The sequence below is a fragment of the Colias philodice genome, chromosome 12, assembly GCF_061535455.1.
Source record: "Colias philodice isolate Cphi_HAF_F1 chromosome 12, ilColPhil1 Martin Lab GWU primary, whole genome shotgun sequence".
Lineage (NCBI taxonomy): Eukaryota > Metazoa > Arthropoda > Insecta > Lepidoptera > Pieridae > Colias > Colias philodice.
This window is the reverse complement of record NC_143097.1, coordinates 8,537-80,625: the sequence shown is the minus strand read 5'-3', so window position 1 is coordinate 80,625 and position 72,089 is coordinate 8,537. Positions and strand designations below refer to the sequence as shown.

At 37.1% G+C, this 72,089-nt stretch overlaps 2 protein-coding genes across 2 annotated transcripts; one reads left to right on the top strand and one right to left on the bottom strand.

The window, feature by feature from the left end:
- Positions 1-26,841: 26,841 nt before the first annotated feature.
- On the bottom strand, positions 26,842-65,440 carry LOC149483703 (uncharacterized). Its single transcript, XM_089701932.1, has 9 exons — positions 64,872-65,440; positions 64,654-64,785; positions 64,443-64,565; positions 53,814-54,101; positions 43,141-43,337; positions 38,603-39,384; positions 31,337-31,563; positions 28,192-28,353; positions 26,842-28,013 (listed from the first exon to the last, which is right to left on the bottom strand). The coding sequence occupies exons 1-9, from the start codon at positions 65,438-65,440 to the stop codon at positions 27,500-27,502; spliced, it is 2,994 nt and encodes a 997-aa protein (XP_089558058.1). The 3' UTR covers positions 26,842-27,499.
- LOC149483704 (uncharacterized) lies at positions 44,070-46,437 on the top strand. The gene is made up of 2 exons (XM_089701968.1): positions 44,070-44,315; positions 44,402-46,437. The coding sequence occupies exon 2, from the start codon at positions 44,475-44,477 to the stop codon at positions 45,600-45,602; it is 1,128 nt and encodes a 375-aa protein (XP_089558094.1). The 5' UTR covers positions 44,070-44,315; positions 44,402-44,474; the 3' UTR covers positions 45,603-46,437.
- Positions 65,441-72,089: the final 6,649 nt, after the last annotated feature.

Genomic DNA, 72,089 nt, shown 5'->3' with positions numbered 1-72,089 from the left:
ATCCGTCACGCGCCCGCCCGCGGCGCGGCTCGGGACTCACTGCTCACACAACTGGATAACTAGCATGTTATCTAGCACTCAACACTAACACTCAACAATTTAAATAAAAAAGAAAACTACGCTCAAATTCTATTGGAGCAATATTCGAGGTCACCCACATATTCGGGTTAGGATAGGTTTATATCAAAAACTAAGTTTTATTAAACAAGCGATATAACTTTTGACTTTGAGTGATGTACTCGTAAGTAACACAATTTTGAAGATATTGTTTCATAAACATTGTGTTATTTAATGTGCACGAGTGAACCTACAACAAAATATAATAAATGTTTATGTTTAGGTAACACTTTAAAATTTAGTTTTCAAAGAGATAACAGCTTTGCTAAGTGCTGGGGCTAGATAACGTTTCAAGAATTGTTGTTTACTGAAAAGCCAAGTATTTATAGTGACATGATGCTTAATTACCATTCATTATTTTAATTATAATTAATAGATCTAGTAGATATAGTATCTGCTCCGTTATATGAGATTGAGTGGCATTGAGCATAATATGATGACTACATTTAACGGCATAACTTTTAACATCTTAAAAAATTTTGATCAGCAATCCTGATAAAATAAGAAAAATGTCTCTCGCGCTAACATCCCCGTGGCGGGTGGTAGCGGGCTGGTCGGCGCGGGACGATCAATCTTCTCTTTTGTCGGCTCCCGTCAAACCCTCGCTATCTTAAGGGTTACAATTTTCCCTCTCATTTCTTCAGTCGTGGAATAAAGTGATTGTGAAACTGTCGGCGCATTGAGATATCTATTAATGTTGCACGGCATTAATCCTTTCCAAATTGCTTCGCCTGCTACGTTTAGGAGGCTAATTAATTCTACAGCCATGAAAATGTGATTATTTATTTTGCTAAAGATACAACTATTTTCTTGTGACAGTTATCATTTAACCTTTTACAATAAAATAAAACAAAAATATGTATGTATACAATGGCAGTCTTATCGCGTTGGATGGCGACAGTAAAGGTGATTAAATCTCGGTCCAGTTAAAAGCTAACATTGCCTTTCCGGTGCAACACACACTCTCACTCCGCGGGAGAGGATCATGCGCTGGCAAACGGTCGCCGAGCCGCGACTTTAAGTTAAAAGCCGCCTAATTGGAGCCAACTCCAAGTGCGGTTGTTCGATGCCCACGTGATACAACCCCTCCCTCCCGCGCCGCGCCGCGCCTCACCCCCGCCGCCCCCTCTCGATTGTTTACGTCGACGAGCTGAAAACATGTTATGCAAGGCACGGTTATTACGTTTTTCATTGGGAACAATGGCGAGGATCTATTATGTCTTGTTTGTGGGCTCGGTCGTAAGCCACTCTTTGAAATTATTGCACAATTTTTAAGGGTTGTGAAAAATGTCTACATTTTTCATTTTGTATTTAACAAAAAAATTATACATGTACTTACTTTCTTCCTTGTCGAAGTTGAATCATATTTTGTTGTACGATTGTATTATTTGAATTTTGAATGCAAGGGTGTCTATTAGGTTTAAATCCACCGAGATGTTTCGAAGATTTATTTATCATACTCAAAAACCTCCGTTTTCTGATTCTACAATAGTTGAAAACATATTATGAAACATAAAAGAGTAACAACAGCATCTCACAGAAAATAAATATACAATAATAGAATAAGAAGCACTGTAATAATTCCCTCCAAAAGAATCTTCTTTACAAAATATAAAATAATAAAAAGAAGCATCTGTACACGACCTGACCTTGTAAAGCTGATAAAAAGTAAAAATAAATGCTCATTATCTCTCCATTAAATGCATGCACCGAGTGACACAGTTGATGAGCGCCGCTGCAGGCGCCGGCGCGAGTGCGGCTCGCACGCCTCTCGACAATTATATTATACAGCGTGTGTAAAACTTATGGAAACTATTTACTAACTTACTAATTGATTTGCATAATAATTGTAATGTGTGGTAATGTAATTGAAATAAAAACATATTATATGATTTTTTATGAGTTCTAATACTTATTCAGTAATATATCACAACTATACAAAATACATAATTATAATTAATGTACGTTTTGTATGAAATATTTACGTTGATCTAGTAGTAACCGGTCAAGATGCAGCTACGGTCGTAGCAGTAGCTACGTGCGTAGCTTCGTCCCTGTTAAAATATATTGAGCAGTCTTGCGAGCTCCATGTATCGGAGGCCTGAACAAAGTTTCAGAATTGAAAGCAAAAATTTAGCGCGCCGCGTTGGACGAGTCGCGCGGTCGCGTCGCTCGTAGCTATTAGAGCACGTAGCGTCGCCACTTTTAATTTTATCGGGAACGGGGTTAAGAGCCGTCACTGGGTTAAATAAATTCTAGCTTTTCGACGATACTATTCTTTTGATCCGAGCGAATTTTGTGTCTGTTTATTTATTTATCGGTTTCAGTTCTCTTCAATATCAAGAGGCCTATTCGGGGAACTTTTATGGAATTTAGTTTTATTAGTTATAGGATGCAAAAAGTATTCATAAGGATTGCCATGTTTTCGATAATTTCTTTTCAAAACCTTTATACGTTAGAAATATTTATGAATGCAATAAATTTAAAAGCAGTTTAACGAAAAGCGATATAATTCGGTAATTAGCTTTACCGATCTTTATACATTGTGAAGTTTAGACAGGAGAGGAAAAACGGATTAAATAAACGTTTAAACCGAAGTTAAATGTCATCAATCTGCGAAACAGTCGTTTAAGATCACACTTCACTTAATCACGGAGTTCTAAATGTGAAAAGTTCAGTGAATTAGTTCAAGTGGTGCGCGCGGGGCGGGCGCGGGGGCGCGGGGGCGCGGGGGGGTAAGGCGCGCGTGTAGGGGCCGGCGCGGGGCGCGGGCGGCGCGGGAGGGGGAGCAGGTCAATTGAACACGTCCGTCAAGTTGATTTAGATGATCTCCGGCGAGCTGTCGCCCTCCAGCTCCGCCTGACATTAATTACACGCCGTGCACGACAAGAGATCGATACACATCGTCTTGTCCTTTTTATGACGAATTAATCTCTTTTACGGCCCTCTAAGATTTGTGTGATGAGTAAATAACGCGACAGATTTATGATGAACAAGCTCTTATATTTCTAGGTTGAATTGAATATCACATATTTATGTTATTAATTTTCTTCCTGTAAGAATGTTACGCAAACGTAGTGCGTAGATTACCATTACCTAGCTGTCTAGAAATCATACTCACCAAAATTCTATTTTAAATGAAAAAAAAAAATGCATTACTTAACTAATTTTATTTTATTCATGCACTCTAATTTAATGTAATTGGAGTTCTGTTAATTTTAGTTCTACAAAGTACAGAATCAACGAACAAACAACATCACAATAATATGATATCGATTCATAAAAAATAAAAATTTCGCGCATTTTTATTGCATACATTATGGAATATAAGATGTTCGTCGCAATATTTGTGTTGTGTGTACATGTAGGGTCCAATCACGCTGCTGGCGCATCACGCTGGCCGCGCGCCAACCCCGTGCTCCCCCCCCCACCACACACTGCAAACATACTCGTAGTTCGTACACGCATTTTGGCATTCTTACGTTACAAAGTACACGTCATGATGAAGACGCCACTAACAGAGTGCCAGGCAGACTTTAGATAAATATGCAGCTTACAATATACCTACATATTATTTTGATATTATGATAAATATGAAATAGGTAGGACATAATATTATGTCTACTATAACCAGGAAAATCCATACTAATATTATAAATGCGAAAGTAACTCTGTCTGTCTGTCTGTTACTCAATCACGCCTAAACTACTGAACCAATTTGCATGAAATTTGGTATGGAGATATTTTGATACCCGAGAAAGGACATAGGCTACCTTTTATTGCGAAATAATAATATGTACCACGGGCGAAGCCGGGGCGGACCTCTAGTAATATTATACATGCAAAAGTGTGCTTATTCGTTTTAATGTGACATGGCCATGGGTAACTTTTGACAGCGGTGAAACGACTCATACTAATGCACTCATACTTTAACATCAGGGAAATCCGCGGGCATTGAAAAATATATGAATATTGTTTTCAATAAAAATAATGATGATGATATTGTTCATGAAATTAATAATAATTCCATAATTCCAGGGCCCTGGTGAAAGCGCCCAACGACCAGGCGAGTTTATACGTTCGCTAGCTATGCAGATACTGAGCCATCGCAGCCTGTGGATAGAGAGCATAGCGTACGGGATGTGGGTGGGAATAGGTGGTTTACTTTAATCAGTCGTAAAAATTTCCAATTTTAGGAAGATTAGAAATATTATGATTTTAACAATAGTTAGGGAAATTTCGATGGACAGAAAAATTACGATAAGTCAGGAAAAATTTCTAAAAGTCAGGAAAATTTCCATAAGAAAGGAAAATTTCCATAAGTCCGGAAAATTTCTACACGTCGGGAAAATTTCTATACGCCAGGAAAATTTCTATAAGTCAGGAAAATTTTTATACGTCTGGAAAATTTCTATAAGCCAGGAAAATTTCTATACGTTAGGAAAATTTCTATACGTCAGGAAAATTTCTATAAGCCAGGAAAATTTCTATACGTAAGGAAAATTTTGTGTAGGTCGGGAAAATTTCTATAAACAAGGAAAATTTGTATAATTCAGGAAAATGTTTATAAGCCTGGAAAATTTCTATACGCCAGCAAAATTTTTAAAAGCCAGGAAAATTTGGATGTCAGGAAAAATTATATATGCCAGGAAAAATTCTATCCTATCATATTGAGGCTCTACAGCCGCGAGTGGGCCCTGGCCTGGTCCAGTACTTTCTTCCAGACCCCTCGATCCCTTGCCCGGGCTCTCCAATTCTTCACATCTATCGCTTCCAAGTCCTTTTCCACACCATCCAACCAACGGAGCTTTGGTCTTCCTCGATTTCTACGTCCATCTGGTTTTCCATCGAGCAGACGCAGAGGAGCCCTGTTGTCGTCCATACGTGCAACGTGTCCGGCCCAGCATAAACGACCGAGTTTTATGGTCTTTATGACATTCGGCTCCTCGTACATTCCATAAAGCTCATGATTATACCTTGTTCTCCAACGTCCATTTTCCAGCACAGCACCGAATATTCGTCTGAGGATTTTTCGTTCGAAGACCAGCAGGCAATCCTCATCTTTTTTTGGAAAATTTGTATAATTCAGGAAAATGTTATAAACATTTTCCTGAATTCAGACAGGAAAATTTCCATGAAAAAGGAAAATTTAAGACAGGAAAATTTCCATAAGCCAGGAAAATTTCTATACGTCAGGAAAATTTCTATGCGTCGGGAAAAATTCTATGCGTCGGGAAAAATTCTATAAGCCAGCAAAATTTCTATAAGCCAGGAAAAATTATATATGCCAGGAAAAATTCTATACGTCAGGAAAATTTCTCTTTGCCGCAAAATTGTATAGATAAGGAAAATTTGCATAAGTCAGGAAAATGTTTATAAGACAGGAAAATTTCCATGAGAAAGGAAAATTTAAGACAGGAAAATTTCCATAAGTCAGGAAAAATTATATACACCAGGAAAATTTGTATACGTGAGGAAAATTTCTCTTTGCCGCAAAATTTTTTATAAGTCAGGAAAATCCATAAGTCGGGAAAATTTCGATAAGACAGGAAAATTTCTCTGTGTGGGGAAAATTTCTATAAGTCAGGAAAATTTCGATAAGTCAAAAAAATAAATTTAATACATAAATTATGATAAATACGTATTTAAGGCGATAGAAACGATTCAACTATAAATTTATATTTAAACATGGTATGCATAATAAATTACCTTATAATATTACCGTTGTTAGGCGATTGTGAAGGTAATATTATTATTTATTTAATTAAGTATTTAATTTGATAGATAAATTAAAAAAAATAATCAGAGAGATAATGTAAAAAGCAGAGAAAGTTTGTGAGGATGTGTGTGTGTGTGTTTGTTACTCTTTCACGCAAATACTACTGAACCGATTACAATGAAATTTAGCACACACATAGAAGGTAACTTGGATTAACACATAGGGTAGGTTTTATCCCGGAAATCCCACGGGAACGGGAACTATATGGGTTTTCCTTTGAAAACGCGGGCGAAGCCGCGGGTGGAAATCTAGTCTACTATATAAAAATAAGTCGGGTTTTCCTTCCTGACGCTATAACTCCAAAACGCACGAACCGATTTCCACGGTTTTGCATTCGTTGGAAAGGCCTCGGGCTCCGTGAGGTTTATAGCAAAGAAAAGGTGTCTCTGGAGGCGAAACGGAGTTCGCCCGGTTTGCTAGTATATTATATTTGCAATCTAAACATAAACTTAACGACGGTTAATATACGATGTACGCACTAAAATTCTGCTTATCTGTAGGATTTATAATGTTGTTAGCTTATTATGACGAAATTAATAATCTATATTATTTTTAAAATAATTAAAGAGTTGCAATTACTGGGAGGACCGAAAAATGAGGAGGTTAAACTGAATGGGAAACTAGTTTGACTTCCACGAATATAATGTCATTGTATCTGAGTACTTATAACAAACGTTGTTCTCGCTACGCGGTACTCGTACACGGTAGGCGCAGAGTTTATTAATATAACAAGTCCCGTTGCGACTCGTGAGTCATGCAGATATTGAGGATTCCTTTGCCGAGTGATCCGGAGATATTTGCCAGTGTTTCTTATGTCAAACAGAATTCGCAGACTTCGCAAATATTAGTGTGATCGCATTCTTGTTTCCGTTTCTACGTATAGTACGGTACTGTCCTGATTTTGTTTTGATTTTTTTTTATTATTATTGTTATCTAATAATTCAACTCATTCGCTTTCCTCATTAGATTTTTCCTAGTCTAGCCTAGCCTATCGCTTGACTGGTTTGCCACAACGATCGTTTGAACTAATTTAAAGCGTGTAAAATAACGTTATTTCCACTTTCTTTACGATGTAGAGCGGCGGCGGCGGCGGCGGCGGCGGCGCGGGCGGCAGGTGCGGCGCTGCCAAACACTCAGTCGCAGTTTTATTACTTCTGCAAACATCTAAACTTCATAATATCTGGAAACGGTTTTAACTCCGCGCCGTCACGTTCTTACTTCAGCAATCACGTTGTGCTGATGAGATTTTAACAGCGTTTGGTATTCAAATTTAGTTTTATAAAATATGAAGAACTTGAATTCAGCAGAACAATCATTTTTAAAGGTAGTTTATGGTAAGAATTTATTGACGTTTAAAGTCGTAATGTGATTTTAAGTGTACCAAAAGGTATGCATTAAGACAATGTTTTCACTTTTCACGTTCCAGCACACAACGGGTCTCCTCCCGCCTCCTCTCCGTCTCTCGGGAGCCGAGCGCCGTAATCTCAGGCTCAGAACAAATCGAAAATATATGAGATCAAACCTCCCAAGCCTAACCAAATAACGTCCCCATCAAACGAATTTTAATTCTCCAATTGATTTCTTAACGAGGACTTCTTTTAAGCACATTCTCTTCAATAACGAAATTGTTTTTTTTCTCGTTTGTTCATTCGATGGAAGACGGTAACATATTTAACAACGCAACCCTCGAACCTGAAAATTACATTTGTACAGTTTAAAGTCTCTCCAACTTTAAATTACTTCAAGTATATACCACAAACTTCATTAAGATATTGGTGAAATGTCTTCCGAATACCTAGGAGTCTCATTAGGGATCTTCAGTTGTGGTAATGAGGCTAGGTGATTGTTATTCAAAGAGCTCCTGCGGGTCCGCGCCGACCGCCTCGGCCCACGCGCGTGGTGAATGGGCCCAATCAGCGCGCCCGCACCGCGCCATTACAACTGTATTAATTGCTTTTCGATAAACTTTGACCTCATACTGGCTGTGCTTCTAGCTTCGCCGTTTCATTAATTATAAATGCACCAAGTTACAGTTGATTAACGTTATACCGAATCGCATTTTTAATCATAATTCCGCTGCAATATTGTGCAATTACAGTTTACATCACCGACGGTTTAGCTCATCGACGACGACAGAGGAAAATATGTCTAGTTTCGCTTAAACAATTTTATTCATGACGGCGAAACAAACTCATGAATAAATAATTTTAAAGCAAATAAAATTTGAAATTCAAAATCGTCGAAATGCACAAAGTACGTACGCTGTGAATAAATAAAGTAAAAATTATAAACGAAAACGTCGCCTTTGAGCTCGGCTCGAGAGTGCGAACAATACATAATACGGTCGGCGGGTATGTGTGTATCGACTCGGAGCTTGGAGGTGCGGCGCGAGCTCCCGCGGCGTCACCTGCGCTGGACAAACACGACACGGTCACAGCAATTTACCATCTCCAGTCCTGCATTACAACCCACACCGCCCTCTATTGTTCCGCGATAACGCAACAGGCCCTGCAGCTTTTGTGGTCTTCGCAAAGTCAATACGCTCGGTCCGACGCTTCCGCGACAAAGGCTCATCCGCTTGTGGAAATTATAATGAACTCGTTATTTGTTCTTATGTCGTTTTCATTGTCAACCGTAGATTACAGCTGTTGTTGTAAATACCTATGTTAAGTTAATACGAAATAGTCTCCCAGCTGTAGCCGGGATTTGTAATGTATTACATGCCAAAAAGTCATAATATAATGTCTGAATGTCGTAACGTTTTTAATTATTGTTTAATTGTTGTGTTAGTAACTTACATATTGTTTTTTTTTTAACTTTAGCGTGAAATGTTTTATATTTTTAAAGTGGATATAAAATTAATATTAGCAAATTGTAATATTATGTAATTTAAACAACAATTAACAAAGTAAAATCAAATCACAATCTAAACCCAATTGCAAACAAACATAGTACTAAATCGTTTTATGATCGTCGGACGTGAATTCGGCGCGTCAATATTAGCCACTTCCGCGCGGCGTAGCTGGTGCCCTCGACGCTAGCTCTGCTTGCCGACATGGAAACCAACATGTTTCACTAATATTTGAAAGCTATTGCAACGTATTTATCGATTCTCGAACCAAAATGTATTTGTTAATTTTTGTTATATTGTCGCCACTCTCGTAGACCGCAGATCTATACTCTGTACTACTTTATTTCAAAACTTATCGACTTACTATTTAATACTAACTCTTGAATTAATATTATTATTATTAATATTTATATAACTTATTTCAACAATACCAAACACAATTAACAGTGAACAGTACAAAAAGAGATCTTTAGCGATTTGATATTGAACTATATTATAAATATCTACAACCGATATCGTCGAAATCAGACCATAACAATATATTATCTTCACGTTTAATATAAGGGTTGGGGAAATATTATTTGAAAAATACGCGCGGTCGTGGTGTCGGAACTCGTACGTTATAAAGTGGGGGATGCCCTCATGAATGGGAATGAGCCAAATTGATCTGCAACTTACGGGAAGTGCCAATTTCTTCCCACTCCACTATTTGTTATGTACGTGACGTTAATGATCTCTGCGCCTCGTCATGAATTTGGTATCTTAACAATGTATTGTAGGTACTACTCTGTACTACTTGTAATTTATTGTCTCTATGTATTGTACCATTATTATTTATTTTTTACTTTACTTATACTTACGTGGAAATTAAAATGAAGTAAAAGAATAAATAATATTGCTACAAAAAGGAAGAAAAAGTCTGTTGAACATGTCTTTAAAAATTTGTAAAAAAAATCGTTCATCGCTTCTATAGATATTATAGACACGGCTCATAATAGTAACCTATAATATCTTAACCCAAAAAAAAAATTATGATGTTTAGATATCGTACACATGTATTATTGTGTCAACTTTTGCTGAATAAGGTAATATCGAATGAGTTTAAAATTACAGCTGGCGGTATAAATAAATAATGTAATGATCAAAACACAAATTAATTTCAATGTGTAAAATATTGCAAAGAAAGAATACGTTCGTATAATATAACGTGATTCTCGCTCTTCGATAATTTGGCTCTAAAATTCGCCGGCAAAGTTTTAACGATGTTTAAAATCGCGAGCGACTAACAATCTTCAAGTTTTCGATTGTCGCCTTCCGCCGGCGCGCGGCCCTGCTCACACCGGCTAAGTGTTTCAGCACAAATACACAAATATTATACGCGATTTCAAGCATGCGATAAGCTTTATTTTCAACGTTAAACTACCTACATATTTTTATTTATGAATTTGTACGAGTCGGTTGTAGTGCTTTCCGTGTACTACAGTAAGAGAATCTCACTTACATACCAATTTCATAAAAATCTGTTGATCACGAATCGTTTAGTTAAACGGTTTACTGACGCTCAGTTCTAATAAATACATATTATAATATTAAAGTGATATCACGTTTGGTGCATGCCGCTTTATAATTTTTTTTTATATCAATTCGATAAGATGATTTTAGGTATACACAATATAATATGTTAACTAGAGTAGGAAACTTGCGAGTGTTCAAATATAATATGTAATTTAAAATAATTGAAGTGAAGTAGAGTGTGTCGATCATGTGTCGATAGTTGAAGTGAAGTTTACTAAGCAATATAGAATCCTGCGGGCTGCGGCACTAAAATTGTTACGCCATTTGTAGTGCGAGGCTCGTGAGCGAGGCTGAGCCTACAACATCCCATCGATTTGCAGACAGTTGGCTGAAAACGTTCGGTTAAATATTGTAACAGCGAGCGTGAAGCCAGCCTCCAAACATTCGTGTTCCCTGCTATGCAATACTAAACGTTATGCCAGTCAACTTAGAAGTGAAACTTGCATGTAGTGTGGTTGCGTTTGGCGCGGAGCCGACCTGAATTAATTATGAGTGTTTGCTCGAACCGAGCGGCGCTTCGTGTCTCAGGTTTAACGAATAATCATTTACAATGTCGCATCTTTTCGGTTTAAGTCAAATCGCTATTGAATTTTGATTATACTGCTCTAATTTAAATAACTATCAGTAGAAATGTAGGAATTTATAGGAATGTACAAAGACAACACAGAACCCATCAAACTTTTGTTTGTCAACTTCCTTCAAAGTTGAACATAATTAGTCAACTTTTTTACTGTCATAGATTTGCAAAGCTAGAAAGATACTAAGCCCATAATTAGTTCTCCGACGAAAAAAATATCTCGAAAATATCTCGCTACGAGCGGCGAACTGACAGGACCAATTGTTTATTGTTTCCATTCCAACTTATCGGAAGAGCTGTGTATCACTGTGATGAGGTTTTTCGAGATATGTCTGAGAGCTATGTAGTATGCGCTGATTTATGCCTCCTCCCCGCCTCCCCTCCCGCTACCCGCCCCCGCACACACCCTGCTGGCTCTATCTCTTTGTACCGCTCCAGATGAGCCGGCTTTGCCATTCATTATTCGCATCTTTGGCATTTCTAAGACTTACGATCATGCCTAAAAGAATAATATTCCTATCAGTTTAATCCATCGCGTTGCACTGTGTTTTCACATATATTTCAATTTTTAATATTATTTGACAAGGACATTTAACATTTCTGTCTCTATGGTCTGCAGTTGTTATTATTTATTTTGCTAAGCTTAATGTGATTGCAATAATCGTGGAGTGAGCTTCATTTATCGAGCAGCCGACCAAGTGCGTGACCTCCTATTTAAACTGTAGTAGGTAAGTCACAGTCGCCAGCGACCGAGTCGCCGACAAGTCAAATTTTTAAGTTATTATAATATAGACTACAGGCCTATGTTGAAAAAGTTATGGGTCATTTGAACCACCAGGTGAGCTATCTAGAACGATATAAGAGGATAAAATAATTAAGATTCAGCACTATGCCGTCACTTGTAAGCTGTCCAACTGAGTGCAGATGAGAATTCGAAAGTACAGGTAGAGATTTTCTCCTTGTCTCCATGATTTTTGTACGGCGTTGCGGAATAATGGATTAAAAGCAGTATTGAAATAGTATGACACAGATGCCGTACAAAAATGGTGGTCCACAAAGTCAGAATTTATTAAGCTATTGCATAGCTTCTATCGCGGGCCTTGAGCGCGGGGACCGAATCCAGAAATTGCGTAACGAAAAATCTCACGCTCCCCACTCCGACAGGCACGGAGGTGTGGCTTGAAGGCATGCTATGCAATAGCTTTACCGCGGCAGGTCCCGAGTGCCACACGTATTTCTTTTTATTTTCCGACAATTGCCATAGTAAATTTGGTCATTTGATTTTATTGATATAAATATTGTAAATTAACTCTTTAAATTACCATATATACGGGCAAATAAACAGATTTCATTTGAAAAAAAAAAGTCGACAGTGCGTAATAGCCCTTATCATTGTCCATATATGGGATAGGCAAGGTGCAACGTGTCGAGAGACTGCAGGACGTGACAGACGGCTGTTATCAAATACTTTATTTAAGAAATTATAGAAGTACTCCCGCTACTTATTACTTACTAGCCGCGCCGCGCGGTTTCACCCGCGTGGCTCCCCTCCTGTTGGTCTTAGCGTGATGATATAATATAGCCTATGGCTTTGCTCGATAAATGGGCTATCTAATACCGAAAGAATTTTTCAAATCGGACCAGTAGTTCCTGAGATTAGCGCGTTCAAACAAACAAACAAACAAACTCTTCAGCTTTATAATATTAGTATGGATATAACATGCAATATATTCAGGTGTGCCTCAAATTAAGACACCATATTACTAGCTGCTCACACCCACTACACCCGGGTTAACATTATTGTGATTACTTTAAAAAAATAACTTTAATTAATTATAATTTTTATCTTAATCCAAGCAGAGACGAATAAAATATCCATTGAGCCTTTAGTAGTGTAAGTGACACGACTTTCTTTCATATAAACGGCTTATTGCTGTACAACAATCACCTCTAGAAAGTCAATCCACAAGTAAGTTTGGTGTTTGAATTTCGCTGCTTACCGGCGCGGCCGCGGCGCAGTGAGTTAATTCTACCAGGTAACGTGTATTTTAATAATATTTGTAGTTAAAAGTTAATCGTCTATTTAATGGTAGGATAAAAAATGACAACACAAAACACGAATACTAAATGAAATAAAATACATATAACTTTATTACATACCTAAATTTATATAATTGTTCCATAAGTTGTTACATAATTTATTAGTTCCTACGCTTAGGCTACGGTAGCGTTAGCTACTATTAAGTATTCTGGATATTATATTGGTATTTGGATACTTTTTAATATCGCGTATGATCATCAGCTTGAAATGTTGCAGAGCTCAGGACCGGTGCGGTGCACCGTCGGAGCGTCTCCAGCGCTTCGCTTTACAGTTGTCTGCCAAAGCACGCCGTTTGGCAACACACCATCACGTGCCATCACCGTCGCTCTCGCGCGGGACTGTTCAAGTTATTACATTATATGACCCGCTCCGGACGCAGCGCTGCAATCATCTCATCCCTACTGCAGAAACAAGCTCGTTGCCGCAAGCATACTGTCTCTATTCTATTATGAATTAAATAGACTACGGGCCCATGTTGAAAAATTTGTCTCTATGAATTTTGTACGGCGTTGCGGAATAATGGATTAAAAGGCCAATAATGGATTGATATGATACAGATGCCGTACAAAAATGGTGGTCCACAAAGTCGGAATTTATTTTTATTTTCCGACAATTGCCGTGGTAAATTTGGTCTTACTATTTCAATACTGGGGGCATAGTCTCGACATTAGTCAACATCGATCTCGACCGAAATCGGTCGGTAATTACCGATTTTCAGTAACTATAGTATGGACCTAAAAAATTTAGTGTTCTTTTTCCAAGAAATTTAGCTTGGTTTTAGGGAATATATAGTAAGGACAGTGCTAGTCGTCCGCTAAACGGATGAATAAAATAGGACAGTGCTAGTCGTCCGCTAAACGGATGAATAAATTAGTTGTCCGATTACCGGATGAATAAAATAATTTAATCGTCCGATAACATCTATTTATCTATTAATAGTTAATCTATTAATAGTTAATCTATTAATAGTTAATTAACTATTTATAGTTAGGTTACCTTGGTTTCTTTAGAGAACTGCCGCACGTATTATAGGTTTTTTGTGGGGGGGAGGAGAGGGGGGAGGAGAGGGGGAGGAGGGGGGGTCCGCCTAAAGCAAAGGGGGCGCAAAGTAAGGACTTAGAAAATTTTTGATCCAAAGTGAAAATTGTATAGGAATCATAAAATACTTAGGACGTAGGTATTTGATTTCCTACCTATAATACCTATTTGGATAATACCTATGGATAATACCAAAATAATACCTATAATACCTATTTGGATATTAAAAATAAAAGTTTAATAGTTTTAAAAAGCCAACCCAGGTTATCTAGTAATCCCTAGTAATCCGAATAATCGGACGATTAAATGATTTTATTCATCCGGTAATCGGACAACTAATTTATTTTATTCATCCGTTTAGCGGACGACTAGACACTTCGATATAGTAAATTAAAATTAGTTATATTAATTTTCGCACTATTACAATTGCAATTGCATATGAAAAAAGAAAATTTTATGAACAAAAAACATGGCAGTTAATTAAATTTTAATCAAATTCGATATTTTTTTATATCAATCGTTTAATAATTAATGTTCTATTTATTACATATTCATGTAATCCAAAATTCCATGTATGGCAATCTCTTTATTTACTTTTTTGACATTTGACATCAATCAATCAAAATAATATTTCTATCAAAATAAATATCAAGAGGATAATTTTTAATTATGTTCTAAAATCCTATAAATCTATTGGATAAAAAATATCCTAAGAAAATATCAATCTGCGTTATGTTTTTATATAGTTAAAGCTATTAGTTTTAGTTTAGTAATACATATTTTGTTATTTGTGAAGTGCAATAAAATTCTAATCAAAAGACTCTAAAAGCTCTACAAGATAATAATTATCAGAATTATTCTGCTCAATTCGAAGCCTTTCGAGAAATCTTTAAGACATCATAGAAACGGACGGAACTAAAACTAAGGACGGAACGGATAATTTGTATCACTTGTATTTTTAGCTTGTATATTTTATTACAGTTAATAAGCAAAGGATGAATATATGCAATTGATTTAGCGGTTCACGGGTAATTATTTATGTATTAAATATAAATATTTATCTATAAATTTTATATTTTACAGATGAACAAGTTACTAGAATTATGTTGGTGAGTGATGATGGTTTTGAGCCAAATTTTCAACTACGCTATTATAAACTGTTAAATTAAATTTTTCTAATAAATTTTTTTCGTAAGTAATTGGATCGTTTTTATTTTATTTGGGTTAAATATTTGATTCGATGTCCCCGAATTTCATTATTTTTTGCTGTTTAATCGATAGCTGGTAGTGGATTTTCTTAACAAACTGCTTTTCTTTTCCAACAAAAATGCGTAGTTTTTGTGAAAATCGAAAATGAAAATTATTATTTTTAAGGTTATTTTTGTACTAAAAACGACACTTTTATACCATTGTCGTATTAAAACTTCTAGTAATCTCGCACACAGGCAATATTTTTAAATATAATGCCGTATTATTAATTTATTTATAACAATTTCTTAAATTATATTACCTGAAAAATGTAAGTTTGTATTTACCACGTATTTCCGACATGCCATTATAGATAATAAATGTTATATGACGCGTTCACAATTGTAGATAATAAATATAATTCGAAAGTGATTTTTAAAATGAATTTGTCAAAAATAATTTTAAGGACAGCGCTAGTCGTCTGCTAAACGGATGAATAAAATAAATTAGTTGTCCGATTACCGGATAAATAAAATAATTTAATCGTCCGATAATTCTTTAGAGAACTGCCGCACGTATTATAGGTTTTTTGTGGGGGGAGGAGAGGGGGGAGGAGGTATTTTATTTTTTTTGCGCGTCGACGGAGCCCCGCTTAGCGGGGCTCCTATTTCTGTGTAGTTTTTTTTTTAAGAAACCTAACCTAACCTAACCTAAACTTGATTTTTTTTTGAGCGTCGACGGAGCCCCGCTTCGCGGGGCACCTATTTCTGTGTAGTTTTTTTTTTAAGAAACCTAACCTAACCCAACTAGCTTTAGTGTTAAAAGGTTATCTAGTAATCCGAATAATCGGACGATTAAATTATTTTATTCATCCGGTAATCGGACGATTAAATTATTTTATTCATCCGGTAATCGGACGACTAATTTATTTTATTCATCCGTTTAGCGGACGACTAGACACTTCGTAATTTTAATTTAGATAGCATTTGATAATAACAAAAATTTTACGATACATAAATAAAATACAAACAGGTTGTTTAAACCTACGTAGTTTTTTTTTGTTTGAGTGGGAATCGCCCTAAAGTCTCTTCTGGCACTCGCCGGCCGCTGCCGCGGCACGCTCGCTTCGCTCGCTCGGCTCGTGCGGCAGTTCAACAGTTAACCTAACACGCTCGTCGCTTTGCTCCTCGCTACCTATTTGAATACTAAAAGTAAAAGTTAATCGATTTTAAAAACTGAAGCAAGTGAGCTATAAAAAAACATTAAAAATTAAAATGTATCATTTATACTCTATGATAAGCTAGTATATTTGTATTGCTAATCTGTGATCTGCGTCATATTAACTAATCTGTGTTATCTGTGGCTTGTTGTGAATACAAAAATATATGGAACGATTTTTGGCTATACTAAATTGTTAAAATACTATTTTAACAAAATAAATTGTAATATGTAAATAAAGTAATAGGTACGTAAATATATTTAAAAATAATGCGTGTGAGTGTGATAATTAGACATTTTGATACTATAATGGCTTAAGATTTTACTTTAAGTTGCGTTTTTAGTACAAAAATAACCTTAAAAAATATCATTTTCAATTTCGATTTTCTCAAAAACATAGAAATCTAAATAACAAGACACTAGAAGTCGTAAGCGTGCGTGACCTTGTCGCCACTCAGGTGATTTTCACATCACCAGTGCATTCGTCACTGTTCAGTTGCTCTGGAGACGTATGAGTGTATACATGGTGTGTTTCAGCAATTCCCATTGCGGAAATTCTTCCACAAGTTGTAATTATACTTATAAAGGAATAATATTTCATCGGAAAATATTTTTTTTAGAAATAATGCCGTTTTTCCTTATAATTATAGAATATTTACAAGTATTACGAGTGTCACCATAGTAATCGAAATAACAATGAATGACACAGTCGACCATTCTTATTATCACGTTTGTTCGTATTGGAGCAAAAAGTCTCATATACTTAGGGATGTTATTCTAAAATAAACCGTAAATTCGTGCGTTAGGATACATATTCAAAAGCTTAATTTAATAGTTAAGTTAGTTTTCACTAAAATCAAGCTGTCCAATAAAAGGCATAGTTTACTTGTGTGTACTGTTTAGCTTTCGGTTTGAATGTGTTGATTTTGGCGACAGCGGTTTTCATACGAATTATGACATTATAGCACTTCTATGTGTCTTGTTATTTAGATTTCTATGCTCAAAAACTACGCATTTTTGTTGGAAAAGAAAAGCAGTTTGTTAAGAAAATCCACTACCAGCTATCGATTAAACAGCACAAAATAATGAAATTCGGGGACATCGAATCAAATATGCAGCCTTTATTTGTATTCATCGGTATAATTATATTATCCTAGAAGTTCAGAAAGAAATTAATCGAATATGAATGCAATAATTTAGGCTGAATAAATGCAGACAGCAGTACACTATTTTAATGTTTATTAAATATAATATAAGAGGCTTCAATAAAATTTTTAAACCATCTTAAAAATAAAACATTATTTGTTTGTTTTATTTTAATTGCAATAACATTAAATAAGAGAAAAAAATATTGCGTTAAATTATGTAGCATCGGAAGTGTGAAATATCTTTTTTTTATTATAAAACTAGCTTTCCACCCGCAGCTTCGCCCGCACAGTCAAAGAAAAACCCGCATAGTTCCCGTTCCCGTGGGATTTCCGGGATAAAACCTATCCTATTTCCCGGGATAAAAAGTAGCCTATGTCCTTTCTCAGATATCAAAATATCTCTATACCAAATATCATGCAAATTGGTTCATTAGTTAAGGCGTGATTGAGTAACAGACAGACAGACAGAGTTACTTTCGCATTTGTATTATTAGTATGGATTATAATCTTATATATAAAATTCTCGTGTCACAATGTTAGTCTGCATACTCCTCCGAAACGGGTGGACCGATTCTCATGAAATTTTCTGTGCATATCGGGTAAGTCTGAGAATGGGCCAACATCTATTTTTCATATGTACCACGGGCGAAGCCGGGGCGGATCGCTAGTAATCTATAATTTTTCACATCGATATTATCAACCGTATCTACCCACACAAACCGTATGGCCCTTCTCCCATTACGATACTTCTAGAATACGATACACGAGTGGAATACTAGTTAGATATTTGCTCGCTACCCGATGCTCGCATATTAACCCAGATGTTACTGAAACAATTTTTGTAATCATATTAAGAAGCAAATCTTTAGCACTTTTATAATTTTTTTAAATAGACGTTTATGAAGGTATAGCTATAACATGCTGGACACAATAAATTCAACGGTGACCTCGTTGCAGAAAGTTTAGAGTTTATCAGGAGGGAAGTGCAGAGTTCAGGAAAAATTGTAGAGCCATTTTATTAGAAGAAAACTTTCAATAATAGACATTAAAATCAATTTACTATCATTTATTATGTAATAGACTGCAACTAAATAGACTACTATATTTAAACTTACATATTACATATTATGTATTTAAAAATGTAGGTCTGTGGCTGTCGTAATTTGTAACCTATTTATTATGTACAATAAGTGTACAATAATATTATAGTTGTGCTGAGGTTCTCGTCGACAATAAAATAATATAAAAAATTAGTAAGTAAAAACAACAATTGTAAGAGAATTAGATTAAAGCTGTTATGTTATCGAATTGTAGGGTATTGGCTGCCAAAATGCGATTATTTCAACTTCAATTAACTTTACTTCAACAATCCGATGCTCCTATATAAGTAGGTATGTATGATACATTTTTTAGTAACTTATTAGGTACCGATTGTTGAATCTATATATTATATAAAACTCAAAGGTGACTGATATAGTGATCTAACAACGCACAGCCCAAACCACTGGACGTATCGGGCTGAAATTTGGCATGCAGTAGTAGGGGAGCCCAAGAGGGGATTTTGGGATTTACTCGAGCGCGTCAGATTACTATAAGGGACGGTACCTTAGCTATTCATTAGTACCTCTAGTCAATATGAGCAGTTATGGTTGGTGGGTGCGCTCAGGGGCCCCGTTGGAAAATTTGAATAATCCATAATTCCCTAAGGTTGAGCTCGAATCGTCAGATTAGCGAAATGGGGACTTCTTATATTGTAATTAACCCCCCCATATATTAATCTGACGCGCTCGAATAATATTACTTTAATTTTTTACCCTTTCTTCATAGCGATTAAATCGCCACTTAAATCGTCAGATTAACGTATACTTTTTTTCAGTGACGTCCTGGAGCATGCAAAATATCAATATCTAACGCGCTTGAGTATTTCCAAGCCAATTTTTTTCTTTTTTAAATTAAAAAAAATCAAAAAACCCTTCCCCACCGCTAAAAGTGAAAACATTATAGGACCTTTTTTTCTCGCTATGGTCTAATCTACCAATTCTTATAGGTTCCCGTGACGCTCGAGTAAATCCACATTTAGCATCCTGGGCTCCCCTACTACAGGTAGATGTCATAACGTAGTAATCCTTTCTTGGCGTCCCCTAAGAAAGGATTTTAGAAAATTCATCTCCTAAAGGGGTAAAATAGGGGATGAAAATTTGTATTATGTAAATTTATCTTTTCCACGCAGGCGAAGCTGCGGGCAACAGCTAGTTACTAATAAATTTTAACATACAATATTGTATTACATTAATTCTTCGGAACATTTAGACTACAGGCCCATGTTGAAAATTTTATGGGTCATTTGAACCACCAGGTGACCTATCTAAAACGATATAAGAGCATAAAATAATAAGATTCAACACTATGCTATCACTTGTAATTTGTCCACCTGAGTGCAGATGAGAATTCGAAAGTACAGGTAGAGATTTTTTCCCCTTGTCTCCATGATTTTTGTACGGCGTTGTGGAATAATGGATTAAAAGGCAAAACCAGGGGCCATAGCGAACTAATTTATAGTCCCGTCTTCAGCAATGAAAATGATGTCGCTTAATACCTCTCCCTAATTTGGTGGAAGTATACAATGGGTAAAATTTGTTTATAATTTTTATTCTTCACAAAACTTTCCGTAATACGTCAAAATTTTTATAGAATAATAGCCTTGTAGTAATGCATTTTTATCTAAATTAATAACATCATTATTTCAATTCCGTAGATATATGAAAAATAAATAAAATATAGATTTCATGGATTTGGAAAATCATTTCTTTGCAACACATTCGAATATTGTCAAAACAAATTATTCTTTGACATTGTCAATCGTTATGATAGAGTGCGTTTCACGAAAGAGTTCCCCTGCCGTTATGTTGGCATACCTGACTGTCAAAAACGAAAATATTTTTTTTTAATCAAAAATGACAGAGAAAATATTCTCCTTTCTTCCTAGCCTTATCCCGTATCTTACGGGGTCGGCTGCCTGATAATAATAAGTTTACAACTCGAATCAATTATTAACGCATATATGTAGATATATAATACGACAGTAGTTACAAACGAGACTAACATATTATTTATTTTTGTAAGATATACCTAAGTCATATGACCTATAACAAGTCAGCTCTACTGCAAGTATTGCAAGTATTGAAGCTAAAAAACAGGAACGATGCACAACTACTGCAATACATGAGCTGACACCCTTGGACCCGCTCACTCTGCTGACAAAGCTGACAGTTCATCTCCACTCCACATACTCCGAATATTTTTTCATAAATGAAGAACAGTAATGAATTCTGAACACCTTTGAAATAAAACGCCATAAAGTGGATTTAAGCGCGGCATTTGAAAGGCGCAGTTTATAATTGAATTGAGATCCTTTTCATATTTGCCGCTGTCTCTAATTAGAGCTTCGCGTAATGAGCCCTCGCCTCGCCAGCCGCGCCTCGGCCTCGTATCTCTGCTACGTTTTATATTTTAATTATAAGTTATCATTTGAAACACCACTGATGATAAATTAAGCGGAATTGAACATATTATTATGTATGTTCATTTCCGAATATGTATTCAAACAGGAAATTCTTTCACTACTTAATTATTACCTATAAAACAAAAACGTTTTCTCTGTCCCTATGTATGCTTAAATCTTTAAAATTTCGCAACGGATTTTGATGCGTTTTTTTTAATAGATAGATTGTTTCAAGAGGAAGGTTTTAGTATACTTTATTAGGTTTTAGACCAAGCGGGCGAAGCCGCGGGCGAAAAGCTAGTGTTATATTATAATAGTGATTGAAATCGCACTTGTGTGAATCCGCCTTTAAGTTAAAGGTGTGCATGAAAAATTGTTTGTTTATATTCAAACAAATTACATTCAAGTATATTCGTATGTAAGTCTAAGTAGACAGGGCAATGCAGGTGACCCAACCGTGATTTTCTAAGTCCCGGGGCTCCCTGAAACTTGGAAAATTGGCTCCGAGACCGAGCACTTGGAGTCAGTTTAGTGAAGTTCGCAAGCGGAATGTTTTATGTTTGCCGTTAACAAGTGAAGTCAAGCTACGTGTACTGTTTGACTTACCCAGTTCTTGACACCCCGAAACAGCCAGGCCCTTTCAAAATTTACATGACTTATGATATATTCCTTGTAAATAACACCAGTCTGAAGTAGTGACGTTAATGATAGGACAGTATTTAAAAAAAAACTCAAATACTTAATAATATTTTTGTTTTTTTTTTTATTTATTTATTTCTTTAATAATTAAATATTATCGTGACTTGGAAATTCAATTGATGTTCAAGTAATTCCAATCTGATAGTCTTCATTTTGAAAACAAAATATTATATTGATAGCTTTCACATTGAAAATATTTTTAGTCTAGACGTAGTATTTTAGTGCAATTAGTGAATGTATGGTTTTGTACATTGTAATATAATTATGTGTTGTCTCTTATTACGATACAAGCTTTTCACTCGTGGCTTCATTTGCTCTTGAATATATTAAAAAATCCCATCAAAAGTTGCGTAACTTTAACCCTAGATCACTAATCATTCGTCTCACAGTCGACCGGCACCTACCGCGTTCGATGTTTAGGTATGTTCCCGACACTTTATCGCCCCGCCCCTCTCAGTACCTTCCTGATTGGCAATTTAGTGACTCGTGTGGAGACGACGCGGACGCACGCTTCCTAGTTCCGGAGTTATAGCAAAATAGTCGACTCACAGACGAATGTGTAGTGACTACGCGTGAAAAGTGAACAAAGGTATGTTTTTGAATAATCGATTTTTTATTGTTTATTGATACCGATTTACAATAAATGTTGCACAATATTTATTGTAGAAAGTTCATCTACCTTTTTGCTAGTAATGTATACTGTTTCCTTTAACAGTTTTTGTAATAATACGAAGTAAAAAATTTAACCTTCCTTTTTTTTGTTTTAGAATTTAGAGAGAGATCAGGAGAAGATATTGAGTATTCTTGATAGTGACAATGAAGAGGGCGAGACATTTGAACATCAGTTGGATGATTTTCGTAGCTCAGATTTCGAAGGCGAAGACAATTTAGAGACAGATTTAGCAGTCACTACTGATCAAAGCGAACAAGAATCTGATACGTCTTCTGACCAAGAATTAAATGTCAGCAGGGAGAACCATTGTATAAGGACGATAACAGACTCTGACGAGGATACCATCACGCAGCCAGAAGGCCGCCAGCTGTAATAGTACCAAAGGCGCCATCAACCCAGTTGACCAAATGTGCTCAGCAATGAGGGCCAATCGGAAGACCAATTGGTGGTCTTAGGCTATATTTTATAATATTCTAAATTTATGCATGGTTAATACATATGTCGTTTATGTATCTAACATGGTCAAAAAACATTAAAACGAAGAACTTTCATTCAATAAATGGCAGATGGCCTAACTGAACCATGGTTGCAGGAGCGGTACAATACACCAACTTTGAGGAAAAATATCAAAACATACATAAAAGATATTCTAAAAATCGATTATGTTTCTCCTAGTACGTCTCAAGGACAGACAAATAAACGCAAAATATGCGGATTTTGTGCATATTAAAAAGGGAGAATGACTAAATACTTATGCCACTCATGCAGAAAGGCGGCGAGCACACAATTCCTACATGTAATGACTGCAAAGATTGAAAAAAAACACCTTCTTATTTCTTATAATAATATTTAGATAACTAACTAGGCTATGTTGTTAATTATTTCACTAAAATATTACAAATAAATAAAATACATGCATTTTAATTTGTTCGTCTGTAAGTCGAATGTTTAGTGTCAAAGTTACACCGAAATATGTTTAGTGAGCTAGGGTTAAAGATCTTTAAGCCTATAGACACCCATACGGCGTCAAGACTGTTTTTATAACTACATACATGCTGTTTATTTCAAAATAAATCAGCCCTTCAATAAAAATGCAAAGAATTTTGGTAAACAAAAGGAAAACAAACACAAACTCATAAAATAATAACTCAGTTATAAGTAGTTCCTCGTCATCTCTGTTCCGTCTTCGAATATTAGCATTAAACAAACGGCATTCCGGAATGTTTTCCTTCAGCCGTGTGTCTCGTTACGGCTGGCACGGCGGCCAAGCGAATAGCAACTGTATTGCCGCGGGACAGAGGCGCGGACGTGCGCGGTGCGGGCGGCGCGCGGGCCCGCTGATTGCTAATACGCTGTGTCAACGCTCGCCGCCGGAGCGCCGCAGCTGCAGCGGGCGAACATTTCGGCACCTCGAGCCAATCACCCCGCTTATAACTGCTAACATTTAATATTGGTCGCACACAATTGCTAACTAGAATGAACGATATTCCATACTAAATCATGTTATTGTTCGATACGGATAACATTGGATATTTCATTAAGCAGCTGGAGTTGTTAAATTTTTAATAATCTATACATTTTATTTCGTTAATTCCCGAATATTAGGTATTTGGTACAAATGCTATTCACGATGCGTCATCCGACCTTTTGGAGTAGCGTTACGCGACAGAAGTAGTAATTCGTCATGATGGGTTGCTTTTCCATCAGCATTGCCTTAAGGGGCTGACAAGACCCAATTTTGTTACCAGTAACAGTGATTGCGCTCTCGTTTACTCCCATACAATTGGAATGTGTGCGAGAACGAGAGCGCAATCACTGTTACTGGGCGGGGCCAGATCGTAGTAGAAAATAATATTAAGAAAATATATGATTTAAGGAAAAGGGCTGGTCATATGAGAAATATGACTCGTTAGAGGTTCAGGTATGAATATGTTGACTTCGTGTTTTAAATTGCAGACCCGTGCGTCAAAAAAATAAAGACATAGAATCGTTAAATGATGATTTTAAGACCAATCTTTGCAATTAATTTCTATCGAGCCGATTTCGTCCAATTATGTATCAAGTCCGTCCACGGTCTTCGAAATATGATGAATATTAACATGTATGTTTTTTTTTGATGGGCTAGAATAAATATCTTTTCTTAAAAAACTATTCAAATAACTTCAATTTTAACAAAATTGGGTCTTGTCAGCCTCTTAACGTCCTATTATGTTTCTCTATTATCTCACGATTTAAACTTAGTTATAAATAATTAGCATGTAGTTTTTACGATACTATTTAAAAATTGAATTATACTTTATGTGATACTTTATTGCCCCGAGTCTGCTTAGTAATGGAGTTAGCATGCTTCTGCATGAATTGGGCCAGTCCACTCCGGGGAAAGTACACACCCACAGCAGATGAGCGGAAATATGTGAAAGTTACTTATCATACGATAAGTGGGGATCGTGCCCGTGCATCCTTCCTTTTCCTTACAATTCCCAGAACTATCTTCTATTCTCCTAATCAATCCTTTTTTTGTACGTCTTTATACTCTGAGTTGGCAATCGTGAGAAAGGTTTTTAGGGTTGCTTACCATCCGGTGATGCAACACTTCCTTTGCCACCAAACACAAAAAAAAGACTTGTTACATTTCTCTTCCGTGGGATATAGTTATGTATCTAATTATTTTTATTTCTTACATTCAACGTCGTTATCTATTGTAAAATTATATATAATATATTACCAATATAAAGTAGATATCAAAAATCTTATAGGATATCAAATAAAACCATAGTAACTTTCATAAATTCGATCTATTTTAATAATATATATATATATTAGCGATACACAACTTAAGTCAAAACGAGGGACGGGATAGATCATCGAAATCATCATATAATATACACAAACGTTTTGAATCGTTGATATACCCACATTTAACATACCACTTAAAGTCCCACTTAATACCTGAGCAACATGGTTTCCGTGGCGGGATGTCTACCTTAACTAATCTGGTCACTTACACTGATGATTTGTGTGATATTATCGATAGTGGCCAAGAAATAGATGCAATATATATGGATTTCAGTAAGGCGTTCGATAAGGTGGATCATTCGCTGCTGCTTAGAAAGTTGTCAAGGGTTGGTGTTCATGGTCTAATGTTAAAGTGGTTTGCAACTTACTTAGACAATAGAACGTCAAAAGTTACGGTTAATGGCTATGAATCGCAGCCATTTGTAGCTACTTCGGGTGTTCCTCAGGGCTCGCACTTGGGGCCTATTTTGTTTTTAATTTTTATTAACGATTTGTCCAATGAAATTAATTACTCAAAATTTATACTTTTCGCGGATGACCTTAAAATATTCAAAAATATAAATAATTCAGAGGATGCTAAATTTCTTCAAGACGATCTAAATAGAATTTCAGTATGGACAGTTTCTAACAAGCTACCGTTAAATATAAATAAATGCAAATTTATAAAATTTTCGAAAAAGTTACAGCCACACTCATCTTCGTATTCCTTAAATAATACCACCCTTGAGGAGATACCCCAGGTGCGAGACTTAGGAGTAACATTCGATAAAAAACTAGGTTTTATTCATCATATTAATAATATAGTTACGAAATCTCTAAAACTTCTTGGATTTATATGGAGGAATTGCAAAATGTTTAAAAGTGTTTTACCCTTAAAAATTGTATACTGTTCATTAGTAAGATCTCTCTTGGAATATTGTTCACCAGTCTGGAATCCATCTTATCGATGTCATATAAAGAGACTTGAGTCTGTCCAGAAAAAATTTCTTTATCTCCTTACTGTTCATCAACAAAAACTTAAATCTTTAAAATCATACGACCTCAGATTGAACTTTTTTAAAATGGAAAGTCTTAAACATCGGAGATGGATGGCAGATCAAATGTTGTTATACAAAATTGTTACTAATTCGTACATTTGTCCTAATCTTCTATCAAAAATTAATATAGCTGTTCCGAGGAGATACTCTAGGAAAACCAATGTATTTTTTGTCAAAAGATATAGAACCAATTTAGGCTTCAACAGTGTCATTGCTAGAGTTTGTCGGGAACATAATAGATTATTCAATAGTACAAAAGTTGACATCAACTTCCTTAGTTTGTTTGCATATAAAAACGTTTTACATAAAAATTATACTGATAAGAATAATGTTTTCTGATTAGAATTTACACTACGATTAGAAGCTATAATTTGATACAATTCAACTCAAAAACGCATGTTGTATTTGCCTGTAATTGGATCTACATCTTGCTATGCATGCCAATTATGTCACATACTCAAAATATATTATAAATATAAGATGTACATCTGTTGGCAAATCAAATAAATAAAATAAATAAATAAAATAAATAAATAAAACAATAACAACATAATATAACAAATATACGTCGCACGGCCGGCGAGCCTCACACTGACGAGTTCCAGTATAACACGCGGCACGCAACGTTACGCAGCAACACGCAAAGTTACGCAGCAACACGCAACGTTACGCAGCAACACGCAACGTTAAACAGTAACACGCAACGTTACGCAGCAACACGCAACGTTACGCAGCAACACGCAACGTTACGCAGCAACACGCAACGTTGCACGGCAACACGCATCGGCGAGTCCGCCGGCGACGAAACTCCATAGTCGCTACTGTGTACACCACTCTACCGAAGACGTACTTACAATAATATATTACATTATACAAGACTCGCTTAAATATAACTCACTGGCGCACTTTTATTAACTCTTTGAATCCTCTCATATCACAACACTAATGCTCGGCGGCACTTTTCCCACTGAGTCCAGAATAAGGATAGAAAGTAAAAGAAATATATTACGTACACTTAATTACTTCGTTTAAAGTTACGATCGTACCCTAAGGTGACATTTCGGCAGTGAATACTTTAAAATTGGCAACGTCGAGGGCGGGTACAGTCAACGTGTCGCGAGGCTAGGGGCGCGCTCCGTCGCGCGGTCACACGGTGGTCTCGCGGTCCACGTGGATGTACTCGACGGAGCGCTCGCGCCGTCAGGAGGACGCCGCCGACGAGGCGCGCGAGCCGTCGTACAGCAGCTCCTCCGTGAAGCGGCGGCCGGCCGCCAGCGCGCCCAGCAGGCGCTTGTCGCGGCGCGCGCGGCGCCGGCGCAGCGCGGCCGCCAGCAGCAGCGCCAGCAGCGCGGCCGCCGCCAGCGCGCCCGCCGCGCCCGCCGCCGCCGGCGCGCCCAGCGCGGCCAGCAGGCGCGCGCCGGCGCCGCACGCGCCGCGCTCGTCCGCGCCGCCCGGGCAGTCGGCCGCGCCGTCGCACCACAGCGCGCCCGCCATGCACGCGCCCAGCGCCGCGCACTCGCGCGCGCACAGCGACGAGTTGCCGCCGCCCGCGCGCCACACCTCCATCCACGCGAAGTGCGCGGCGCCGGGCTCGCGCGCGGCCCACGCCACCAGCAGCGCGGCGCTGCGCCCGGCGCCGCGCCGCCACCACTCCTCCGTGAACACGTGCACCGTGCGGCCGTCGTCGTCTCCCGGACATATCGCCTTCACCAGCCTACGGAACGCGGTTTATATTATGATACATTTTAATGCTTGTTAAGATTTTATTATAATCCATTTTCTTAATTGGTTGACACGTTATTTTTTGGCGGTCGGTGGTGCGGCAGGCAGGCTCGGCTTCGGGCGGCAGCTCCTCGCCCCGCGCGCGCATGGACACCAAGCGGGACACTCACCGAGAGGTGTGCGCGTCGTACACGAGCAGGCGGTTGGTGGTGCGGCAGGCGGGCTCGGCGCCGAGCGGCAGCTCCTCGCCCCACGCGCGCAGGAACACCGAGCGGTTGCCGCGCGCCTCCAGTAGGAACGGCGCGGGGCCACACTCCGACATGCGGTTTGAGCTGCACCGCATAATATTAAATTTACTATACTTGTTGGTTGGAATTTAGTGACCGCATCTCAAGAAAAAATAATTTTACTGTATATAAAAAAATGTAGGTAGCATTTCGCCTGTTCCCGTCCACTTAATGCAGTTGGAAAGTTTGAAGGAGAAAATAAAAATTTTCCAGTACAAATTTTAATTCAAAATGTATGTAACGTGTTCATTACATAGTCTTTTTTAAGATTTACTTTCAATTGTGTTCAAAATATCATGTGGCTTTTATTTATTTAGACAAACAACAGAAATAGGCGTTTTACCCAGTTCGCGTCCAAAAAATCCAGTTTGCGTCCACCCGTGGACCACTTCGCGTCCACAAGCTTAGAAAAGGAATTAAGATTGTATTGGGTGATATTTAATAAGATAAATGCAAATAAAATTAGATTTTAACAAATTCTTAATTCTTCTTTAACCGGCCAAATGCGAGTCGGACTCGCGGGTTCACTGAGGGTTCCATATTAACCTGTTTTTTTTTCATATGTTATGACCGTAAATGATTATTTTTTCAAAGTTTCCCTTATTTGTGCTATAAGACATTGTATCTTACCAAATTTCAAGAGTTTGTGTTCACGTAAAGCTCCCTGTATTTTTATTCTCTTCCGAATGTCGAAATTTGCGAAAATTTGCAGCATAAACGATGTTAGTGAACTTAGCAGATCATTTTTAGCAGATCAAAAAAAAATGTGAGTTCTTATCGCGTGCAGTTGAGTTCTACAGTTCCTGATACTTCTTAGAAATAGTTCTGGCGTTTTTACCTTAAAAAACGACATTTGATAAAACCCGACCTGGACCCGGCTTAACGTGATGCTAAGACGTAATGCTACGACGTGATGCTACGACGTGATGCTACGACGTGATGCTACGACGTGATGCTACGGCGTGATGCTACGCTGTGATGCTACGGCGTGATGCTACGGCGTGATGCTACGGCATGTGTTACGGCGTGATGCTACGGCGTGATGCTACGGTGTGATGCTACGGTGTGATGCTACGGCATGATGCTACGGCGTGATGCTACGGCATGATGCTACGGCATGATGCTACGGCGTGATGCCACGGCATGATGCTACGGCGTGATGCTACGGCGTGATGCTACGGCGTAATGCTACGGCGCGATTCTACGACATGATGCTACGGCATGATGCTACGGCATGAAGCTACGGCATGATGCTACGGCATGAAGCTACGGCGTGATGCTACGGCGTGATGCTACGGCATGGTGCTACGGCGTGATGAAATATGACATAAATAAATTTTCTAGTGTTTCATTTTACGCGAGTATTTCTAAAAAGTATTAGGAACTGTAGAACTCAACTGCACGCGATAAGAACTCACATTTTTTTTGATCTGCTAAAAATTATCTACTACGGGAAGTTGGCAGATCATTTTTTCAAATGTCGTTTTTTAAGGTAAAAACGCCAGAACTATTTATAAAAAGTATCAGGAACTGTAGAACTCAACTGCACGCGATAAGAACTCACATTTTTTTTTGATCTGCTAAAAATGATCTGCTACGGGAAGTTGGCAGATCATTTTTTCAAATGTCGTTTTTTAAGGTAAAAACGCCAGAACTATTTCTAAAAAGTATCAGGAACTGTAGAACTCAACTGCACGCGATAAGAACTCACATTTTTTTTTTGATCTGCTAAAAATGATCTGCTAAGTTCACTAACATGCATAAACGGTTGTATCTTTTGATTGCATTGGCTCCACAGCTTGAAGGGACCGTAGATTTGAGTATTCATATAGTATTCATATTATAGTCATTATAAATTTCAGCCATATACCTCCACGCATTCCTGAGAAAAAGGGTCTTGACAGACAGACGGATATCAAAGTGGTTCGATTCGGTAGTAGGTTCGGAATCCTAAAATCAACATTATTATTAGGAAACTGAAAATACCGAATTATATAAATAAAAATTAACAATAAACAAAGTTACGTTATGTACCCTATTTAACCTACCCATTTTTTAGTTTCTAATGAATTAAATTTATTTTTGTTTATATTTTCCAAATATTCCTCTTATTTTCTTATTGACTTTTTGACACTGATTCTCATATCATAAAAAAATTTGCTGAAATTTCACTGAAAATGTACAATCCATTATAAATTACATATTTTTACAAACAATTCATTGCTACGTAATGAAAAACAAGTGGACGCAATAATATGTTCTATTGTCATGCCCTGAAGGTATAGTTTGCATCGTCGCAATATGGAAGTATTACAAATTCGGTGAAGTAATTCGCGTCCATCTTATTTTAGCTGTTAATTGTACAAGAAATAAGCTAATTCATAATCCATACTATTCCATTTTTTGTTAGCAAAGTTACATATTCAAATATTCACATAAAACAATAAGATACTTACCGTCAAACGCACCGCTGCACACTATTTTTTTCTTAAAATCCCGTGCGTTTGTGCTTTCTCGTTGAATAGTCAAAATTAAATATTTTTTTTTTAATATGATAGGCTGTGTGCAGGCAATTTTTGTGTATGTGTGCATGTCTCTGATACATTGAGGCTTAGAGCATTAAATCACCAATGCTCTAAGCATTGAGGTATTGTCGAATATTTTACTTATTACAATTTTACTTAAAAATATAGATATTTTCGTAAATTTTCTAAGGGATATCCGCAAAATGGACGCGAATAGACATATGGACGCGAACAGGTGAAATGACCCCATTAAAAAGACACATTCCATCATTTTTAAAAAGAGAGAAATCTACATTCATAGATTTTCGAGATTCGAAAAGACTAAAATCTGTTAAAATCACCTTGTACTTATAAGTATATGTACAAGGTGTAATTTTAACTCCTTATAATAATTGAATTAATATATTGCATATTGCATAGATCGTTAGAGTCAATTATAAGGAGGAAATCATAAAATGAGGAAACGTAAAATAAAAGGAAAGGAGCAGCCCGGCTGACGGCACCTGTAGGGGTAGAGCAGGTGCACGTGCTGGCCGGGCGGCGGCAGGCGGCGGCGCGCGGCGCAGTCGGGCGGGCCCGCGCGGCGCCGCCACTCGCCGCGGAAGTGCACGTGGCGCTGGTCCTCCGCCGCGCTCAGCGCGCCCGCCACCAGCTCCAGCTCCAGCGCCGGCCCGCCCGACGCCGCGCTCCACGGCGCGCTGCTGTTGTCGCACAGGCACGCCACCGGCACCTGCACAGCCGTCACTCACCGTTGCGAACTTCCGATTGCGGGTTCTTGCAACTCAATTTAGAGCAGACAAATTTACAAACGCTTCCAAAGAACACAAAACCTCATACCGCAATAAGACATTGATATTCAATTTTAAGTAAGAAAAACCCGACATTGTCAGTAAAATAATGTAAATGCTGACAGCTCTAATTATTTTTTTTTTAATAGGTCCACCAAACTGGACTTAGCTCTACAAAAGTAGAAATGCTTATTCTATGATACATCACAAGTAATAGGTGCTAGACCTTCTAGAGGTGAACACAGCCTGCAATAATGTACGCGAATACATATTTACATTATTACCATATTAACATGATTTAGAAAAATAACATTATGGATGAATTTAAATACAGTATTTATACAATTTTGGAAACTAAATTTTTAAATGAATTTAAGGATGCGCTAAATATATCGACGTTATTACATATTTCGTTGTAAGCTGAACACATGCGGTGCAATGACGAGTGTTGAGCGTAGTTTGTACGACAAAAGGGAAGACTAAACGTTTTCATGTTAGTGGGACGGCTGAATGGCCTTGGTACATGTATGTTAATTTTTCCCAATAATTGAGAATTATCTATTTTACCATTTATAATTTTGTAAAGTAACACGATATAAGAAAGGGTCCGTCTGCTTTCAAGTGATTTCATTTTAAAGTGCGTAAGTCTAGAAGAATAAGACGTTAGGTTACGGCAAAGGTTGTGAGCGAAGGTTAGGTGGTACAGGAATTGTTTCTGTATCCGTTCCAACCGCTGTATGTGTACGGCATAAGTAGGATTCCACACAGGGCTACAGTATTCGAGGAGAGATCGTACGTAACAATTAAAAAGCAATACTGGTACTTCAGGGTCATTAAAGAATTTGGTCTGTCTAATGATGAAAGGCGTGCGGTCCTTGTTGCTACCGAGTCTATGTGCTCGCGAAAGTCGACTTTTGTATCCACCACTACACCGAGATCGCGAATGTTCGTGACTTCACCGATTGGAATGTTGTCAATAGAGTAAGTTACATGAAGTGGATTTCGTTTCCTTGTGAATTTCATATGATAACACTTAGATACATTAAGGTACATGTTATTTATTGCGCACCATAATGTAATGCTGTTGATATCGTTTTGTAATGCAAAAGTATCTTCATAGTTTTTGATTACCCTATACAATTTGAGATCGTCGGCGAACATTTGGTACTTAAACGTAATGTTGGCACCTAGGTCGTTTACGTATAGTAGAAAAAAGAGAGGACCGAGGTGAGAGCCTTGAGGTACACCTGAGGGTACTGGTCGAGCGACTGACTTGTAACCTCTGAGTATAACTAATTGGGACCTATTACGAAGATATGATTCGCACCATCTGAGCAAAGAGCCACAAATACCTGCGTGGAATAACTTTTGGACAAGAAGGATATGGTCGACCATGTCAAATGCCTTGGAGAAATCTGTATAGATAGCATGAATTTAATTTTGATTTTCGATTTCTTCATCGATATGTGTGTTGACAGGGGTCAAACAGTGGTTTAAGATGAAAGTAAAATCTGTTGTAAATTATAGATTCGAACAGTTTATCCATGGCTGACAGTATTGATATTTATAATTAGACTTTTGCAAAAAAATTGCCAATTTTAGTCGAAATGTATAGTTTTCTGACAAGAAATGAAAATCCTTATTATCCAAGTTTTCACCTTGGTGAGAAAAATCAACATTTTTAATGAAAATTAAAAAAAATCATGAAATGTTTTTCTTTTTTATTAAAGACCTTAAAATGAGCTATAATTCTTCCATTTACAAAATAACAAAATTCTCCATAGATTTTGAGATATTTGATGCAATACCAAATATCCCTAGACTTTGTTGATGTGTGTATTTTTTAGATGTGCTATTTACTAAATAGGTTTGAAGTCGGTGCCAAGCACTAAGCACTTAGTTAACTACTGTTAGGTAAAGTAAGTTTTACATTAGCTTGGCACAATACAATACAATTTTTTTTCCAAAAAATTGCTCCCGATTTGCTCTATCAATTACAAAAAAAAATATTATTTAATTTTTACAATAAATAACTGAAAAACATAGCAGTTGCATAGTAAACTACTGCGCTACTACTGTTTATGGGCAATATTTGTGTATCTGTCTCTATCTCTCTCTCATAAGTCATAGAAAGCAAGCCAGTTATTTTAGTAACTTCGTTCCATCCGGGTGTCACTTGACACCTCTCAAGGTTTTTTCTAAAAAGATAAATAATTTATTTACTCAACGGAAACAAAAAAAAAACTAAAAGGTAGGTGATAATACATAAAAATGTACCTCTCACAAAAGCTGTCCCTGCAAAATATCCATTATGGTTTACACACAACTTAATAAAACGACTAAAAGAGAAACATAAACTTAGGATGCGCTATAAAAAATATAGAAACCCCATGGACAAATTAACTTTAGACCTTTTAACCAAGCGCTGTGATAAATTATTACACGTATGTTACAATAATTATTGTCTTAAAATAGAAGAAAGTATCGCAAGTAATCAAAAAAGTATAGAAATAAACCAATTAATGGTCTCAAATAAACTTAAGTCTTTGGATAGAAATAAAGGGCCGGGACCTGATGAAATCCCTCCCAAATTTATAAAAGAATGTTATAAAATGCTCACTCCACCTTTAGTTACTATCTTTAATGAATCATTACGAACTGGTCTATTCCCTGACTATTGGAAAGAAGCAAAAATAGTTCCAATCTTTAAAGATAGTTTCAGATCAAATATCAAAAACTGCAGACCAATCTCAATCCTATCAATTTTTCCAAAAATATTTGAATCAATAGTTTATCCGTTCATTGGCAATCATTTCAAATCAATTATTTCTTGTTGTCAACATGGCTTTGTCTCTAATAGATCTACCTCTAGTAACGTAATCTCATTTGTACAAAATATTATAGGTTATGTTGACAATCGTGTTCAAGTTGACGTCATTTATACTGACTTTAGCAAAGCTTTCGATAAAGTCAATCACTAAAAAAATTTTTTTGCTAAAGCTAAATGAGAATAGAATCACTGGATCTTTGCTGAATTGGTTCAGGTCATATTTGAGTTCCCGTAAATCATACGTAGAATTGTAAATGGTTATCAATCTAAGTGTTTTGACGTAATGTCGGGTGTTCCCCAGGGATCACATTTGGGACCGCTTTTATTTCTAGTTTTTGTGAACGACATAATTAAACTGACATTACCTACATTTTCTAAAAAAAAAAACTGCTTCCAGAATACAGCTCCCTATCTTTACGCAAGACGATCTCAAACTAATGCGACCTGTTGATAGTACTTACGATCAATTTCTTATACAAAAAGACCTTAATAGACTATTTAATTGGTGCCAAGGGAATGGCATGTCTTTAAACTCAAACTCAAACATTCATTTATTCAATTAGACTACTATTTAGTAGCACTTTCGAATCGTCATTACATAAGTATTTTAACATTTACCACCGATTCGGAAAGCAGTATCTATGGAGAAGAATCGGCAAGAAACTCCATAGTTGCTCTTTTAAAATCATGTCAATATTACATAATATGTAACTTATATCTATCTACATAATATATCATAATATGCCAAAGAACTGTCCTGTAGTTTTTACGCGACAACCCTCCATGGGTTTTTATCGTCCATATATTCCTGAATACTGTAGTACGCTCTCTGAACTAGTACATTTTTATATAAGTTTTAAATTTAGAACTACTAAATTCTTTAATATTATGAGGAATTCTATTGTAAAAGCGTATACATAAATAATTACGCCATAAATGAATTTTTAACTTTAGCTAATCGGAAAAATGGCATTTCAATTCTATTTCTGTTCCTTGTGCCATAACAGTGTCTATCTCCTACTCTTGTGTGTAAGTCGGCGTTTTTGTGTACCTACATGCAAAATATTATTAAATATTCAGAAATGATATCACATTTCTTTTACACGAAATAAAAATCAGATACCAGTAACTTATGTAATTCATAATAAATCCTTGGCACAGGTCGATTTTATCCACACATTGACGCAATGTTAACTAAAGTCTCCAAATTAATAGGTTTTAACTTTTATTATACGTAATACAAAGCAATTTAAAAATTATAGAACTAAAATAATATTATATTTATGTTTATGTCGCAATATTGTAGAATATTGTTCTCATTAAGTATGGTCTCCTTTTTATGACGTGCACAGGAACAGAGTCGAACGGATTCAGAAAAGATTTTTGTCCCTACTTTCTTATCATCACAACCTACAGCTTTCTTCTTATTCCGAAAGATTAAAGTTTTTCAAATTATGCTCCCTAGATAAAGGACGTAAACTTTTAGATATGGCATTTTTGCATAAAATATTAAATGGTAAAGTTGATTGCCCAGAACTTCTTAACCATATAAAATATATATCTGTACCTTGTAGACAGAAACGTCCTAGCTCTTATAATATCGATTTTCTACCCTCGTGTAAAACAAATCCATACTAATATTATAAATGCGAAAGTAACTCTGTCTGTCTGTCTGTTACTCAATCACGCCTAATCTACTGAACCAATTTGCATGAAATTTGGTATGGAGATATTTTGATACCCGAGAAAGGACATAGGCTACCTTTTATTGCGAAATAATATGTAGGTACCACGCCCAACGACCGGGCGAGTTTATACGTTCGCTAGCTATGCAGATACTGAGCCATTCTGCGCACGCGTGGCCTGTGGAAAGAGAGCATAGCGTACGGGATGTGGGTGGGAATAGGTGGGTAGTTTACTTTAATCAGTCGTAAAAATTTCCAGTTTTAGGAAGATTAGAAAAATGATTTTAACAATAGTTAGGGAAATTTCGATTGACAGAAAAATTACGATAAGTTAGGAAAAATTACTATAAGTCAGGAAAATTTCCATAAGTCGGGAAAACTTCGATAAGCTGGAAAATTTCCATAAGAAAGGAAAATTTCTATACGGCAGGAAAATTTCTATACGCCAGGAAAATTTCTATACGCCATGAAAAATTCATAAGTCGGGAAAATTTCTATAAGCTGGAAAATTTCTATACATAAGGAAAATTTCTATAAGCCAGGAAAATTTGTAGAAGTCAGGAAAATGTTTATACGCCAGGAAAATTTACGCCATAAGTCGGGAAAATTTCGATAAGTCAGGAAAATTTCCATACGTCGGGAAAATTTCTAGAAGCGGGAAAATTTCAAAAAAAAAGGAAAATTTCTATAAGTCAGGAAAATTTTTATAAGCCAGGAAAATTTCTATAAGCCAGGAAAATTTCTATAAGCTAGGAAAATTTGTATTGATAAGGAAAATTTGTATAAGTCAGGAAAATGTTTATAAGCCAGGAAAATTTCTATACGTCCGGAAAATTTATATACGTCAGAGAAATTTCTATACGACAGGAAAAATCCATAAGTCGGGAAAATTACGATAAGTCAGGAAAAATTTCTATAAGTCAGGAAAATTTTCATGCATCGGGAAAATTTCTATAAGCTGGAAAATTTCTATAAACAAGGAAAATTTCTTTACGTCAGGAAAAATTCTATAAGCCAGGAAAATTTCTATACGTAAGGAAAATTTCTCTTGGTCGCAAAAATTTCTATAAGTCAGCAAAAATCCATAAGTTCCGTACACTTAGATTGGTTGCAAATTTAATACATACAGATCATGTTATACAACAGTCTCGTTCGTAGCATTCTTGAATACTGTTCGGTTGTCTGGAGACCACATTACGCGACTCACATTTTAAGACTAGAACGTATACAGAAGAAATTCTTATGGCACCTGAGTTTCTCTTGCAGGTTATCTCGCAAAAGGCTCACCTCTTACCAAAGGCGTTTGTCGCATTTTCACATTTTATCTCTAGAAAACCGTTTTATATTTTCAGACATTATTTTTGTCACCAAAATTTTCCAGAATAAAATTGATTGTCCTCAACTCTTAAATAAATTTAATCTCAGAGTTCCTACTAGGTACCCGCGTAATAAAATTACACCTTTGGTTCCTCCTCTGCGTAGGACCGTATTTGGCCGAAATTCGCCCATTTGTAGATTAAGTAAGCTGGTCAACGAGCATGCCAATTTTATTGATATTTTTCACGACAATTGTAATAAGATCCGCAAGTATATAAAGGAATTATCTTAATTTTGTTTATTTTTTTTTTTGCTTTGTGTACCACATAGTGACTTGACTCAAAAGTCATGTTGTGTTATCCTGTAAATGTTTGTCATAATTGTAATATTTTTTTTTATATTATGTACCCTAGCTATAAGTATTGTTGTGACTATTGTTGGATGACCTAAATAAATAAAAATAAAAAAAAATACATAATATGGAATATTTTCCACGATCATACAGCAAAAAAAAATATTATTTAATTGCAATTTTAACATTGTTCCGGACTGCGGACAAGGTTGCAAAATGAGATTTATTGTCGTCCCAATGTACCATTCACTTGACCGTTGTTTGAAAACTTTTGGAATTATTGTGAATTGATTGTCTTGACTGACTGGAGTAATTGCTCTAAACCGTTGTTTGGCGATTGTGAAGGTAATATTATTATTTATTTAATTAAGTATTTAGCACACAATATATAGAAGGTAACTTGGATTAACACATAGGGTAGGTTTTATCCCGGAAATCCCACGGGAACGGGAACTATGCGGGATTTCCTTTGAAAACGCGGGCGAAGCCGCGGGCGGAAATCTAGTACAAAATATAATTCACCTATTACAAGAACTTTAAGATATAACGCGTTGATAAATTTAGTAGATATTGATATTTTTTTCTGATAAAGGGCCTGTAATGAAGAACAAGATTATAAAGTTTTTTTTGTCCTAATTAAATTCTTTAATATTAGTTATCATTTTGTATTAATTTCATTAAATTGTATTAAATTTATGTTAACGCTTGTGTGTAAGCTGTGGTCACTTGTGATCCTTAAATAAAGAAAATAAAAATAAAATAACTTATACGTAACAGGACTTTACGAATCTACTCACCCGGTATCCCGGCCAAGGCGACTCGTAAATTCGTAGATGTGGGAGATAGGAAGGAACTTCATCGTCGACGTCGTCAAATTCGAGCGGCAAATCGCCGGGACGCGCCTCGAGCGCGTCGCCCGGCTCCGGCGAGCACGCGGGGCGGCCCGTCACCGCGTCCACGCGCGTCACGCAGCGCGGCTCGCGCCCGAACGCCGCCGCCAGCACGCTCAGCTCCAGCGGCGCGCCGCCCGCCTGCAGCCGGTACACGCAGCGCAGCCGCCGCGCGCCGCCGCGCCCGAACCACAGCGCGTTGCGCGGCGACGCGAACGCGCCCGGCACCGTCAGCCGGCGCGCGCACTCGGCCGGCTCCGTGCGCACGCGCGTCTCCGCGATCGGCAGCGCCGCGCCCTCGAGCCTCGCGTCCACGAACTCGTAATGCAGCGAGAAGGCCAAGGGGTGCGTCGCCGTTCCGGGCAGAGTGGTGGCCGAGATGGAGAGGAGCGAGGCGGCGGACACGTAGCCGTCGGGCGGCGCGCAGGGGCGCGGCAGGCGCGTGGCGTTGGCGAGCGCGGCGCGCGCGCACAGCGCGGGCGCGGCGTCGCAGTAGCGGCCCAGCAGCGCGCCCGCCTCGCCCGCGCCGCCGCCGTCCCACACGCGCAGCTCCACGGCGCACGCGCCCGCCTGTGCCAGCGCGCGCGCCGTCATCGCGCTCTCCTCGTCGCGTTCCCCGCTCTCGACTCTTCTGTTTTCTACCAACGAGTACTGCGTGAAACTCGAGAAGTATATCCACACGAGATCTCCTGCGAACGACGTTATGTTTATTACAAAATTGTAAAAATAAAATATATCTTATAATAACACATCAACGAAGTCTAGGGATATTTTGTATTGTAAAAATATCTAAAAATGTATCATTGAGATATACATATGGAGACGACACCGCCTACATCACTTATGTTCCGCTCAACATATTACGCCATATGGCGTAACTGTACGCTCATTTTTTATTTGTTTTAAAGTGAAACGCATCAAATATGCCTTCGTGTGTGTTACGATATTGCACAAATAATACAAATAATACGGAAAAGTGCAAAGGAATAACTTTCATCGGTAAGTACCTAACTAGATAATAATTTTTAAAACTTAGTTGGAGCAAAAAAATGGCGCACAGATTTTGTTCGTGGTGTCTCCTCCATACGTAGTAATATTATCTCAATGGAATGTATGAATAATTTTGTGATATTGAAATGGAAGAATTATACATAGATTTCCCGCCCTCCGGATCGACAACTTTACGAACACTTCCAAAGAACACAAGTCCTCATACCGCAGTTAGACATTTGTTTTCAATTTTAAACAATAACAACAGATATTGTTGATAAATTAAGGGGAGGCTCCCTAAATTTTATGTGAATTTGCATTAATATTCTGAAACAGTCACACATACAATCAAAATGGAACTTTAGTATATGATTTATTGGGTCTTTTTCTTTTCATGTACAAGACAGTTACGTAATTATTGTAACATTTTCGCTCGATTCATTTTTTATTCAAAAATTATGCCTATTTTAAGGATTATTACATTTTTTTAAGATTTACTTGGACTTTATGTCTAAAATAAATGTTAACAGTAAGAAAATATAGTTTACTATCCAATCCCAAGATATTTTTTCTCTAGATCAATTATTAATTTAGTTATAAACGAAATAGACCAGTGCCAATCCCTTACAAAATGATAAAATCCTAAAAAAAATCACAGTAGGACGAAACCCGTTAGAAAAGCAGGGGAATATGATAAAAATTAAAGGAAAAATAAATTACAGTCAATCCGAGTTCGGGAAGTGGGAGGGGGGGAGCTTTTTCTATACTAATATTATAAAGAGGAAAGGTTTGTATGTATGTATGTATGGTTTTCACGCATAAACTACTGGACCGATTTTGATGAAATTTGGCACAGACAATCTTTATACCCTGAGAAAGAACATTTTTTTATTGCGAAATATGTACCACGGGCGAAACCGCGCGGACCGTTAGTAGTAAATATATATAATACATTTCAGTAAATATTTATACTTTTCTACTTGTTTACTAACAAGAAATAAAGATCCTTGGGGAAAAATGAAATGAATGAAAATAACTATATGAAATGTTTTTATTTTGTTCTATCAGCTTCGCCTGCGTGGAAAAGATAAATTTTCATGGTTCTACTTCCATTCCTTATTTTATCCCCTTGGGGGTAGAATTGATCAAATTTTTTTCCAAGCGGATGCCTACGTCCTAAAATCTACCTGCATGCCAAAGGAGAATGGCGAAACTGGGCCTAACTGTTACAGAAATCATAATACATATATATTTAAAATTCATTTTCTATCTACATTGTCTAGCTAATAAAAGTGTAACAGTAAAACAGTCAGGTAATAGAAATATTGGACCCAACACATACTATTCAACACACATTTTAACTTACCAAAACAACAATCACTAGGTAGGTACATTTCTTATATCTTTATAAATGGATGAATCAGGATTCGCTTTCATAATATGACTAACCAATTCAAATAATATCTTTAGAGTAAAAATAGACGATAAGGGCAATTTTAAATATAACGTTACTAAAACTTCACTCAAAAGTCAAACAACAAACATAACAAATCACTCATCACTGACAAAATTATGATTAATAAATTATGAAATGTTAATTTTAATAATTATTTGTAAAATATTGACTTCTGATTCTATGGGAAAACAAATCTTTGAAAAAAAAGATAATTCGTTCAGAGATGTCAGTGTTGTCAGGAGTAAAATAGTCAAATATATAGATTAATACGAATGAATGTTTATTTTTCATTTTTAGTTTTATTGAATTCAAATGTTATAAAAATCAGAAGCAAAACTTAACTTTTTTTACACACATCTTAATTAATTTAGGTCATTCTATAAAATAAAAACATATTTTACTTAATCAATAATAATTATAACATTTTTATTTAGGTAGCTGGCCATTAATAAATTTCAAATTATTAATCATAATTTTGTCAGTGATGAGTGATTTGTTATGTTTGTTGTTTGACTTTTGAGTGAAGTTTTAGTAACGTTATATTTAAAATTGCCCTTATCGTCTATTTTTACTCTAAAGATATTATTTGAATTGGTTAGTCATATTATGAAAGCGAATCCTGATTCATCCATTTATAAAGATATAAGAAATGTACCTACCTAGTGATTGTTGTTTTGGTAAGTTAAAATGTGTGTTGAATAGTATGTGTTGGGTCCAATATTTCTATTACCTGACTGTTTTACTGTTACACTTTTATTAGCTAGACAATGTAGATAGAAAATAAACTTACCTGGACGTATAAAAAGGCAATGCTATTCATTTAACTCAAGCAAACTAACTTTTATTTTTGTTACTTTACACCCCAATATCTCTGCTATACCATAGAACAGATCTATAATTATTATATTCATAGAATCTGTATATTTTTATCTATTTAATGCCTCATAAATCATCAGTGTAACGATCAGGCCCAGAGTCCTATGGGAGTTTGCCATTCTCCTTTCAGCCCGATCCGCCCAGTGGTTTGGGCTGTGCGATGATAGATCACTATGTCAGTCAGAAATTCACCTTTGAGTTAAATATATTTAGATTAAAGACCTTAAAATGATCGTCCATTTACAATATCCTAAAATTCTTTTTTTTAATAGGTCCACCAAACTGGACATAGCACTACAAAAATAGAAATGGTTATTCTATGATACATCACAAGTAATAGGTGCTAGACCTTCTAGAGGTGAACACAGCCTGCAATAATGTACGCGAATACATATTTACATTATTACCATATTAACATAATTTAGAATAAAAATAACTAAGTTAAAAAAAAAACCGACTTCAAAAACGAAAAAGTAAAAAATAAAAAAGATTTCATATTATTAATTACTACAAAGTCGACTTTTGTGTCCACCACAACACCCAGATCGCGAATGTTCGTGACTTCACCGATTGGAATGTTATCAATAGAGTAAGTTACATGAAGTGGATTTCGTTTCCTTGTGAATTTCATATGATAACACTTAGATACATTAAGGAACATGTTATTTTATGCGCACCATAATGTAATGCAGTTGATATCGTTTTGTGATGCTATAGTTTCTTCATAGTTTTTGATTACCCTATACAATTTGAGATCGTCGGCGAACATTTGGTACTTAGACGTTATGTTGGCACCTAGGTCGTTTACGTATAGTAGAAAAAATAGGGGACCGAGGTTCACCTGAGGGTACTGGTCGAGCGACTGACTTGTAACCTCGGAGTATAACTAATTGGGACCTATTACGAAGATACGATTCGCACTATCTGAGCAAAGAGCCACAAATGCCTGCGTGGTACAACTTTTGGACAAGAAGGCTATGATCGACCATGTCAAATGCCTTGGAAAAATCTGTATAGATAGCATGAATTTCATTTTGATTTTCGAGCTCTTCATTGATATCGCTTAATCTTTAGGTATAGACTTTGTCGATGTGTGTATGACGCTCCAATATAACGGCGTTACCGGGTCGGCCGTGGAAGGTCCAGGAGCAGGTGGTGTTGGGCGGCAGCGTGTGCGTGGGCGCGTGCAGGCGGCCCCGGCGGCCGCGCGCGCCGCTCGCGCCCCCCGCCCCGCCCGCACCGCCCGCGCCCGCGCCCGCTGCGCCCAGCTCTTCGTCCGAAGACGACGCCTTCACGTGGAACTCGCAGCGCCGCGCCTCCCTGCGCAACCAATATAACATTTCTTGTGTGTCGGCACGATGTAAGAACACAGAAGAAGTAATCCTCTAATAAGTGGGGCCGCGAAATATTATGTCATAAAATCAACCTAAGTATAAAAAAATATTTTTACAGATGTCACCTGAAAATACCATAAGTAATTCAATGTTGTATACGTAGTATATTATTATTAGTCTGTGATTCAATGTATATGTTACAGTCAAAATCTTGAACCAGTCAATATCCTTATTGACGGTTATTGTATATATATTATATATAGTATATTATAATATAGTTATATTATATATATATATATATATATATATATATATATATATATATATATATATATATATATATATATATATATATATTCGACCCAGTAGGTTAGGTTAGGTTTGAACTGCGACCCTCACGACGCGCCAGAACCGACTCGCTATTGTTTTACTTGCCCATTACAGAAAGATTTAACTGTTAAAATCTATACAAACCTATATTGACTGAATGGCTGCTCTTTAAATCAGTTAATAAGGTTATTGACTAAGGGCGTCGGTTAATATCCTTATTAACTGATTTTATCAGATAAAATCAGTCAATAAGGATATTAACCGACGCCCTTAGATAAAATCAGTTAATAAGGATATTAACCGACGCCCTTAGTCAATATGCTTAATAACCGTCAATAAGGATATTGACTGGTTCAGGGTTTTGACTGTAGCATATATATCTTCTTATATATGTAAAATGAAATGAAGCTCTTTCCCTACTTCATTGCATTTTGAATAACATTGTCTTTTACATTTATTAATTTTAAAGTATTTAATCTGTGGTGACAGCTCTGCTCGTTATGGTTCATTCCTTAAAATTTATACTCTCTGGTTTTTTAAAGTGATTAAGCAACGTGGTTTATTTTATAAAGAAATATTTAAGAGCAAACATTATTTGAAGCAATAGCTTTTAATGTTGTTTCTCTTGTTACAGGTTAGTAATTAAGTATAACTTGTATTAAATGTTTAATTGTAAAATAATTGTGTTTTGTGAAAATAAAAATAAATCTCTTGTTACAGAGCAACAACTTTGGTTTTTTGTTTCTATAATTCACCATTACAAAACAACATTAACAAAGCTAATATTTAAACAATGGAGAAATTAAAATTCGAATTTACCGTAAAACAAAGCGAGGATCCAAAAACAAATGTAATATGCATAACCTCAATTATGGACGCTGATAACCACACTTTCCTCATTCCGGAACAATTTCAACCGGTGAGATTACACGACGTGGTAATAAAAACCCAACATTTTCAAAAATTAAAAGCCACGCTGCAAAGAAGGCACGAAAAAAGACACGTATGGATTGCACTAACACCCGAGTTACATGATGCTTATATGGACGAAGATGGAAACATGCAATTTAAAGGGTATTTTCTGGAAGAAAAAGCACAACAGCAGGTATTTACGAATGAACCTTCAACAGAAGTTCTTACAAGAATTTTGGAAAATTTCTCGGAATTGAAGAAAGATTCTAAACAGTTTAATTTGAAATCAATGTCTGAAAAGTTTGTAATAGAAAAATTCACAAAAAGAACATCAAGTGTAACACAGTGGATGGACATCTTTGAAGCTGAGTGTACTCGTATAGGCATCGATGAAGATATTCAGAAGATTCAAGTGTTTAGGTTATTTTTGGACGACTCATGTCAAGATTGGTATAATTCTATGCTTATAAAATATACAATAAGTTCAAAATGGTATATTTGGAAAAAAAACTTTTGTGAAACTTATGCGACCAAGGGCTGGACACCAATAAGGTATGCTTTTTTGTTTAAATATAGGCAGGGCTCATTGTTAGAATATGCTCTAAAGAAGGAAAGACTTTTATTAGAGATAAACAAATTAATAGATAAACCTACTTTAATTGATTTAATTGTAATTGGGTTACCTAATTTTATTGCTGATAAAATTGATAGAAATCAATTGAAAGAGACTGAGGATTTGTTTAATAGTATTCGGGGCTTAGAACATTTAATAAATAAGAAAATTTTAGATAAAAAGGGAGTCGACCCGAAAAAAATTAAAGAAGATAATTTAAAAGACCGACCATGTCGGATCTGTGAGAAAGAAAAGAAAGCTACTCGTTATCATTCTGAATCGGTATGTTGGTACAAAAATAAAGACGGTGATCGCTCAAAAAAAGAACTTATTAGAAGTGTTAACAATTCTGAATTAGAATTAAGTCTAAATGAAATAGATCCAAAAAACTGTTAATTCCACCATTAATCAAAATTAAGTTAATAATAAATGATTCTGTGGAAACATTAGGGGTTTATGATTCAGGTTCAAATGTAAGTTTAATTAATTCAAGATTATTAGCAAAAAAAAATAACCCCAACAACCACAGCAGTTGTCAGGCAAATTTAAGGACGATTAATGGTGTAAAAAAGTCAACAGGAATAGTAACATTAAAAATTAAAATATTTGAAATGGAAAAAAATATACCTGTTTTTGTCATAGATGAACAAAATTTTGAATATGATTTTTTGATTGGATTGGATTGCATTAAATCTTTTCAACTGATTCAAAATGAAAATTTAGAGATTACACAAAAATCAATTGACAAGATAAGTCAAATAAACAAGAATGTTTCTGACTCAACAGGGGATAAGATTCAAAACAAACAATATTTCATGGATGTAAACAAGGATAGGGAAGTAACAAATAATTTTTTTATGAATGATAAATATAAAGTAAACTTTAATGAACACATAGAAGTCAAAAACTTTAATATCTCAGTGAATCACTTGAACATTCAGCAACGGTCAGAAATAGATGATTTAATTAGCAAATATAAAACACTATTTGCAAAAGATAAATATGATGTAGGTTCAGTGCAGGGCTATGAAGCACATATAGATTTACTAGTCGACACATATTGTAGCAAGAGGCCATATAGGTGCAATTTTGAGGATAAAAAAGAAATAGAAAAACAAGTTTCAAAATTGTTAGAGAAAAACCTAATTGAAGAATCTTATAGTCCTTTTGCGGCCCCTGTAACATTAGCCTACAAAAAAGAAGAAGGCCGAAAGTCTAGATTATGTATAGATTTCAGGGATCTCAATAAAATAGTGGTTCCTCAGTCTCAACCATTTCCGCTTATAGAGGATTTAATGGTTAAAACAAGAAATTGTAAATTTTTCTCTACATTAGATATAAATTCTGCATTCTGGTCTATTCCTTTAAAAGTGGAAGACAGGAAAAAAACAGCGTTTGTTACTCAGGAAAATCACTTTCAATGGACCTGTCTACCATTTGGTTTAAAAACTTCTCCTGCAATTTTCCAAAGAATACTAACTAGCATTATTAGAAAACATCAACTATCCAATTTTACAGTAAATTTTATTGATGACATTTTAGTTTTTTCACAGACATTCGCTGAACACATTAAACATTTATCATTATTATTAGAAGCTATTTCAAAGGAGGGCTTTAGATTAAAATTCTCTAAATGTACTTTTGCTCAGGATTCTGTGAAGTATCTAGGTCACATAATAAGGAATAACACAGTTTCTCCACTCAAGGACAATTTAATAGCTATAAAAGATTTTCCGATTCCAAAAACGAAGAAAAACATTCGACAGTTTTTAGGAAAAATAAATTTCTATGGTAAATATATACCAAATATATCTATCATGCTAGATCCAATCCATAATTTATTAAGGAAAGATCAAAAATTTTATTGGACAGAAAAATGTCAAGAAACTTTTGATACCATAAAAAAATTGCTTTGCATGAAACCTATTTTAGAAATATTTGATCCAAATTTACCCATACATATTTATACAGATGCAAGCATACAAGGTATAGGGGCTATTTTGAAACAACTCCAAGAAAATGGAGAAGAAAAGCCATGCGCCTATTTTTCGAGAAAATTAAATGAAAGTCAAAAACGGAAAAAAGCTATTTATCTTGAATGTTTAGCGATTAAAGAAGCCGTAAAATACTGGCAACATTGGCTCATAGGAAAAAAATTTAAAGTGTTTACAGATCATAAACCGTTAGAAAAAATGAATATAAAGGCAAGAACGGATGAAGAACTTGGAGATCTTACATATTACTTATCACAATTTAACTTTGAAATTATATACTCACCGGGAAAGAATAATTTAGAAGCAGACAGTTTAAGCAGAAACCCTGTATTAGAACCACATATAAATCAGGATGAAATTTTGAAAACAGTAAATTTTATTAATATAGAAGACATCAAGAATGATCAAGAGAACAATGAAAGTATAAGACTATATAAAAATAAACTTATATTAAAAGATAAAATATATTTAAAAAAAATAGGAAAAAAAGAGAAAATTATACTCACCGAAGAATTTAGTAAAAAATTAATAAAAAACATACACCATACATATTGTCATATAGGAAGAACACAAACAGAAAATAAAATCAAACCATATTATACAGCAAAAAATTTAATACATAATATTAAACAAATATGTGATAATTGTGAAATATGCATTAAAAATAAATCCAGAACTAAATTTAAATATGGACTAATGTCTCATCTGGGTCCCGCTTCGTATCCCTTTGAAATAGTCTCAATAGATACCATTGGTGGATTTGGGGGCTCTCGCTCTACTAAGACCTATTTACATCTTTTAATTGACCATTTCACTAGGTATGCTTACATATTGACATCAAAAACTCAAAGCGGAAATGATTTTATAAAACTTGTAAAAAAAATTACTCCTGAAAATAAAATTGGGATGATCCTATCAGATCAATACCCAGGAATAAATTCTAAAGAGTTCAAAAATTTCTTAAAACAAGAAAACATACCTATTGTCTTTACCGCAGTAAATGCACCGTTTTCAAATGGAATAAATGAACGCTTAAACCAAACGTTAGTGAACAGGATAAGGTGTAAAATAAATGAAAAGAAAGATAAAGTAGCATGGACAACTATTGCCCATGAATGTACCCGGAAATATAATGAAACTGAACACACTGTGACCGGATTTTCACCAATATATTTAATGGAAGGAAGAGTTATTAATATGTTACCTGACGAATTGAGAGAACATAAAACACAAAATGATTTATTACAAGATAGGAAGATCGCTTTGGAGAGAACTATCAAATCACATAATTATAATAAGCAACAATTCGACAAAAATAGAAAAAATATTCAATTGAAAGCAGGAGACTTTGTCTATGTGGAAAATGGCAATCGGTTAAACAGGAAAAAACTTGACGAATTAAAGATTGGACCTTATGAAATTTTGGAAAAATTATCTAACTCTATTTATAAAGTAAATACGGGTTACAAAAAATTTGAATCTAACTTGTTTCACATTACCAAGCTTATACCACTGTCTAAATAGCATTATCATTCTATTAAATAACTACATAATATGTCATTCTATTATTTAGCTGTATAACATTTTAGGGGGGGAGATGTAAAATGAAATGAAGCTCTTTCCCTACTTCATTGCATTTTGAATAACATTGTCTTTTACATTTATTAATTTTAAAGTATTTAATCTGTGGTGACAGCTCTGCTCGTTATGGTTCATTCCTTAAAATTTATACTCTCTGGTTTTTTAAAGTGATTAAGCAACGTGGTTTATTTTATAAAGAAATATTTAAGAGCAAACATTATTTGAAGCAATAGCTTTTAATGTTGTTTCTCTTGTTACAGGTTAGTAATTAAGTATAACTTGTATTAAATGTTTAATTGTAAAATAATTGTGTTTTGTGAAAATAAAAATAAATCTCTTGTTACAGAGCAACAACTTTGGTTTTTTGTTTCTATAATTCACCATTACATATATAAAAATGAATCGCAAAATGTGTTGGTAAGCGCATAACTCGAGAACGGCTGAACCGATTTCGATAATTCTTTTTTTATTATATTCCTTGAAGTACGAGGATGGTTTTTATGTAGAGAAAACGTAAACATGTACCACGGGCGAAGCCGGGGCGGACCGCTAGTTGCTATTAATTTTAAATGTCCATACGCAAATAGTGTTACATTATAAGTCAGAAGATCGCAGATAGAATAAAACCTAAATTATCTAATAAGCTTTATATCGAAAAACAACAATGAAAATAAAGTATTTATTTCATCTTTAGATCCACTAATAGCTCGAATAACGAATCTAATTAGAATACAACGTGAACAGTTTTCTAGAAATAAATAAAAATAGAAACAAATAAACATTTCATAGAATTCTTCAATCAATAATAAAATTAAATAAAAACTTCCCCTAACTATTGATATACGCATTCCCAATAAGGTCAGCGTATTTGCTATTTTACATTTCTATTCAATCTATTTCTTGTTATCGGAAAGGTCACAGGTTCGATTCCTTCATTCTTAGAAAGGGGTACAAGGTGCGTTAGATACGTTGGACATTTGTGGTAAATACATGTTTATTTTCATGTCATTTTAAGAACATTAAAGAATTGAAATTTTAACGGATGTGAAACGATGTAGGTACTTTGAAAATACTTACATACTTAAAAATGACAAAAAGCTGACACACGGACACTTTATAGTTTGTACATATAAGCATACACATTGATTTGTCAGATAAAATGCCTTATATGTGGATATAATACATATTATAAATGCGAAAGTAACTCTGTCTGTCTGTCTGTTACTCAATCACGCCTTAACTACTGAACCAATTTGCATGAAATTTGGTATAGAGATATTTTGATACCCGAGAAAGGACATAGGATAGGTTTTATCCCGGAAATCCTACGGGAACGGGTTTTTCTTTGAAAACGCGGGCGAAGCCGCGGGCGGAAAGCTAGTTGAAATATAAAAATGAATCGCAAAATGTGTTGGTAAGCGCATAACTCGAGAACGGCTGAACCGATTTCGATAATTCTTTTTTTAATATATTCCTTGAAGTACGAGGATGGTTTTTATGTAGAGAAAACGTAAACATGCACCACGGGCGAAGCCGGGGCGGACCGCTAGTATTGAATAATTTTAAAAATGACACTTAAAAATATTCAATGTAGGTATACATTGATCATACTGTCTTATAATGAGCACAAACTGGCAACGCCGCACGATACGGCCAGCTTCACTGGCCGGCCCGCCTGCGCTGCCCGCACCGCCCGCGCCCATCTCGAGATACACGTGATGAGTAAACTTTATGAACTCACGGTGTAAAGGCGTATACAGAAAGAAAGCTGGAAACTTTTAAGCGCTTACCGGCGCTTGACAGCGCTGGTCCGTTCTACACAAAGGAAGCAGGTTGAAGCAGACCAAGCAAATCGAACTCGGATTGTCGTAATTGCACGTGTTGTCACAGTTGTTTATTAATTTTTAATGACAGACAAAAATACCTTCATATTTTAGCATTAATAGTATTTTGTGTAATATAGGTTATATATCTGACAACACTGCCTATTGTGTGTGTCGCTAACTTAAATCAGCAACTTGTTGTAACTCGTCGAATATCATGTGTGATTTCACGGGCTAAAAATGGTGAAAATTCAAGTAATAGTTTCTGCATGATGGCTAAAACACATGTTACCCATAGTATATTATAAAATAACGTTTGAAGAGTATTTTAATGTTATTATTATCACAGAAGGTTGTTTTTATTTGCATGTACACAAAAGCTCTGACTTACACACAAGAGTAGGAGATAGACACGATTATGGCACAAGGAACAGGAATAGAATTGAAATGCCATTTTTCCGATTAGCTAAAGTTAAAAATTCATTTATGGGTCAAGGTATACGCTTATACAATAGAATTCCTCACAATATTAAAGAGTTTAGTAGTTCTAAATTTAAAACTTACATAAAAAATGTACTAGTTCAGAGAGCGTACTACAGTATTCAGGAATATATGGACGATAAAGACCCATGGAGGGTTGTCGCGTAAAAACCACAGGACAGTTCTTTGGCATATTATGTAGTTAGATATAAGTTACATATTATGTAAATTTATTGACATTATTTTAAAAGAGCAACTATGGAGTTTCTTGCCGATTCTTCTCCATAGATACTGCTTTCCGAATCGGTGGTAAATGTTAAAAATACTATGTAATGACGATTCGAAAGTGCTACTAAATAGTAGTCTAATTGAATAAATGAATGTTTGAGTTTGAGTTTAAACAAAAGTTACAATGGTGGGCAAAATTACCCAATAATGTAGTGATTTACCTGTATTGTTTGACAACATTGCCCACCATCAAAGAAAACTTAGGGTTGGCACATTTCATATTACCACATAATTTGATATTTAATAATATTTATGCTTCTTTTCGGTTAATTTCGGAAAAAAAAATAACTTAATTTGGTATACTGGCAAGAACCATCTATACTATACTAATATTATAAAGAGGAAAAGTTTGTAAGTATGTATGTATGTATGTATGTATGGTTTTCACGCAAAAACTACTGGACCGATTTCAAAAATTCTTTCACCATTAGAAAGCTGCATCTTTACTGAGCAACATAGGCTATATTGCATTTTCAAAAAAATTAGAGATCCTTACCAAAAATGCAATAATGTAACCCAAGGTGTAAAAAAATCCTCAATAAAACTTCTGTCATCGCGTACGCTGCGGAATCTATTGAAGATAGAACAAAAAAATGTTCTACGGTATTATAGAATGGATCAATATCTACAAGAAAGTCCGCGATACCATATGTCCATCTTCAGTAGTTATGTTACTACAACAACTTTTTTACGTTTTCAAAGTAAATAGAAGTGCCGACAGTAATCAAACCATGTTATCCATACACATATATTAATCCTTATCCCATTAAATGATGTTTTATTATAGACTGTTTCAATACCAGCAAAATACTTTTTAAACGAAAAGAATTGGATATTCCATTCAAAAGATACAACGAATTTTTAAAAGTGTCAATCTACAGAAAATAGTAGGTATACTGTTCGAGCAGGCCGTAGTGCGGGGGTCACGGAGGAATTCTACCAATATGCGTCTTGACGGAACACAGTGGGGTTTTGGTCGGTAGGAATCCGACATAACCCACGGGCCCCTCCCCCGGAGGCCGTGGGTATCTATGAAAGATTTCCCCACTTAAACAAAAAAAAAAAGGCCGTAGTGCGGGACGGGGTAAAGGAGATTTTCATGTGATTAAAAATTAAACCTATAGTCCGACCTATAGTAGACTTTTCACTGTAACGATATCGCTATCTATGCGGGTGAAACCGCAGGGCATTGCTAGTGGTAAATAAAGTTACATCACTGAATTTTAAACACAACTTCAATGTTTATTTTTATTAAATAGACACTGAACAATATTCTGCTTTGCCTTTTTTATCTTTTTATTGCCTACAACATAATCCTACTACGAAATGTTTGCAGTAAAAGAAATCTATAGTCATGCTCATTTCACTAAGATGTACCGACGCTAGGCTTTTTGGAAAAGCGAAATGCGATTTGTATGAAACAGAGAAAAAATACCTGGGTAACTTTGCCCAGCAACTTAAGTCGGGAACCTTTCATGAAACTGCTTTAATTTTTAAAGTAAACAACATCTTTCCAACATTTTTGAATTGGACTTTAATATAATCTGGCTAGAGGTCATATTTACGTCAAAAATCAACGTGGGCAATGTTGGCAAAAAGTGCAGATAACATTGCCCGCCCTCAAAAACAGACAAAGAATGAATAAATGTTGAAGAATAATGAAATTTGCTACAACAATAATTATATGCACACGTTCTAAGAAAAACTTATGCTAACAGAAAATACTAACGTTTCCATAGAAATTTTTTGCAATAATTGAAATTATTAAAAAAAAAAACCGGCCAAGTGCGAGTCGGGCTCGCGCACAAAGGGTTCCGTAGCAGCAAATATAATAAATTACAGTTAAATCAACCTATCTCAAAAACTATAAGAGATACTTTGATCAAACCAAAAATCGTTGAAAGAGTTAATTAGCATGCATCACCTCTATTTTTTTTAGAATTTTATACCCCGTAGTTATAAAAATAGAGGGGGGGGGACATACTTTTTACGACTTTGAGAGCTGATATCTCAAAAACCGTTCACTTTAAGAAAAATGTTTTTTAGAAAACTTTATATCATTTTAAAAGACCTTTCCATTGATACCCCACACGGGTATGTACATCGAAAAAAAAAATTTCATCCCTCAGTTACATGTATGGGGGGCCCCACCCCCAATTCTTTTTTTTACTATTTAGTGTCATATTTTTGTAGCGGTTCATACAACACATATTCCCATCGAATTTCATCACTGTAGTACTTATAGTTTCCGAGTAAATCGGCTGTGACAGACGGACAGACGGACAGACGGACAGACGGACATGACGAAACTATAAGGGTTCCGTTTTTGCCATTTTGGCTACGGAACCCTAAAAAGTGAGCAATGTTGGCATATTTCACGGGTCCACATTGTTTCGGTTCAAAATGCAATTATAATAATAAGAGTTATGTAATAAGGTTACCTCGCGTAGTCGAGCGAGTCGGAGTCAGCGAAGATGACGTCGACGTCGAGCTCGAAGCCGCGCAGCGGCGCGTGCGGCGCGGCGGCACGCGGCGGCGCGCTGAAGGGTGACGAGTGGAACGCCACCAGCATCTCCGGCCCGCGCGACGTCACGGGCGGCAGCCAGTCACCGCCGCAGTACTCCACCAGCACGGGGTCGTCCGTGGACGCGCCGTCGTAGAAGATCAGCCGGTCGCGCTCACCCGTGCACTCGCGCCACGCTCGCACCGCGCGCCCCGTCTTGTTCAGGCTGCAACCGCTACACGTTCACTTCCCCGCCCTGCCTCGCCTCTTTACAGACTACCGCCGTTAGGGCCTAACTCTGCTCTGGCGTTCAATTTTATTTGTATGGAGTTCCATACAAATAAAATTGGACATCTAGTTAGATGATGACCGTGGTTTCACTCGCGACGTAGCACACTCGACTCATTCATTCATTCATTTAAATAATATAAGTCGCGAATCAGTTTTAATATGTGAAAGAGTAACCACCATTATTTTCATCCAACCAGCCTCACAAACTATTACACGTGTATAGTCCGTTTTCTTATGGGAAAAGGTATACATTTTTGAGTAAAGCAATGAAATTTGGTACGAATGTTGTACTCGTCCACCTAAGCCCAAATCGCCTGGTAGCCAGTGTCTACTCCCCGGCAGAAGGGAGGGAGGGGGGGTTATAGAACAGAGCGCCCGGCGCTCGGAAAAAAAATTCTAGCGGATTCATTTGGCCCTTTGAGTCGAGTTTGGTGTCGTTATCAGGTAACTAGATGATGCCCGATTCATTCCCCATACCAGTTTTTTAGGGTTCCGTAGCAAAATATGTCACAATCTTTAAAATAATAAACTTTTGGCAGTGGCAAAATCCAAACAAACCAGTATATTTTTATATTTTTGTATCAAACTTGGTTTATAAAAAAATACTGTCTGAAAGGCCATTTCATGCAGATTATATAAACATTAACATGTAACATATATCTTACCATTTTCAATGTGAAATAAATTATAGAAAGTACAGGAACGTTCGTCAGCGCAGCGTAGGGGACGGCTAATAGACCCGAAAAATAAGCAATAACATAAAACAAAAACCAGTCAAGTGCGAGTCTGACTCGCCCATCTAGTGTTTCGTAGGTACTTATTTGTCCTATACCATGTTATCTTGTCTGGCAGGACCTGGTTAACAGATACACACACACTTTCGTCTTTATAATATTAGTGTGATTTTTAATCATCTTTAAATTATAAATGAAGTCAGGTAACATTGTTAAAAATAAAGATATATAATAATAGAACGTTTTTGTATTAATAATAATGACAACCACCTCCACAATTACATAATTCGGTACATTTGAGCTGGCGTATAAAACACAATTCAATCTGGAATTGCAAGATTTCACGCACCGACATCTTATCAATTCAAAGCTTCTCTTTTCTTTGTATTTCAGATGGGCAAGGAATATTTTGATTTTTTTAGGTCCCTAAATATATACAGCCTGTAAAACTGCCCTTAAGGTGTGTTGTTTAAGGGCAGCTTCTGTGGGAGACAAATTTTCGATTTTCCTGTCCGTTTTTGTTAAAAATTTGTTTGCGACCCTCATTTACTGTCACAGCGGGGTACAATGTGAAAAACAAACATGTACTTATAATAATTATAAAAAAAATATAAGTTCTGGATAAGAGTATCCTTAAAATATCGTGACCGTCCTTACCTATCATGCATTGTAATCACAAACTTTTCAATTTCACTGTCTGCATATTTGCCACTGTAAAGTGCTTCAAATCCTCGTGTGACATTCGGATATGCCTTCCATACCTCAAATGCAGGTGTACCTATAGTTCTTTTAGACCTTCTAGCTTGGAATACATGATATTCTGTACTAGCCATATCTTTCGACTGTTCTTAACATTATTTTGGCTACTACTACTCGGTCGGTGCGTGAAATCTTGCAATTCCAGATTGAAGTGTTTTATACGCCAGCTCAAATGTACCGAATTATGTAATTGTGGAGGTGGTTGTCATTATTATTAATACAAAAACGTTCTATTATTATATATCTTTATTTTTAACAATGTTACCTGACTTCATTTATAATTTAAAGATGATTAAAAATCACACTAATATTATAAAGACGAAAGTGTGTGTGTTCTCCAGTCCGTTATCTGTTAACCAGGTCCTACCAGACAAGATAACATGGTATAGGACAAATAAGTACCTACGAAACACTAGATGGGCGAGTCAGACTCGCACTTGACTGGTTTTTGTTTTATGTTATTGCTTATTTTTCGGGTCTATTAGCCGTCCCCTACGCTGCGCTGACGAACGTTCCTGTACTTTCTATAATTTATTTCACATTGAAAATGGTAAGATATATGTTACATGTTAATGTTTTTATAATCTGCATGAAATGGCCTTTCAGACAGTATTTTTTTATAAACCAAGTTTGATACAAAAATATAAAAATATACTGGTTTGTTTGGATTTTGCCACTGCCAAAAGTTTATTATTTTAAAGATTGTGACATATTTTGCTACGGAACCCTAAAAAACTGGTATGGGGAATGAATCGGGCATCATCTAGTTACCTGATAACGACACCAAACTCGACTCAAAGGGCCAAATGAATCCGCTAGAATTTTTTTTCCGAGCGCCGGGCGCTCTGTTCTATAACCCCCCCTCCCTCCCTTCTGCCGGGGAGTAGACACTGGCTACCAGGCGATTTGGGCTTAGGTGGACGAGTACAACATTCGTACCAAATTTCATTGCTTTACTCAAAAATGTATACCTTTCCATACAAGCATGCCCATAAGAAAACGGACTAGTATAATTACCGTGTGTACACTGTTATACTACTATAAATACTATTTTGTACTTAACTAGGCACTACTAGGTTTGGATAAGAGATGGTCCTCCTTCCTCTACACTCCATATATTTTATAATAGCTTTTCGCCCGCTTTGTTTAAAACCTCATAAATTATATACTAAAACCTTCCTCTTGAATCACTCTATCAATTATAAAGACGCATCAAAATCTGTTGCGTAATTTATACATAGGAACATAGGGACAGAGAAAGTGACTTTGTTTTATACTACGTAGTGATGATAAGACCTACTTCTGACATAAGGTGCTAACATAACAAGTGAACAGAAAAATATGAAGGGTACTTTGGATTAAAATATTAACACCGATTGAATAAAAAAATAATTTGGAAAATCCAAAAGTGCACGCCTCATAATTTTTTTTTAATAAATATTTATTAATTATTATTTTTGTTTATTTAATAACAATTAAACCACATCGAATCAGACCCTGAAAAATGAAAGGGTTCTATTCCTGAGCATACTCAAGCGTAAGAGAAAAAAAAAGACTCGATTAGTAAAGTATTTCGGTCGCTATCGTGTTAACAAGAAAAAGGATCCGCACATACAGACACACGGACGTCCAAGACAGAACTTTTTTAAACTGTTTTTTAACTAGTTTAAATAACAAAAATGACATCAAAAATATCATGAACGTTAATAATAGTGTTTTTTCTTAATATGTGTGTGTATGTATTATCTTACAAGTGCAATGTATGATACATAAAGACATTTTAAGTTTGAAAAATCAGATGTTTTGCGCGAAGTGACAGTAGTACCCACCTCAACGCTTCGCTTATGAGGCGTGCAATATATACTTACATATTATGTCTTCACATTTATTTATACACATAATATTATAACATATTAACAATATATGTATGGGACATGGGTTTAATATGGATTGCTGTGAAAGTATACAGGACATAATTACGACAAAAGTAAGTTTTCAGATTATATTTATACTTTTATATCGCCAAACAAAATAGGTTAAAGACCCTTGTGTTGAGAGTTTGGTGTCCGCCAGTCTACATTTTAATGTCGATTTTATTTATGATATTTAACACTTTTTAAGATATTTTAAACGTTTATGAGTCGTTTTCAAAATAATTGTACATTACTACAAAATGTTTGTCCCCCTAAAAAATCTTCGAAAAAAATATGGTTACGACTGAAATAAATGATTGTTAACGTTTTACAGACTAAACTTAAGCATACTGCATATCATTTCTGATAAAAAGCAATGAATTGGGATTCAAATTCTTACATAAATTTAATGTGAAAATAAAGTAACAAAAAAAGCTCCATACATTTTTTTATTGTCCCCTATGTGGACGACAATGAAAACCAATATTTTTATCAGAATTTTTGTATGAAACTTCCTATTTTTTTTGTATCATAATGAAAAAGCAATGTTTGAAGTGTTATATCTGATAGATTAAAATATTTAAATTACCTTAAATAAACGAAGAATTACAGGTAAATTAGCTTGGAGAAATTTTTGCATATGTAGTGGTGTGTATATTACTCAGATCTTAGAGCGCGTTTCCACTATATCGTTCTGGCCTATACAAAAATGTTTCGATATCCTAACATTACTTTATCCTAACAACTTTATACTTATTCCTAGCAACACTTTTGTTTTCAATAAAAACAAGTTTTTATTTGAAAGAAAATGGTTTTGACTTTATAAAAAAAAATATATCATTCAATTTTACGTCCTTGAGCAAACGACAAGGCGACTACCGTGAAACAATAAAATATCGTGTCCATAATAATTTGTTTCATAATTAATATTTGACCATAATAATTACGAAACAAAACAAATAAATAAATCGTCACTTGATAGTGGAAAGTGGAAACACGCACAAAACCAGAATAAACCAGTTTACGCTGTCCGCAGGTGCCACGTGCAGTCGTTTGGTAGCGTTAGAACATAAAGCACATTTCATTCAAAAATTATAATTATTATGTACGTAGTTTAATTGATAAATTTTGTATTTGTTGATTGTTGTTATTATTTGTTATTATTGTTATAATATTTGTTGAAGTGAATTACATGTCCCGCAGCCGGAGGCCCCAAATGAAAACTCAGATGTACTTAAAAACTACATTTAATAGCTAAAATGAGACTTTTACACCCATGTCTGCACGATGCAGACCGGAGTTAAAGAATGAATTTATACAGTTTAATAATTATAAAGACGTAAGCTTGGATGCTATAAGGGAAATCGCATCCACATTCTATTCCCGTGCGAACGGCGTATTCAGCAGTTTTGTATGAAGGCAGGGCCATAACTAGTGTTTAATTTGTGTGTAAGTGTTGTAACTTTATATTGTTAATTCAATATGGCTCCAGTGTTAAAACATGGTCGAGGCAAGCCTTTGACTTCTCAAACTAAAGAATTAAACTTTAAATGTCGTTTCTTTTTCAGGTTAGTAAATTTTTCATTTTAGTAACATTGTTAATGTAAAAGTTATATGTATGTTAAATGTGCAAATATTAAAATAAAGTCTTATCTTTTTCAGAGGAGAAACACATATAGTTTAATTTAAAATCCCTTATATATACAGGGTTACTTGTAAAACACCGGCAACCTCGCAGGACAAGATAGCTAACATCATAAGTAACAACATTTCGACTTTTGATAATTTGTTAGATTTTATTTTCATACAAAAATAAATATTCATTTAATTTTCCGTCTGAATATTATAAACTCTACGCCTCCCAAAAATTACGTAAACAAAAAGCGAACGAGAGGGGGAAGGGGGCGTCGCGTCGTCCATCCGATAATTAATAGAACATAGACTTACAAATGTAAGGAGAGTACAATAAAAGTTTAAAAAATCATTTAAAAATAATTTATTGCGTTATGCCAAAAGTCGTAGAACAAATGTTGTTATTTATGATGTTAGCTATCTTGTCCTGCGAGGTTGCTGGTGTTTTACAAGTAACCCTGTATAAAATAAAAACTAAAAATAAAATGTTGTTTTATTTTATTTGCTGACCATACACTACTACAAACGCAAAAATTTCTCCAAGCTAATTTACCTGTACATATTATAAAAATGTCCCTATCAATCGTTACAATTTCGTGACACTGATTTATTGACATAATTAACCAACTTCTTGTATCACAAAGAAGAGAAATCTAACTCTAATCATTGGCAACACTGGTCATGTCACGAAAAGTAAGGTCACATTAACGCGCCGCCATTTTGTTCGTCGTCCAGACATGGAAGAAGTCCAGTAGTGTGCTGTGCAAAAAATTTAGTTACAATTTCCTAACGACGTATTCTCAACAAAAGTAAGTACATTTTGAAGAATTCACCTATCGCAATTGTAATATACTTAAATTATGACTAGAGTAATAGATTACACTTTCAATCTAATGGTAAATGTGATTATGTTTTGTGTAAAAGTATTTCTTAGGTTATTTTTTACATGTTACTGACGAACAATTTCTTGACATTTACTGACGTCAGTAAATTGTAGACGGTAAAGCTGTGGTCTCATGTGTAAAGTATGAAAATAAGATATTAAAATGTGTGTTAAATTAATGTAACGAATAAAAATAAAGGAGAAAAACAATAAATCTCTCAAGATTATTTTTTTGTAACTACAGGCCATACTTTTTTAAACCATGATGTAGGGTTAGTAAAGTCGGGCTTAGGGACTTGACTTTTCCTGGGATCTGATAACTTTTTTACAGTGAAAGCGGATCAGTGAGTCTTGGCCTCCAATTTTACAAGTGGTTTCTGATGGGATAACGCTTGCCTTATTGCATTTAGTGTTGATCGCTTTTCCACCCACACGAGTGATGCTTACTTTTGTTTTTATTTTTATTCAAAATACATATATCCAACAGCTTTTTTTAGTTTCAGAATGCCGCTAACCGGTGCCGAACGGCAAAAAAATACATTGAAAAACTAAAAAAGCAAAACCCTGAAAAATATGAAAAGAAAAGGAAAAAACACCTCGAGAAAGTGAAACAAAGACAAAGAAAAATATCAGATCTTAATGACAGTGAAAAAGAAGCTCGAAGACAAAAATGGAAAGAAGCTAATGATAGAAGAAAAGAAAAGGAAAAGCAAACAGAGAATTATAAAAATTGATTGTTTGTTGATTATTTTGTAACTAAAAATATATATTTTTTTTAACTAGTGACTTCTTACTTTTTTATATGTAATATTACCTTATTCTGAATACAGCCTTACTTTTACAACTTCCTGACATTTCCTAACGAAACAGTTTACTGACAATTTCGTGACGTACAAATATTTTGAAAATGACCCTTATATGCAGTTTTTATTTTAGGCTTCTAATGTTATAAACTCCTGCAATTCTTACTTCATGGTTGTAGTATTGGAACATTTACTACAAGATACACTATAAATAAATATAATGTACTGTGGAAAAAATAATAATAATTAATGTTATTTGGGTTTCCCAGACATGTGACATAATAGACCAGGGCCGATAATTTTTGAAACAAAAAAATAGGTAACACAGTAGGATGAAACCCATTAGAAAAGGAGGGGAATATGATAAAAATTAAAGGTAAAATAAATTACAGTCAATCCGAGTTCGGGAAGTGGGAGGGGGGAGCTTTTAAGGCTAAAAAATGATTTCTCTTGATTTCCGACAAAACTACAAGTCCTATGGAAAAAAGTTCAAAGGCAAAGTTGTAGGTAATAAAAAGTTTTACAACTTTTGTATTAACAATTTTTTCTCATAACCTCAAAATTTAGGTGAAAAATTCAAAAAACCAAGTTTTTGGTTTTTTATTTATCTTTTTCAAAAAAAAAAATTTTTTCTACGAAATTTGGTGAAACTTACCTTATTACGTCCCAAATACACTGTAATTTATTTGATTGAAAATATTTATTTTTTCGCCTTATTTCAACTTAATACCAAAAAAACAACCTAATTTTCAATCGAAAATTCTGACGTCACAATATCAGCTTTTTTCAAAAATTTTGGGGGATTTTTGTTCGTTAAAATATCTACTTTCTGACGGTGTAAAATATAATATAACATTACCATAGGAAATTTACACAGAAAATGAATACAAACAGTGTGATAATGAGCTTTTACTAAGTCAGGCAAATTTCTCAAATGACCTGAAATGTTTTTATCGACATCATTTTGTTTATGAACATGCTGTCAAATGTTAGCTGTGGTATCCTTACTTTGATCAGATGAAATTTTTTCTTTTGAAATGTTACCGAAAAGCCGATACAAGAGAAAATATAGAGTTCGTTAAAATATAGATTTTTTTTTAGGTTTTTATCATTTTGGAAGGGATTGGCCCTGGTCTAATAGGTACTCTATTGTTTATATTGTTGTAAGTATTTTTTTATTATTTTTTACTACCTACATAATACATTACACTTTAACCAAAGATAATAAAACCACCATTTACACGGTAAACTCAAATAAAACAAAAAAGAAAGGTCATTAGGCATAATCGACCTCGGTAATGAATTTCTGCGTATCTACCAGAAACCAAAATATATGTATACATTATCGAACTTGGTCTTACTTATCATTCCGTATAATTATTTATGTTCTAGGTTATCTAGGCGATGAGAGTAAATGCAAATTGATGTCTAGTTTTTGCCATGGGCAGCAAGAAGTAACCATGCCTGGCGCACCAGAGATACGTTTAAAATATGATCTTAAAATTGATTTAGATCTAAGATCTTGCAGAATACAAAATTATAGTCACGTAAAATTAATTTTTGTTTTTATCTCCATTTCATTTACTTATAAACGAACATGCTTAATATCAATCAAATCTACAAGAATATTGACTTGTATATTGTATTGCCCTGAACAGTATGCCTACAGTAGACCCGCGGTATTCCGACAATCGTTTTGCAAGGCCCTGTCGAAGTATCGAATTTGACGGATTATAGGGTGCTGTCTAGAGATCCCCTATAGTCCGGATGTTTTTACGCAGGAGTAACTACCTTGTAATTCGACAAATTACGGGCCTCATGATAAGGTGTTATAGGTAGTTCTGTTTCAGAAGTAGGTACAAATCATGCTTCATTGTGTACCATTTTGGAATTAATACAATATCTTCGAGTAGAGCACAATAGTGGTGGCACGTTTTGTTTGTACTGGTTGTACACTGATCAATCATGCATTATCGACGTAAAATTAAAAAAAATAGGGTTTCAACAATTATAATCATTACAGGGGGCGACGGATAGGCCAGGGGCCGGTGTAAGGCGGGTCTACTGTATTATGAATTAGGTACATTTTATAAGTATGTTTTTCAAAGACTGCAGAGAACAAAATACTTTGACGAGAAAAAGTCCAATTTTTTTGTGAACGTCGCGGGTCAAATGGAATTTTTCTCGTCAAAGTATTTTGTTCAAGAAATGTAAACAAACACGATTAAGTATAATATAAATAATGATTTAAGGCTGATTTACGCTACACCGACGTCCGGGGCGCGAATCTACAAAGCCTGTGAGTCACAAATCGGACTCCAAATAGATGAGCTTTTGTTTATGCATATTATTACTCTACAAAACCTAAACTATGTTCGTAAAAAAGTGACTCAAATGGATTAGCTTTTGTAGAGATATTTTCAAATATTACATACGAACAAAACCTAGTCGAGTAGTCTTACCGCTATAATAGATTAATATCGGTATTTGTTGCTGCAATGTTAGAATGAATTTATCTAACAAAGTCTATGTGGCGAGGCGATTTCGGTCAATTTTTATACTTCATCACTACATAGTATAAACTATAAAACAAAGTCGCTTTCTCTGTCCCTATGTCCCTTTGTACGCTTAAATCTTTGAAACTACGCAACGGATTTTGATGCGGTTTTTTAATAGATGGAGTGATTCAAGAGGAAGGTTTATATGTATAATAACATCCATTAAATAGTGGAGAAGTACTGTTATTTTTGAGGTTTCTAATGTGATGTCGTAAAAAATTACATTTTTTCCGCTTACATTGCAAACGCAGGCTGAACCCTACGAGTTTTATCAAAATAATGTAGTAAGTATTATACACATTGAAAAGGTCTACAGAAAAGTCCGCGATGGTATATGTCTATCTCTTGGATAACCCACAATAACTTTTTTTTGTCATTTACTTTTTACGACAAAAATAATGGCTAATTTTCGAAGCGATTTTAACCAATACAGCATAAATCCTTAACCAATTAAATACCTTAAATAAATTGTTCATTTAATATAGATCTATATGGCCCTTTACACCGTATGATTTAAGTGAATATTTACAGATATAAAATTGCGGGACGTAGCGTTTGCGGCGGTACCGACCGCCTGGCTATATATTTTTTACCCGTGCGAAGCCGGAGCGAGCCGCTATGTTTTTATATATGTACAACGTTCACAGTTTTTCTGTAGTGTACTTAGTATCAGCATTGCACCCGTGCGAAGCGGGGGCGGGTCGCTAGTAAATAGATATACAAAGGCTATATCATTAGAGTGAAAGTGGAAACTGAATTGGCTTAGCTTTTGTTTGTAGAAAACTTAACGAAACACTAAGCGACTTTAAGGTGATTCCCACTCAAAAAACATTTACCATGTAAGTTTTAACCACTGACATAGATAATTTAGGGCTGGGTCCCGGACGGGGCACGTCTTTGAAATGACCATGGATATTGTTTGGTACGGCCGCGGACACGGTGTAGCTTGAATCATCCTTAAATATTTACATATATTTAAATCAATTAATGTTACCTGGCCATAGATATGGATCGCTTGATCTGCATCTTGTGCGAGTGCTCCTGGTGCACGGAGATCATGGCGTGCTTGCACGTCGGGATGTCCTTCTGGCGCAGGCTCCAGTAGCACGTCACGTTCCTGCGGCATTTAGTATCGTGTCACACCTCCGTCGGTACACCGTCGCCGTCATTATATTTACATTCTTTTCATTACGACTAGTGCTGACCTAGGATACATGCCAGGGTAGTTCGGACTCTGCAGTCGGCAGGGCTTGCGGTGGCACTCTTCGTACGTGCGGGTGCAGTACGTGCCCGGCGACACCGCGCCGCGCTCCAGCGGGGCCTCCAGCGCGCCGAACCTGCACAGAGCGGGGTGGCGCGTGTCACCGGCGGTCGCAGGGTATGAACGCTCGCATCGCGAGTTCATATCTAACGACCGCCTCACCTAACTATAGCATCCCGTTGCGCTAGAAATTTGTATCTCAACTTAAACCCGAACGGTTCTCCCAGGCGCGCTCGAAACAGCTTAACCGAGACGGTGACCGTCGCCGTTTCGCTGTAATAGAGCGCGACGCCCTCGGCCGCGCCGCACCAAGAGCCGCCGGTGAAGGGTCGGCCCAACTCCGACAGCTGCATGTAGCCGTCCGGGCAGCCGTCGAGTGCGCCCGCCTCGTAGCGCCCCACGCGGAAGTCGTCGAAGGCCAGCTGCACGAGGTCGCCGTGGGTGCCGCCGCCCGCCGTGAACGTGAGGTGGCAGAGGAAGGGCGCGCGCGGGCTGCCCCGCACGGCCACGCCGTACGCCACACCAACGCGGCCGTAGTACGTGCGGTTGCACACGGAGCAGTGCACGGGCTCGTCGCTGCCGTCCGCGCACTGCGCCTCGCCGTCGCAGTACGCGTCCAGACGCACGCACGCGCCGCTCCGGCACGCGAACTCCGCCACGCCGCAGCCGCCGGCCGCGCCGCGAGTCGCCGCCGCCACGAGCAGCGCCAGCGCCGCCGCGCGCCAGCACATCGCACCGACCCCGGGCCCCGAGCCGTCAGCCCTCGCGCTCGAACGTCCTACTCGCCCTTACCCGGCACATAGTTTATGGTCGTGGAACTTAATTGTATAGTATTTATCTTCTACATTCGCTTAAACGTTAAGTATTCAACGATATCCAGATATGGCGCGAAGTAAATTCCAAATTGCATGTGCGAATGTCGGTTGTTATTTGCGACATTTTGAAATCGTATAAATTCGATGTGGTCGTTCACTAGCACAGGCTCGTTCGCAGTAGGGTACTGATTACGAACTCTCTCACATACACACACAAACACAAACACGCACGGTTCGAACGAGAATAGCGGCAGACGCGGAGCGAGTGTCGGAGACGGGCGCGTGATGTAACGCCGCAGCACACTGCAGCGCGGCGCGGAGCGAGTGCCGGCAGGGCGCGGGCGGCGGGCGCGGGGCGCGGGGCGGGCGGCGCGCGCACGGCCGGCCGCCGCGGAGGCGCGCGGCTGAGCGCTGCGCTGTGCCGGCGCTGCGAGCGGCCGATTGATCCGGCGACTTGTGAGACCGTGACGCGCTAATCTCGATGCACCACGGTCTACGCTTGCATCTCCTCGAGCCACTGACCACCGGTCACCATCTCTCTGACCGACACGCATCACCTGGATTCTTTGTGTTAAAATTGTATTATATTCCAACGGATCTTTATCATTCTTAATATGTAATTAAACGTGGACGTATTTTTCTAAAAAAGATTTGATATTAATTATCAGCAGAAGCACTTAAAAGAGGACTTTTTTATGGATTGTTGAATAGGAATAGCGGCAAAGTTTTGAAGTAGACTAGTAGGAAGACTATTATGATGTTGGTTGATCTGTATGACTATGACAAATATTATTTTTATGAAACAACAATCCAAGATGACGCCGACGAAAATTTGACTTTTTTTCGTGATGGGTGTCATTTTCATGGTTTTTGGGGTAGCTATTAACGATTAAGAGGTCAAAACTAAAATCCAAGATGGCGCCGACGAAAATTTGACTTTTTTTCGTGATGGGTGTCATTTTCATGGTTTTTGGGGTAGCTATTAACCAATATGAGGTCAAAACTAAAATCTAAGATGGCGCCGACGAAAATTTGACTTTTTTTCGTGATGGGTGTCATTTTCATGGTTTTTGGGGTAGCTATTAACCAATATGAAGTCAAAACTAAAATCTAAGATGGCGCCTACGAAAATTTTACATCTATGACACCCATGACGAAAAGAAATTACCGATAGATATAATGAAAATGTTTATATTTAAATGAAAATGTTTATATTATTGTATAATAAGTGACAGCAAAATATGATGTTGTTAAATCTTGTTTTGTTACATACTGTGTTTTTGCTGAAATAAATAATTTTTCATTTTCATTCATTTTCATTTGGAAACAAGGCCATCTATGCGACGGATGAAAAACTTTAATAAACGCAGCAGCACTCTGTGATTAAAGCCCACCCAAAAGGTCCGAGGTTCGAGCCCGGGTGGGCATGCTAATTATTATTTTTTAGTTTATCTGCGAATTATCGACATCAGATGATATTATAATTTATATACCCTATTTAGACGTATTGTGTGGATTCGTAGTGTTTTTATTTATCTTTTAGATACACTTAAGACATTTATTATTTAAAAATTAATTAATATTATTATTCTTTATTCTTGTAAATGACTTTCTTTATGCTTGTGGAGGATAGTAGTTATAAAAGGTAGTTAAAACTAATTTTTTTTTTACATTTCTATATTATAATATAATACATTTAACTACATAATAATATAACAAATTTAAAACAGCATTATTTTATTTTATAATATTTGTGTACGTTAAGTTTTTGTTGTTTTTACCCAAAATACTTCAAAGATGGTGTTAGACAGGGTGTCTAAAATAAAAATAAAAGTAAATAACAAAATAACTTCATAATAAATTATTTTCAACCGTTTTATAATGCGGATTAGCGTTAAAATCTTATCTCGTATATTTTATTAACCCTTTGTTCAATTTCATTAAATTTGGTATGTATAGATGCGCATCAATGAGAACTTTTATTTGAAACTAATATTATGAAAATTTATCAACCCGCTGAGGAGTAGTAGGGGAAAATCACATCCAAAAACGCTAAATCTCTCCCTCGAATAATTAATCAACCAGTATATAAATATTATCGATTTTGGTGTCTACGGATGCGCAATAACGAGATCTATCGTTTGATAAAAATTTCAGGAGGATTTGCTTACATGTTTAGGAGAAAACGAGGAAAATCACGTTGGGAGCCACCTCTCATATCTATTGAACTGGGCTATGCAACCCATTCAATTTGGTGTCTAGGGATGCGGCCCAAAAAGTCTTTTCATTTGATACCAAATTCGTAAAAATCCGCCCAGCGGTTTAGGAGAAATCGGCGAAAAACGAAACGCAGCGCCCACCCACCCTCCCAGTCCACATCTCTTAGGCACATCAACTCGGTTCGCACAATTTTATACCTATTTTTTTTTAATTTTTTTTCTAATAGAAAAATGATAACTGAAGAGGAATATTTGAAAATTTTTGAATTTGGACTTCTACAAAGGGCTACAGAAATATTTTAAGTTCCTGTTTTCTTTTTTTTTTTTTTAAGTTTTTTAAAGTTTTATCGAGGCCAGAAACCTAACCTAACTTTGACATTAACCTAACCTAAACTAACCTAACTTTGACATTAACCTAACCTAAACTAACCTAACTTTGACATTAACCTAACCTAAACTAACCTAACTATTACAGAAACCTAACCTAACCTTTTAAGAAACCTAACCCAAACTAACCTAACTTTGACATTAACCTAACCTAAACTAACCTAACTTTGACATTAACCTAACCTAAACTAACCTAACTTTGACATTAACCTAACCTAAACTAACCTAACTATTACAGAAACCTAACCTAACCTTTTAAGAAACCTAACCCAAACTAACCTAACTTTGACATTAACCTAACTTAAACTAACCTAACTTTGACATTAACCTAACCAAAACAAACCTAACTATATTAGAAACATCACCTAGCTGTTTCAGCAACCTCATGTACACTAAACTAACTTTTGTACAAACCTAACCAACACTAACCTAACTATTATAGAAACCTCACCTACACTAACTTAACTTTTTCAGAAACCTCACGTACACTAAAGTAACTTTTGTAGAAAACTAACCAAAACTAACCTAACTATTATAGAAATCTCACCCCTTTTTTTTAAGTTGGTTAGGTTAGGTTAGGTTAGGTTAGGTTAGGTTAGGTTAGGTTAGGTTAGGTTAGGTTAGGTTAGGTTAGGTTAGGTTAGGTTAGGTTAGGTTAGGTTAGGTTAGGTTAGGTTAGGTTAGGTTAGGTTAGGTTAGGTTAGGTTAGGTTAGGTTAGGTTAGGTTAGGTTAGGTTCCCGTGTGGAGTTTCTGGTCTCCCATCGGGCGCGTCCTCAGGTGGCGGATAGGGGAAGGCCTCCCAGATATGGGGGGTACCGGTGGTCTTGCCGGCGCGGACCAAAATCAGCGTGGAGGAACTCGAGGGCTACCACGTCCTCGTTGCAATCTCTGCTTTGCAGAGAAATTGCTGGGTTTGTTTTCGAACAGTGCTGCTTTTGCGGCGAGGTATGGCGACCAGTGGTTGCGGACGATTTAGTCCTACTGGACGACGGGCTGCTTTGCAGCGATGGATGGCGGTTGTATCAATCGCGGCGCGGCGGGCTGGGCGGCAGGTTTTTCTGTCGCCTGGTTAGAGGCTTCGGCCTCCCGTCGGGCAACCTGTTATCCGTCGTAGTGTTGTTGTCACGTCTAGCAGCTACGACGGACCAGGAGGCTTGCCTTAATCGGCTGGCCTGAGAGGAAGGACACCTCATCAAAAACCCTCAAATCCGCGTTGTAGTCCAGCGGCGTGGATTTCCTGTCCTTCTTGGACAGTTTGGCTCGGGAGAGCGTGAGCTTTTAGCTGTGTACACCCATGGATACCGCCCGACCTCCATGGTGTAAAAGGGTTATCCGGGTGCAGGGGGCACCGCCCGGATGGACGTTTTATATCCCCCATACTCGTGGGAACAAAAATGTCCTTTAACTCCGAAACGATCAACGACGACTCTAGCAAACACACAATTATGGACACTGAAAACTTCTATGATTTGGAAGACACTGACGGGAGTATGTCTCCGGCGCGTGTCGAGACAAGGCGGGGCAGGGCTGTGCTGCGTTCAAGCTCCAGCTCTGCCAACAGCATCATAGAAATGGATGGAAAAGACAGGCTGTGGCGGAAGCGGACGCTGGACACCAGCTGTTCTGGTTCCGACACGGAAGATGGCACAGGGGTTTTTACATCCCCATTTATTAAGACCACCTCAAAAAGAGGGAAGGGCCGCCCATCGGGTTCAAGCGCCACTCGGCGCGAGGCCACATTCGATATGACGAGGTTGCGTAAGAGGGAGTTGGAAGCGCAGGCCGAGAAGGAGGTTGCTGAGTGCGCCGAGCGCATTGAAGTGGCGCAAGCTAGCGCTCCTCTCCCTCCCATTCCAGCAAAGACAAACACGTCCGAGGCTCTCAGTCGCCGCATTGCCGATGACCTGGCTGCAATCCTGAAGGTGATGACCAAGTCATCAAATCTCAAGGGCACTTTCAAAAAGGCCTTGAAATTGGCCCACGATGACATTGAGCAGTCGGTAGCTCTACTAGAGAAACACACTGTCTCTGAGGAGACGAGATTGCTGCAGGCAGCCAATTCCCGCCTACAGGCGGAGCTCGACTCCCTGAAAAGGGAACTCCAAGAGGTGAAGGCCTCTCAGGGCTCGTCGCTGCATGCTCAGCCCCAAGATTCGGATATCTTGCGCCAGGTCGGAGCAATGATTAACGCGAGATTTGAGGCTCTAGAGGAGCGTCTGCTGCCGGAAAAGCGCATAAGACCTCCGCTGGCGGCAGATAGCAGGAAAGCGGCAAAGGCGGCTGAACAAGTGATGGCTGATGACCTCGCACCGCCCCCTCCATCAAAGGCGAGGACATATGCAGGTGTTGCGGCTTCATCGCAACCGGGTAGATCGGTGTCTGGGCCCGCAATTAAGAAAACCGCGAAGCAGACGGCGGTCCCAGCTTTGGAGATCGAGGCAACCTCGAAGAAGAGGAAAAAGAAATTGGCGAAGGGGAAGGAAAGGGTCCCCGTGCAGCCTGATCCGGCGGGTTCAAAGCCCCCCAGAAAAGATACGCTGGCCACGTCATCCGGCCCCCCGCAGCAGCCGTCAAAGGACGGAGAGTGGACTGTGGTCGGAAAGCGAGGAAAAGAAAATAAAAGGAAAGGGAAGAAGCCTGCGGCTAAGTCCCGCAAGAAGAAGTCGCGAAAGCTCCACGCTCCGAATTCCTCGGCTGTCGTCCTTACCCTGCAGCCGAGTGCGAAGGAGCGTGGCGTAACCTACGCCGGTGTTTTGACGGAGGCGCGGCGTGGAATAGACCTCGCCGAAATTGGCATCAGTGCAATGCGTTTTAAGCGCGCATTCACTGGTGCCAGGATACTTGAGATCCCCGGTGCTTCCAGCACCAAGGAAGCGGACTCCCTTGCCGCCAAATTGCGGGAGGTCCTCGGTGAGGATAACGTTAAGGTGTCCAGGCCGGTCAAGTGCGCAGACTTGCGAATCACTGGCCTGGATGACTCGGCCACAGTCGAGGACATTGCGGCTGCGGTGTCGCGCGCAGGGGAGTGTACCGCGGAGCATGTGAAGTGTGGTGGCCTGCGCACGGGCCCCCGAGGTGCTGTATCAGCCTGGGTTAGTTGCCCGGTGACTGCGGCGAAGAAGCTGGCGCAGGCGGGGCGCGTAATGGTTGGGTGGGCTTCGGCGAAAGTCTCTCTCACCGAGCAGAAGCCCCTGCGCTGTTACCGCTGCCTGGAGGTGGGCCATGTCAGCGCCACGTGCTCCTCGCCGACGGACAGGAGTGCCACTTGCTTCCGCTGCAGTGAAACAGGCCATAAAGCTGGTGGATGCGATGCCGCCTCCGCTCGCTGCGCCCTATGCACGGAGGCAAAGCTACCGGCTGAGCATCGGCTTGGAAGCGCAGCCTGTAAGGCCCCGAAGCCTAAAAGAGGTGGAATGCGGAAGCAAGATGGCGCTCCAACGCCATCACGCTCTGCTCCGGTGCCTGATGAGGTACCGCAAACGGAGGCAGCCATGGAAACGCAGTAATGGCCCCACTGCGCTTCCTACAGGCCAACATCAACCACTGTGCCAGGGCCCAGGACCTTTTACATCAGAGTCTGGCAGAGTGGGAGATTGACGTGGCGGTAGTATCTGAGCCATACAATCTGCCCCCCCGGCATAACTGGGTGGGCGATCTGGACGGCTTGGTGGCGCTGGTTGCTCAAGGCGACACACAGCTTGAGCAAATCATAAGGCGACGGGGATGCGTCTCGGCGGTTGTCAATGGCTTCACCGTTGTGGGGGCGTACTTCTCGCCGAACCGCTGCCTCGCCGATTTCGAGCAGTTCTTGGTTGAGCTGAGGGATCTGCTAGACTTCGCACAACCTCAATCTGTACTTCTGGCCGGGGACCTGAACGCCAAGTCGGTGTCTTGGGGCTGCGTGGCAAGTGATATACGTGGCTCGACACTCGCTGACTGGGCAGTTGCGTCGGGACTG

Bases quoted from the DNA above. Each gene is read 5' to 3' on its own strand.
- LOC149483703 (XM_089701932.1), bottom strand. From the start codon at position 65,440: ATGTGCTGGCGCGCGGCGGCGCTGGCGCTGCTCGTGGCGGCGGCGACT. The intron at 64,786-64,871 runs GTGAGGCGGTCG...CGCTCTGTGCAG, and splicing joins CAACGGGATGCTATAGTTAG to GTTCGGCGCGCTGGAGGCCC. The intron at 43,338-53,813 runs GTAACCTTATTA...TTGGTTGCGCAG, and splicing joins GACTCGCTCGACTACGCGAG to GGAGGCGCGGCGCTGCGAGT.
- LOC149483704 (XM_089701968.1), top strand. From the start codon at position 44,475: ATGGAGAAATTAAAATTCGAATTTACCGTAAAACAAAGCGAGGATCCA.